The 71104-nt window shown below is 34.7% G+C and overlaps 5 protein-coding genes and 3 long non-coding RNA genes across 15 annotated transcripts; 3 read left to right on the forward strand and 5 right to left on the reverse strand.

The window, feature by feature from the left end:
* Positions 1–2652: 2652 nt before the first annotated feature.
* On the reverse strand, positions 2653–6233 carry LOC106427569. Of its 2 annotated transcripts, none has more exons than XM_048738552.1 (2): positions 5085–5371; positions 2653–5013 (listed from the first exon to the last, which is right to left on the reverse strand). In XM_048738552.1, exons 1-2 carry the CDS (start codon positions 5323–5325, stop codon positions 2795–2797), a joined length of 2460 nt encoding a protein of 819 aa, XP_048594509.1. In that variant the 5' UTR covers positions 5326–5371; the 3' UTR covers positions 2653–2794. The 2 variants fall into 2 exon arrangements, with proteins under 2 accessions (XP_048594509.1, XP_013723747.2); XM_013868293.3 differs by having other exon boundaries at positions 3230–3714; positions 3815–6233.
* A 235-nt stretch (positions 6234–6468) lies between these two features.
* On the reverse strand, positions 6469–10051 carry LOC111214368. 2 transcript variants are annotated; one of them, XM_048738550.1, is made up of 2 exons: positions 8901–9187; positions 6469–8829 (listed from the first exon to the last, which is right to left on the reverse strand). In XM_048738550.1, exons 1-2 carry the CDS (start codon positions 9139–9141, stop codon positions 6611–6613), a joined length of 2460 nt encoding a protein of 819 aa, XP_048594507.1. In that variant the 5' UTR covers positions 9142–9187; the 3' UTR covers positions 6469–6610. The 2 variants fall into 2 exon arrangements, with proteins under 2 accessions (XP_048594507.1, XP_048594508.1); XM_048738551.1 differs by having other exon boundaries at positions 7046–7530; positions 7631–10051.
* An 11336-nt stretch (positions 10052–21387) lies between these two features.
* Positions 21388–25510, forward strand: LOC125577272 (protein RGF1 INDUCIBLE TRANSCRIPTION FACTOR 1-like). Of its 3 annotated transcripts, none has more exons than XM_048738554.1 (4): positions 21388–21533; positions 21825–22016; positions 22138–22353; positions 24971–25510. In XM_048738554.1, exons 1-4 carry the CDS (start codon positions 21531–21533, stop codon positions 25217–25219), a joined length of 660 nt encoding a protein of 219 aa, XP_048594511.1. In that variant the 5' UTR covers positions 21388–21530; the 3' UTR covers positions 25220–25510. The 3 variants fall into 3 exon arrangements, with proteins under 3 accessions (XP_048594511.1, XP_048594512.1, XP_048594510.1); XM_048738555.1 differs by having other exon boundaries at positions 21453–21518; XM_048738553.1 differs by having other exon boundaries at positions 21519–21703.
* Positions 25511–34386: 8876 nt separating this feature from the next.
* LOC125577273 lies at positions 34387–35699 on the reverse strand. The gene is made up of 2 exons (XR_007315636.1): positions 35520–35699; positions 34387–34972 (listed from the first exon to the last, which is right to left on the reverse strand). It is a non-coding gene; the product is annotated as an uncharacterized LOC125577273 (long non-coding RNA).
* Positions 35700–44070: 8371 nt separating this feature from the next.
* On the forward strand, positions 44071–44812 carry LOC106418882 (putative cytochrome c oxidase subunit 6b-like). 2 transcript variants are annotated; one of them, XM_013859621.3, is made up of 3 exons: positions 44071–44371; positions 44451–44548; positions 44614–44675. In XM_013859621.3, exons 1-3 carry the CDS (start codon positions 44121–44123, stop codon positions 44673–44675), a joined length of 411 nt encoding a protein of 136 aa, XP_013715075.2. In that variant the 5' UTR covers positions 44071–44120. The 2 variants fall into 2 exon arrangements, with proteins under 2 accessions (XP_013715075.2, XP_013715074.2); XM_013859620.3 differs by having other exon boundaries at positions 44072–44371; positions 44451–44532; positions 44615–44812.
* A 2372-nt stretch (positions 44813–47184) lies between these two features.
* Positions 47185–47539, reverse strand: LOC111200047. Its single transcript, XR_002653774.2, has 2 exons — positions 47423–47539; positions 47185–47301 (listed from the first exon to the last, which is right to left on the reverse strand). It is a non-coding gene; the product is annotated as an uncharacterized LOC111200047 (long non-coding RNA).
* Positions 47540–55550: 8011 nt separating this feature from the next.
* LOC125577274 lies at positions 55551–57921 on the forward strand. The gene is made up of 6 exons (XR_007315637.1): positions 55551–55806; positions 56494–56685; positions 56783–56889; positions 56997–57131; positions 57219–57541; positions 57616–57921. It is a non-coding gene; the product is annotated as an uncharacterized LOC125577274 (long non-coding RNA).
* Positions 57922–60911: 2990 nt separating this feature from the next.
* LOC106418916 (transcription initiation factor TFIID subunit 1) lies at positions 60912–70105 on the reverse strand. Of its 3 annotated transcripts, XM_013859647.3 has the most exons (21): positions 69930–70105; positions 69348–69451; positions 69201–69263; positions 69050–69092; positions 68627–68884; positions 68459–68550; positions 68178–68352; positions 66809–67904; positions 66502–66707; positions 66155–66392; positions 65718–66054; positions 65171–65362; positions 64942–65034; positions 64588–64794; positions 64050–64256; positions 63443–63926; positions 63168–63367; positions 62988–63098; positions 62850–62906; positions 61643–62764; positions 60912–61558 (listed from the first exon to the last, which is right to left on the reverse strand). In XM_013859647.3, exons 1-21 carry the CDS (start codon positions 69967–69969, stop codon positions 61202–61204), a joined length of 5682 nt encoding a protein of 1893 aa, XP_013715101.2. In that variant the 5' UTR covers positions 69970–70105; the 3' UTR covers positions 60912–61201. The 3 variants fall into 3 exon arrangements, with proteins under 3 accessions (XP_013715101.2, XP_048594513.1, XP_022545579.2); XM_048738556.1 differs by lacking the exons at positions 69050–69092; positions 69930–70105; XM_022689858.2 differs by lacking the exons at positions 69050–69092; positions 69930–70105 and having other exon boundaries at positions 68178–68373.
* Between the last annotated feature and the right edge of the window lie 999 nt (positions 70106–71104).

Genomic DNA, 71104 nt, shown 5'->3' on the forward strand with positions numbered 1-71104 from the left:
ATTTTTTCTTCATAATTTTATCTTATTTTGCAGATAATCTCTTCCTTCATTTTCATCTCCTCCATCCAAAATTGTACGTTTTACGTCTACAGATTTTAAATGCATATTTTGTACTTACATTCAAATAAAGTTATAGATTAAATTCTATGTGTTTACTTTGCTGCTATTGTATCTTAAGAAATTTATTTTTTGAATTTTTTTTTAGATTTATATTCTGTTTTCACGTTTTCTATATATACAGATTTGAATATTTGAATATTATTTGATACAGTACACTTAATATCTATATAAAAGTTAAGGCTAATGACATTCAAATGAAATATACTTTTTTTTTTGACAACATCATTCAAAACTATCTAGAAGATCCAGTCGGTCTAGCAAGCCAAACCGGTGGAGTTGAACCGACATAAAGCAAATCTGAAGGAGAATTCTTCGCACCGCGTGCAAGCATGTCCGCCAAGGTATTTTGTGCTCTAAGAATATGTCTGATCCGGAAGTGGGGCAAGAAAACCTTACTGCGGTTGAATTCTTCCATGTGTGTAGAGAAAGCAGGCCATTCTTCAGGTGTCGACACCATCTTCACCAGTTGAGAACAATCCGTCGCAAAAACTACATAAGAATATTGGAGGGTCTTCATGCATTCCATCGCCCAGATTAGTGCTTCACATTCGGCATGCAGAGGTGACAAACTTCTGCGGATATTCATCGCCCCCATCATGACCTCAGTCGATCCCCTCTTTCGACAAAACCACCCTTGTCCTGTTCAAATGAAATATACTAAACCATAAATTTTAATTTTTATTAGTTTTCAAATTTATCACAATAAACTGTAATCTACCAAAACAATTGAATCCAACATTATTATAATACATAAATTTATCAAACTTACTCATAAGCAAAAACTAATAATTAATACACAAGTCTCAACTGTATACTCCAAACAAAATCACACAAAGAGTCGTTCACCACTCATTCTCCATATAAAACAGTTAACTGAACCATTCCTGCAAAAGAAAATATCATAAATAAATTAATAAACAAATATTTCATATTTAATAAAAGTAGAGAAATCAGAGTTCTAATAAAATCTACACTTATTAGTTAACAACCAAATCAAAAAAGAATTTTGATAGTTTCATAATTATAATACATTAATTTTTTTAATTCATTCGATACCATTAGGATTCATTAACACACACTGTAAAACAATTATATCGTGAAAATATGATAATAATATACAAATGCACTATTAATACAACTTTTTACTTAGACTTCAAGTGGAGTTTACTCCATATGCACAAAGTACACTTAATTGCAGTCTACATTTGTAGATTTTAGTGAAGTTTATTATTTAGGTTATTTTTTGCAATTACATAATTTGTAAGTTATTTTTTGTATTTGAAAAAAGGTTATGATTTTACACTAGCAGACTTTGAGAGAAGTCTGCATAAAATTTAGTTTTGTAGTTTTCCAGATATCACACAGTATTTGATTTCCCAAAACAAACTCCATCTGCAGTTTACACTTTTAAATGTTTTAAAAGAGGTCAGTTTTGTAATTGACCAAGTTTGACATTACACGAGTGGATTTCATTAAAAGTCTACAATTGTATAGACTTCATCTGAAGTCTACTTTCAAACCCAATAAATTAGTTTTGTGTTTAACCAAAATATCAATTAATTAAATAGTATACTTTGTTTGAAGTCTACATTTCTTAAGATTAGCATACATCATATGAAGTCTACTCTTAATTCAATTTTTGGTCATACTTTTAATAGTTAGTCAAATACAAAATAACATATCTTTGTATAGTATATACTTCATGCGATGTGTACTAGAAAAATAAAAAATTTGGTCAAATGCAAAACTAACCGTCTATACATAGACTAATCGTAAGTCAACCAGTTTTTTTTTTCAAAGGTAAAGGCGAAGACTTCACTAGAAGTCTAAGGTGCAGAAATAATTTTGTTTAATTGTAAAACTAATATATGCGTTGACAAACAGACTCCAGAGTAAATCTACGGATAAGCGTAAACATACAAAAAACCCTCTGTATATTTAAAAATTGTGTAAATATAGATTGTTAAACGAGAACGAAGATGCGTTTTTTTGCTTGTTGAGCACTCTCTCCCCTTTTTGTCCCAACCTCTCTCTAACAAAACCAGTTCTAAAAGTTGATGGTGGTCGACTCTGGTGGCTCTCATAGCACCAGAGTTGAGTGTATCTACTTGTTCTCTTATCTATTTTTGTTTCTGTTGTTGGTTTTAGAAGGTGTGTTCAGGATCCAGTATGTTTGATGGATTTGAATCGTCCGACATAGAGGTGTGTGACGACGCATGGAGATCGTTCATGGCATCCGTTGGTTAAGGGTTGGCATGCTCTAGATAATGAAGATGATACAAGCCTAAGCTAACAAAGGCTAGATCACAAGGCAACAAGAGTTGTCAAGCTTGAATGGATCGATTGTCGCCACAAAGGGTTGCGGAAGTATCCCTTTGATAAGACCAGAAGCCTGCGCCAATGTGAATCCACACAAAGACAGAGACCTACACTTGTATCCTAGAATGAATCCACAAACTAAGGAGACAAGCAAACGAACAAGAAATCTAAAGGAATCCACCTAAAGACTAATTGAACAAAACAAAGACAAACTTTGTAAACTGAATAATACTTTATTAATTTCGTGCAAGGGTGATTTACAAATGAGACTTAGCTCTGTTTAAATAGAAAAGAACACAAATGCCTAAAAGAATAACTTGGAAAGAAATAATAAGTGAAAAACTAGCCGTTGGACTTAGTTGGTGCAGAATCTGTCCATGTATGGAAGTTGTATTCTCTCCTTGTATCTTGTGAGTTTGGGCAGAAATAAATGCATCCGTGGGATCTCCTTTGATGTCTGGATAGTCTCTAAGTCGTGCCTGAACAGAAGGGGAAAGAGCCGTTGGTCTTCAATAACTCCAAGTGTGAATGCATCCATGTAAGGTAAGTTGACAAATAAGGGATTCATCTTGATCATGTGGCTGCTGGTGCATGGTAGAAACTCTCCCACTGCTCTTAGATGTAATGAATAATCTCCTGGTTTCCACACGTGAGTTTGAGTTGCACACTCCTTAAGCAAAGAATTACTTTCCTTAATTAGAACCAATTCGGATGTAGTGTAGATAGTCTGACTTGTAACTGGCATATCTCCTAAACCATTACTCTTTTTGGTATGAAACCAATTCGCTGCGTGCTCTGGTTGAGTTGAGAATCTATAGAAACTGGTTTCACGGTTAAATTCCTTATGGTTGCAAAGATATCCTTCTTTGAGTGCACCTATGTCGCTGCTGGCTCCAATGTAGCTTGTATGGTTGATCTCATGAGTTGGTGGTCTAGCTACTGACTTTAGGTCCTCATCATTCCCTCCCTCTTCAAAAGGTTTTGTCCTCAAAACCAATTTACCTGCACCAAGATAGAGCAAGTTAGGTTTCATTCTAATTTGGGAGGCTAGGGTCTTACCTTGGTATATGCACGGTTTTGTGATGCATTGTCCAACTGGTGGTTCTTCTTTGATCAGTAGGGAAGCTATGCCCCCTTTCCATGGTCGGTCTATGATTTCCCTTGGAAGGATCGTGGTCTCCTTTTCGAAATCTCCTATTTCACAATTGGTTTCTCCATTGACCACTGCTTGGGTGTAAGGTTGTGAGTTTGGTTCTGGATGCTTCTCCATTGTACCTATATCTGAATCATCACTTATGGGCAAGAGCAAGTGTTTCATACTTGAAGTGGACGATTCAAAAAAATAATATTGAGTAAGATTTAGAGCTTCACTTACCTGGTTATCTTGCATTGATTCAGCTTTGGTATTTACTACCTCTAAAGCATGATCAGCTGGTGTAGAGGTCTCTAGGGTAGATTGCTCATTATTCTGTTGTTGTTTAGCTTCTGTACGTGTCTCCTCATTACCTAGACCTTTATCAACATTCTTATCAAGTGTTGGACTTGATTGCGCAGCAGGGTTGGGTTCTTGTTCCTTGATTTCTATGTTAGTACCTGAAATACTTTCAACCTTTTGGGCGCTAGACAAGTGTGTTAAGACAGTCATGGAATTACTAGAAACAGAATTAGATCCAGCTTTAATCAAGTTGATAAGATCATCAAACTTTTTATCTATTCTAGTAAAGGAATCACTTACCTCCAAGTTGGTTTCTCTTGCTTCACGTAGTGCCATCTTCACTGCTCGTTTTGTGGTGCAATCTTTTGCAAGATGACCTTGGCCTTGACACCTATAACAAATAACCTCAGGTGGTTTTAAAGATTTAGAGTACTCACCTTGGTTGTGCTTTACATGAGGTGTATGCACTGGTTTTGAGCTTTGCCTCTGGTTTGCCGGCTGCAAGACTTGGGGTTGTACTACTCTCTTTGTAGACACCTTCTGAGCGTGTTGTGTAGGGATGTAAGGTGCAAATCTATCCCTCATGATCCCTTTGAATTGCTCCCAAGTGCGTATAGGAGGCTCTTGAAATTGTTCCCTATACTTCTCTTCTCTTTTCCAATACCGTTGAGCCTTTTCAGTGAGCTGTCCTAGACCATAGGACAAGTATTCTCCTTTTGGAATGGAGTTGCACTTGAAGTACCTTTCCATGTCCTCTTCCCACTGAAGATAGTTTCTAGGGTCTTCACCTTTTCCTGAAAACTTATACAAACGAAACTGATCATATGAATTATAGTGAGAAGTTAAAGTTACCTCACGCTCATGTAGTTGTCTCGGTTTCAGTTTAACAAAACGTTTAGGACAGGTTCTAGGGGGTAATCTCCTCATCTCGAAATGTTCATACATCAGCTCTTTGACATATTCCCAGTGTGGGGTTGGTTCCTTGAAGTAGATGCGACATTCTTCCTCTTGAAGCCACCATTGGTAAGCTTCTCCTACAAGGGTGTCTAAGGCTATGGACAGCTTCTTATGTTCAGGAACTTTGTACTCCCAAAAATAATTTTCCATGTCTTCCTCCCATCTGGAGTAGTTCTCTTTTCCTGAAAAAGACACAAGTGTTTTGGTGAAAACTGTTGGACTATAGTCATAAAATTTATCAGTAAATTTTAACCAAGGTTTAGAATAGCTCTTGTTGATGGTATGGTTCTTGTAGTGGTCTTGTGGCTTGGAATCAAGCTCCCCACGACATGGTCCTTCCTCATATCCATCTTCAGCCCTTGACTCTCTACACTGGTCGTCTTCTTCAGAGCCATCTCCATAGTTTTGATCTTCCCATGAGTATCCCGGTTCTTCACCCAAATCAACTTCAGAAATATTGTACTCATCAGCTTCTTCTTCAGAGCCATCTCCATAGTTTTGATCTTCCCATGAGTGTCCCGGTTCTTCACCCCAATCAACTTCATTAATATTGTACTCATCAGCTTCTTCTTCAGTCGCCATGTCTACCAAGTTAAGGATTAAATATCTCAAGAAGAAGATGAAAGTATTCTGAATCAAGTGATTAAACAAGAAAACGTGACTAGCAAAGTTAAAGGAAAGAAGAAGAAACTAAACACTAAACAAAATGGGCAATTTCTGATTTCCTCTTTTTTTTTTTTTTTAATAAAGTTTGCAAGTAAACAAAAATCTTTTGGAAAGGAATAAGTTTCGGTTGACCAGAAGAAGGAAAACTTTCAAAAACTCCACCAAAATTTGGAAACTCGGATATTAACTTAATTCTAACAGCTTTTATGTTTTTTTTTTTTTTTTTTTTTTTTAATAAAGTTTGCAAGTAAACAAAAATCTTTTGGAAAGGAATAAGTTTCGGTTGACCAGAAGAAGGAAAACTTTCAAAAACTCCACCAAAATTTGGAAACTCGGATATTAACTTAATTCTAACAGCTTTTATGTTTTTTTTTTTTTTTTTTTTTTAAGATATGGATCTAAGAAACAATTAAATCGACAGGATGAAGAACAAATGAAGAACACAACTTTTTATGGGTTTTAATATTTTTGACAGAACTAAAGAACTAAATGCAACAAATGCAACAAATGACAAACAATTTTATTTTTATGATTTTATGAAATAGAAACAAGATAAACAAGATGCAACAGAAACAAATGTGACTTTTTATAGGTTTTATATGATTATGCAAAACAAAACTAAATGAAAAACAAAATGCAAAACAAAATTAAAAGAGATAAGGGTTGGATGAACACAACCTGGGGATAGGAGCTTTAAGCTCTGATACCAAAAATGATACAAGCCTAAGCTAACAAAGGCTAGATCACAAGGCAACAAGAGTTGTCAAGCTTGAATGGATCGATTGTCGCCACAAAGGGTTGCGGAAGTATCCCTTTGATAAGACCAGAAGCCTGCGCCAATGTGAATCCACACAAAGACAGAGACCTACACTTGTATCCTAGAATGAATCCACAAACTAAGGAGACAAGCAAACGAACAAGAAATCTAAAGGAATCCACCTAAAGACTAATTGAACAAAACAAAGACAAACTTTGTAAACTGAATAATACTTTATTAATTTCGTGCAAGGGTGATTTACAAATGAGACTTAGCTCTGTTTAAATAGAAAAGAACACAAATGCCTAAAAGAATAACTTGGAAAGAAATAATAAGTGAAAAACTAGCCGTTGGACTTAGTTGGTGCAGAATCTGTCCATGTATGGAAGTTGTATTCTCTCCTTGTATCTTGTGAGTTTGGGCAGAAATAAATGCATCCGTGGGATCTCCTTTGATGTCTGGATAGTCTCTAAGTCGTGCCTGAACAGAAGGGGAAAGAGCCGTTGGTCTTCAATAACTCCAAGTGTGAATGCATCCATGTAAGGTAAGTTGACAAATAAGGGATTCATCTTGATCATGTGGCTGCTGGTGCATGGTAGAAACTCTCCCACTGCTCTTAGATGTAATGAATAATCTCCTGGTTTCCACACGTGAGTTTGAGTTGCACACTCCTTAAGCAAAGAATTACTTTCCTTAATTAGAACCAATTCGGATGTAGTGTAGATAGTCTGACTTGTAACTGGCATATCTCCTAAACCATTACTCTTTTTGGTATGAAACCAATTCGCTGCGTGCTCTGGTTGAGTTGAGAATCTATAGAAACTGGTTTCACGGTTAAATTCCTTATGGTTGCAAAGATATCCTTCTTTGAGTGCACCTATGTCGCTGCTGGCTCCAATGTAGCTTGTATGGTTGATCTCATGAGTTGGTGGTCTAGCTACTGACTTTAGGTCCTCATCATTCCCTCCCTCTTCAAAAGGTTTTGTCCTCAAAACCAATTTACCTGCACCAAGATAGAGCAAGTTAGGTTTCATTCTAATTTGGGAGGCTAGGGTCTTACCTTGGTATATGCACGGTTTTGTGATGCATTGTCCAACTGGTGGTTCTTCTTTGATCAGTAGGGAAGCTATGCCCCCTTTCCATGGTCGGTCTATGATTTCCCTTGGAAGGATCGTGGTCTCCTTTTCGAAATCTCCTATTTCACAATTGGTTTCTCCATTGACCACTGCTTGGGTGTAAGGTTGTGAGTTTGGTTCTGGATGCTTCTCCATTGTACCTATATCTGAATCATCACTTATGGGCAAGAGCAAGTGTTTCATACTTGAAGTGGACGATTCAAAAAAATAATATTGAGTAAGATTTAGAGCTTCACTTACCTGGTTATCTTGCATTGATTCAGCTTTGGTATTTACTACCTCTAAAGCATGATCAGCTGGTGTAGAGGTCTCTAGGGTAGATTGCTCATTATTCTGTTGTTGTTTAGCTTCTGTACGTGTCTCCTCATTACCTAGACCTTTATCAACATTCTTATCAAGTGTTGGACTTGATTGCGCAGCAGGGTTGGGTTCTTGTTCCTTGATTTCTATGTTAGTACCTGAAATACTTTCAACCTTTTGGGCGCTAGACAAGTGTGTTAAGACAGTCATGGAATTACTAGAAACAGAATTAGATCCAGCTTTAATCAAGTTGATAAGATCATCAAACTTTTTATCTATTCTAGTAAAGGAATCACTTACCTCCAAGTTGGTTTCTCTTGCTTCACGTAGTGCCATCTTCACTGCTCGTTTTGTGGGGCAATCTTTTGCAAGATGACCTTGGCCTTGACACCTATAACAAATAACCTCAGGTGGTTTTAAAGATTTAGAGTACTCACCTTGGTTGTGCTTTACATGAGGTGTATGCACTGGTTTTGAGCTTTGCCTCTGGTTTGCCGGCTGCAAGACTTGGGGTTGTACTACTCTCTTTGTAGACACCTTCTGAGCGTGTTGTGTAGGGATGTAAGGTGCAAATCTATCCCTCATGATCCCTTTGAATTGCTCCCAAGTGCGTATAGGAGGCTCTTGAAATTGTTCCCTATACTTCTCTTCTCTTTTCCAATACCGTTGAGCCTTTTCAGTGAGCTGTCCTAGACCATAGGACAAGTATTCTCCTTTTGGAATGGAGTTGCACTTGAAGTACCTTTCCATGTCCTCTTCCCACTGAAGATAGTTTCTAGGGTCTTCACCTTTTCCTGAAAACTTATACAAACGAAACTGATCATATGAATTATAGTGAGAAGTTAAAGTTACCTCACGCTCATGTAGTTGTCTCGGTTTCAGTTTAACAAAACGTTTAGGACAGGTTCTAGGGGGTAATCTCCTCATCTCGAAATGTTCATACATCAGCTCTTTGACATATTCCCAGTGTGGGGTTGGTTCCTTGAAGTAGATGCGACATTCTTCCTCTTGAAGCCACCATTGGTAAGCTTCTCCTACAAGGGTGTCTAAGGCTATGGACAGCTTCTTATGTTCAGGAACTTTGTACTCCCAAAAATAATTTTCCATGTCTTCCTCCCATCTGGAGTAGTTCTCTTTTCCTGAAAAAGACACAAGTGTTTTGGTGAAAACTGTTGGACTATAGTCATAAAATTTATCAGTAAATTTTAACCAAGGTTTAGAATAGCTCTTGTTGATGGTATGGTTCTTGTAGTGGTCTTGTGGCTTGGAATCAAGCTCCCCACGACATGGTCCTTCCTCATATCCATCTTCAGCCCTTGACTCTCTACACTGGTCGTCTTCTTCAGAGCCATCTCCATAGTTTTGATCTTCCCATGAGTATCCCGGTTCTTCACCCAAATCAACTTCAGAAATATTGTACTCATCAGCTTCTTCTTCAGAGCCATCTCCATAGTTTTGATCTTCCCATGAGTGTCCCGGTTCTTCACCCCAATCAACTTCATTAATATTGTACTCATCAGCTTCTTCTTCAGTCGCCATGTCTACCAAGTTAAGGATTAAATATCTCAAGAAGAAGATGAAAGTATTCTGAATCAAGTGATTAAACAAGAAAACGTGACTAGCAAAGTTAAAGGAAAGAAGAAGAAACTAAACACTAAACAAAATGGGCAATTTCTGATTTCCTCTTTTTTTTTTTTTTTTAATAAAGTTTGCAAGTAAACAAAAATCTTTTGGAAAGGAATAAGTTTCGGTTGACCAGAAGAAGGAAAACTTTCAAAAACTCCACCAAAATTTGGAAACTCGGATATTAACTTAATTCTAACAGCTTTTATGTTTTTTTTTTTTTTTTTTTTTTTTTTAATAAAGTTTGCAAGTAAACAAAAATCTTTTGGAAAGGAATAAGTTTCGGTTGACCAGAAGAAGGAAAACTTTCAAAAACTCCACCAAAATTTGGAAACTCGGATATTAACTTAATTCTAACAGCTTTTATGTTTTTTTTTTTTTTTTTTTTTAAGATATGGATCTAAGAAACAATTAAATCGACAGGATGAAGAACAAATGAAGAACACAACTTTTTATGGGTTTTAATATTTTTGACAGAACTAAAGAACTAAATGCAACAAATGCAACAAATGACAAACAATTTTATTTTTATGATTTTATGAAATAGAAACAAGATAAACAAGATGCAACAGAAACAAATGTGACTTTTTATAGGTTTTATATGATTATGCAAAACAAAACTAAATGAAAAACAAAATGCAAAACAAAATTAAAAGAGATAAGGGTTGGATGAACACAACCTGGGGATAGGAGCTTTAAGCTCTGATACCAAAAATGATACAAGCCTAAGCTAACAAAGGCTAGATCACAAGGCAACAAGAGTTGTCAAGCTTGAATGGATCGATTGTCGCCACAAAGGGTTGCGGAAGTATCCCTTTGATAAGACCAGAAGCCTGCGCCAATGTGAATCCACACAAAGACAGAGACCTACACTTGTATCCTAGAATGAATCCACAAACTAAGGAGACAAGCAAACGAACAAGAAATCTAAAGGAATCCACCTAAAGACTAATTGAACAAAACAAAGACAAACTTTGTAAACTGAATAATACTTTATTAATTTCGTGCAAGGGTGATTTACAAATGAGACTTAGCTCTGTTTAAATAGAAAAGAACACAAATGCCTAAAAGAATAACTTGGAAAGAAATAATAAGTGAAAAACTAGCCGTTGGACTTAGTTGGTGCAGAATCTGTCCATGTATGGAAGTTGTATTCTCTCCTTGTATCTTGTGAGTTTGGGCAGAAATAAATGCATCCGTGGGATCTCCTTTGATGTCTGGATAGTCTCTAAGTCGTGCCTGAACAGAAGGGGAAAGAGCCGTTGGTCTTCAATAACTCCAAGTGTGAATGCATCCATGTAAGGTAAGTTGACAAATAAGGGATTCATCTTGATCATGTGGCTGCTGGTGCATGGTAGAAACTCTCCCACTGCTCTTAGATGTAATGAATAATCTCCTGGTTTCCACACGTGAGTTTGAGTTGCACACTCCTTAAGCAAAGAATTACTTTCCTTAATTAGAACCAATTCGGATGTAGTGTAGATAGTCTGACTTGTAACTGGCATATCTCCTAAACCATTACTCTTTTTGGTATGAAACCAATTCGCTGCGTGCTCTGGTTGAGTTGAGAATCTATAGAAACTGGTTTCACGGTTAAATTCCTTATGGTTGCAAAGATATCCTTCTTTGAGTGCACCTATGTCGCTGCTGGCTCCAATGTAGCTTGTATGGTTGATCTCATGAGTTGGTGGTCTAGCTACTGACTTTAGGTCCTCATCAGAAGACGTATGCTTGGTGGTTATAGTCGGCATTAGAGTTTAGTTATCCTTTGAATCCCCATATCTACTCATCCTCCTATGGTCCTTTGAATCCCCATATCTACTCATCCTCCTATGGTTCCTCTTAGTTTGGGGTTGTTATCTAGTCTTTTTTGCTGTCTTTTTCCAATTTCTTCAGATGAGTGCTGGCTTTCCTAAGATTTTTGGCAGCTGTATGTATATGCTTATGGCAAATCCCCAGGCTATTGTTCTACTGTGCTCCCTTATTCTTATTATGCTCTCCTTTTTTGCTTAAGGTTTGCTACGTTTGCTTCATCATTTCTGGTGTATCAAGGTTGTGAGATGATGTTCTGGAGTTTTATCTACTGGATTATGGTTGTTACGAAAACATCTAATTTCTATTCTCTGAGGAGGTTGTTTATAAGTTGAGTTACAAGGCATCGTAGTGGTCTAGTCTCCCATTTTCTCTCTTGCGAGGAGGTGTCGAGTCTTTGTCTGTAGATGGATGATATACCATGATTTTTACCTTTTATACCATGGTATACATCCTATATCGAGTCTTTATTTTGCATTGCAAGTCTCTTTTAAGGTCTTTTTCAGATGTAGGTACGCTTTGGAGCATTATCGATACTATGGAGCCATTTGGAGCTTAAAGTGAGGAAACCATATAGATGTGCAGAAGTTGGAAGTCGAGATCTGAAGAGGGCGTCGATTGACGCTTTCCTGGCATCGGTCGACAGTATTCCCGACTTAACTTTCAAGAATTTCGCATTGGCCCTGAATTCTCTATTTGCAAAGAGACCCTTGGATGTTTTTAACTTATATTTATATATTTTCCAGTCACTGTTTAAGCTACGCATACTTTTTAGAAAGTTTTTGGAGATAAGATCATAGACTACTTCAGAGATAGATTGGAACTCCAGTACTTCTTACACTTATATTTTTATGCAATTCATCCAGACTTTTCCTATGTTTTGTATGATCATGTTTGAGTAGTTTACTTGTTATATTTAGGGATTTTTTAGATGAACTTATAATTTATAGAACTGTTAGGGTAATCATATTGCATCCTTCAACAAGATTAATTTTATTTCTTATTTCTTGAGTAATTAACAAGAGACTTGATCTTAGGATAATTTTGAGACACTAGTGTGAATCAATACATGAACTGAATCCTATTGAGCTAAGTTGTTAGTCACAACGAGAGTTAGTCTAGGACTTAATGAACATATCGAATTGGTATTTAGTGGTTGTCTAGAGTATTTGGAATCGCAATGAGAGTTGGACAGCATTGATCTAGGCATCTGATAGTAATCGCAGCGAGAGTTGGATGGCTTACTTATGAATCCGAGTTCTAGGACTGACCTTAATAATTCCTTAGGAACTATTTATCTGAGTTATGTACCTGTTTTATATTCATGGATCTAGTGTTTTTCTTATCTATTTACAAACAGATTTATTGTCTTGCTTGATTTACAATATCATTGATGTAGCTTTACCTGTAACTAATATTTTGTCTTGTGATCAATGCTCTTTGTGGATTTGATCGCAAAGTACTAGATCAATCTCTTATTTAAGAGAGTTGCTCTTGGGGTAATTTGAGCATATCGATGAAGTAGACAAGATCATTTTGTGTATGCGTGCAAGATTGAGGGTCCTCTTTGACGTCCTTCCCACTCAGCTGTCAAGGTTTCCTTGCTCCCTTGCTGTCTTGATTTTATCAGGTTGTTATTTTGATCTTTGTGGTGTGGTTTGAAGTCCTTGTTCTCTTTGGCTTCCATGTTTGTTCAAGTCGATATGATACTTGGTGGGGATAATGTTAGAGCTCTCTTTGGTTGGTGCCTTATCCTACCTCCTGGTTTCCAAGACGTTCTTTGACATCTTACGGTTCTTAGGTTGGTGTTGGAAGCGCTTGAGCTCTTTGACTTTGGTATATGATTTTATTGTTTTAAAAGGATCTTTTGGTACTTCCTGTAATCTTTTTTTTTTATTTACGAGGGCTCTGTGATATCACTCAAATTACATTAAGGAATGACTTTACTCTTTGAAATAAAAAGTTCAGTTGTAGTATTTAGGGATCAAATCCACAGGGAGCGTGGGCACACAAAAGACTCAAGTAAATCGCGATTCAGCTAAGGTAACAGATTACAAAGTAGTAAATATAGTAAAGCAAGGTGAACAAGGTAGTTTTTCAGTTGATTGATGAGTTCTTTGATAAAAGGAGGATGCTAGACTTAGGGTTTTATTCAGATTATCAGAACTCAATGTACAGATGCTAAGGGTTGATCCTATAACTCGATATCTAATGTACAAGATGACCGGCTCTCACCGAGAGTCTAATCTATTGACTAAGTCTAGTGTCGCACATGTCGCTTGTTGACACGGATCGACCATCGATCGATGCTATTGAGTTAGGGTTGATCGATGCTTCCTTAGGAAAGTGTTATCGAACTGATCGATTGGTTCATTAGTTTCATACCAGATCAGTTGTCGCTTGTTTCTAGCAATCCTGGCTCAGCATAATTCAGGTAGTAATTCATATTCTCGCGTGCGCCTAACTATCCTATGATCATGGTTCTAGTTAGCTATTGTATAACACAAGTGGTAAGAACAATTCAGTGAAAGATTCAATTATCACCCTATAAATTTTATATCTTAGATGAACATCAAAACTCTAGAAAACCTAGAATTAGCGGGTGGATCTATTCAAACATGAAGTTTTTCACATAAATCATAGATATATAATAGAACTCAAAATAAAACCAAAGTCAAAACCAAAGAAGTTCCATAAAGACTCTGAAGGAGTTCCTCCCTACTTTCCTAACATAAGACTATGAATAAAATAAAGCGTAGCCGTCAACAATGGCTTAGAAAACACATAAATAAGGTTTTGAGTCGTCCATGGGCATTCTGGTAATATTTGGTGACTTTTGGGCTTAAGTCGGTCATGAAATAGGCTCGGACCGTCTTCTGGGATCACCATCGATCAACACCAAGGATCTATCGTCAATCGATTTCTTCATCTCTTCGACAGCTTCCTCTCGCAAGGCAGACATACCAATCTTTAGTAAATCGGGTGTAACTTCTGATATAGGATGCTGATTGACCTTAAACCGGCGGAATTAGAAAGCTAACTCAAATCTCTATCTTATGTCAAAAGATGGGCTCAATCGAATTGCGGTAATGTCTCTATCCATAGCTAAACATCTGATGCGTTTGTGCAGTTCTGCACCTCAAAAAGCTCCATAACCACCAAAGTTCTCCAAAACGTACATGAACCTGAAAAGAGTCTATAACATACTACAAACACTTATAATAGTCTCTAAAAAGTACATATATCATGGTCTAAAAGTGTTAAAATCCATGGTATATCAACTCTCCGACACTTACCATTTTGTTTGTCTTCAAGCAAAACATAGAGTAATCATGTGAAAGATGTTTGAAAACAGCAGGGACTCACAAAATTTTAAAATTACTACCTTCACCTCTGCAATGTCGCACGCCATATCAGATCAATGCCAACTTTAGAGGAACTTCATGTACTAGACCTTAGCTTAGCAACCAAATCATCCAGCCCCATACTCCGCTGATTCCGCCTGACATACCCCTCTATTGACCTCATTTATGCATATAAATATGTAGGCTAAATCTTGGGAGTAATGATCAAAGGCATTTGGACTCTTACACCACCAAGTATCTGAACACACAGGTAGTCTTCCCTGATTTTGTTCCCTCTCTCTTCTCTCTTCTCTAAATCTTTTTATCTCAATTTCAATGAATAGTAACGTTGATGTAGTCCGTCTTATTCTTCTTTTCGATACTATTTTTTTCTTCTGGAAATGTGTAGGCGAATAGTGGGGTCATCAGTAATATACCTACCTCTCACTTTCCAACAATGTGTGATCATTCTATTATAGTAGAATAATGGGGCAGCAGGAGACATTACTACCCCCTAAACCGCAAGAAATCAATTTCAATATTTTATAGTATGTTGATGCGGAAGAGATGTGAGAGGGGAACCAGAAACACACAGACTTTTACCTTCTTACCTTCTAGACTTGCTGGAGTAATACAATCCAGTGTATACCAAGCCCCAAAACAAGGACATTAAGTTGATTAAGGTTGGAGGTCTTCTTTGGTTCCTTCAGACTTTCTCAGCTAGCATGGATGTTATTGGCAGGTGATCCACTTTGGTGTTTCTATTCAGTACACCTTGCAGTCAATAACCTCAAAGAATGGTGCTAGAGAGTGGTTATATAGTAAGTAAAATTGAAAAAGTTCATCATTCCTTTCTTGACTCAATAAAACTAAATAAATACTCATAAAACTAAAGCTCAAAACAAAACCCAATAACAGTATAACCTCCCGGGACTTAAAAAACATTTTCCCTAGTGTTATGCAATCTAATATTGGTAGGAAATTAAATCATAAAGACAATATTAACTAGGAAAGACAGTATACATGATTTTGATGTGAGTGTTGATCAACACAACTAAGTGGCGGTCGATACTACTGATGCTTTGTCGATCGATGCTAGCTAGGCATCGTCGTTTCTTGTGGAAACTCGTCTTCCTTGGATCTTTTTTATGCCGATGAACAGTATCTCTGCTAAAGTGTCGATCGATGGTGCAGTGTTGCTTCTATAGTGCCTTTGCTACAGTGTCTTCACTGTTCATCATCTTTTTCCTGAAATAAATAAAAGCAAAAATCAGTATAAAAATATATAATTAAAACTTATCTAACAGTGGATTGCCTCCTATTCAACACTTATTTTTAGTCTTTAGCTAACCTTTTGGAGATCTGATTTAGTCCGGATGAGAATGTGAACTTAATCCAAAACAAATATCAGTGTCTATTTTCTTCAGATTCATCACTCTTCTGTTGTGAGCCTCCATTGACTCTTCTCCTTTGTCTATCATTTCAGCCATAAGGAGTGCTCGAAGCTTTGCGAATGGCTGTGAGAAGAACCTGTTGTGCACTCTAAATTTCCTGACACCATATGAGAAGTGAGAAATCAATGATAACTAAGGACCTCCCTTGGTCCTTTTCCTCTTCTCTCCCCCAAACTTGTCTGGCTGCGTGGTGGTGCCTCCATAAAAACTATTTCGTCACATTTTAAACTCCTTCTGCTCTGATACGCGTCCGCTGTAGATCGACAATGAAGTGGAAGTGTTGATCGATGCTGCTTCTATTGGGCCTTTGTCGATTTCACCTCCAAATCTCAACCCTCTCTGAGAAGCTAATGCATACATATGATCATAACATACCCCATTGTAAGAACCCAAATGCACACTTCTATCTGGTGGGATAGGAAATTCAACTTCAAATACAGTGCATGGGACCACAATCTTCACAAGGACATGAATTCTCTTCACTCTTTTGTGAAACCCAGCAGCTTCTTCGGCGCGGATAGATGGTCGCAGATGTTCGTGCAGAGCAGGGTGTGAGGCCTCAGAGTTGTGCATTATTTCCTCAATTGGTTCCAGCTCAACTGTGTATTTTGGCAGCTTGTACAACGATGGGTGTCGATCAATATCAGGTGGATGTGGTCGATCGATGCAATCAGATATTTGGTGTTGTTGGGTGGGTGGCGATCGATGTTACCTTTCAGTGAAGTCTCCAGTTCAATTCTGTAGTGTGGTGATTGATTGTCATCAAGCTTTATCTCCGAGTAAATCCATTCTTCCAGCTCCAAAAATTCTTCCACAGTGACTTCCCTATCAGTATCCAAATATTTAAGTTTTTCTCCATCCTCTAGTTCCAAGAATTCTTCTAGCTCCAAGAAATCTTCCATGGTGATCTATTTGTGTACATCTGAGGCAAGATAGCAACTTGATTCATCGGGGCTCTTTAATGTCGAGTCTGAAATGTCATGTGGACAACTTGAACTTTCAGAGATTTCAAGTGATGTCACAAGGAGTGTGTGTAAATCGATGCTAAGGTCGTAGTGTTGATCGATGCTGAAGTTGTGGTGTTAATCGATGTTGAAGTGGTAGCCTCATCAAAATTACTCCCCTCCTTCAACTGGTCAAGGTGATCCTGCGCCAGACAAGAGATAACCCGAGAAGAATCACCATCTCCCAGTTAGCTTTGCCATCAACAGACTCAACCCTTACTCGGCAAACCCTAGCAGATCCTGGTGACTAACCAGCAAGTCTTGTCTTGGCTCCATCGTCCTCAAATAGAGCCCCAACCTATGACCCGACGAGGCACCAGAAACCGCCGAGCTCTCCTAGAGGTTCGCCGCTACATGGACCTAAAATCGAGGAGGAGATGGAAGGAAGCACCTCCAAACACCAAACGAAGGGAGATCCGTCGTTGAGCATGGAGATACGACTCTCTCCTCCACTATTTCACCGTTTCCTTGCCGCATCTTGAAAGAAGCTCAAGATCGAACCATTCGGCAAAGATCCCAGACGGTTCAGAACTGCACGTATGTCAGAGAGGGAAGAATACATGAGGGAAATGAGCAAAAGAAACATAAAAAGTGGAGGTTGACGGTGATGAAGAACAGCCACCGACCGCCATACACATCAAATTAGGATTTTCTTTTGTTGAGAGAGATGAGAGAGACGGGAAAGTAAGGGAAAGGTTCCCACCAATATGTAACTCAAACCAAGGCTCTATATCGGTTTATCCTGAATTTCTTTCACTAATGTTGTGTTTCAGTGTGAAAAAGAAAAAGATTATACTTTAATTTCGATAAGAAACTAGTGAACATCTTTTTAGTGGAAATGTAACAATAATAAACTAGATTTTTCATCCGCACATCCGTGCGGGTAGATTTTCATTCTATAAATATATAACAGATACCATCGCAAAACTTTCAAAGATAATTTACATTTTAGTGTTATATATTGTGTAAATCTATAATGTTATTGGTTATGTTTCTTATTCAATATTATTAATATATAATGATTTGTTTTATACATTTTACTTTATTATTAATTGTTATTATATATTAATATATTTTTGAGTTTGGTAAAATAAATTCATAGTATGAAATAAACAAATTGAGAATCTCATTAATGTTTTTCTAATTTTTACAGACTAAATACAATACATTTTAAAATTTTATATAGTTATACTATAGAACTGATATTTTCTTAGCATAATTTATATTTCTATGTTATTTATTTTAGTATATTGTGAGATTTTATAAGTAAATAGATTATAATAATACTATATTATTAATTATGAAATCAATCGTTGCATTAATTTAAAAATATTTTAAAATTTTATTAAAATTTTGTTAGATTTTTGGGAAAATTTGGATAAATGCACTTCAATAAGAATATAATTTGAAAAATACACTTTTGTTTAAGGTTTTTGAAAAATACACTTATCTATATATAAATTTACCAAATTGCCCAATCTTAATATTTATCAATTTCTAATAAACAATTTTTTAAAAAATTATTTTAAAAGAAAATCGTTAGAGAATAGGGAATATCTTTTTAATATACTTTTTAATAGGGAATATCTTTTCAAGACGAGTCTCGTCTTCTTCTCGTATCCATTCAATTTCTGAATTTTTTTTCCTTTCTCTCTAGTTTTACAGATTCTTCCTCTCAGCTCAAGAGGTTTGTTGATTCATCAATCAGATTTCAATTTCTAATTCTTCTTACACGGGGGTTTTTCAACCGTCGAAAAAGTGCTGCGATGCTCAAATCTTCTCTCACGCCTAAAGTTGAAAAGAAGCTCAATAGAAGGTGTGATTTGGCGTCTACTTTTGATGTTCAGTCTATAAATCAACATGAGTTTCAGGTTACTGATGGGTCAAGAAATTACTTGGTTGATCTTCAACAAATGACTTGCACATGTAATGTGTTTAATGTTGACAAGATCCCTTGTAAGCATGCTGCTAAGGCTGCAACAAGTTGAGGCGTTAACCCTGGGTTATTTATGCATCAATACTACTCAAAGGCAAACATGTGTGCTGCATATTCAGAGAGTATAAGACCCATAGATGAGTTGCTGGAAGCAAGCGAAATACCTCCACAGGTTGTGGCTTATAAATGGTTTCCTCCAGATGTTAAAAGAGGTGCTGGAAGACCTGTGAAAAGAAGATATGAATGCTTTAGAGAACAAGTAACAGCTCAAAAAAAAAGCACGAAAACAAGTTTGCTCAAGATGTCATCGTTCAAGAATCGTGTCAGTTGCGACTTTGGAATTTGAAGTTTGTTCTGTTCTAGACGTTTGTTCTAGACATTTTTTCTGTAATGTTTGGTTTTGGTTACTCTAGGTTTTGGTAATTGTTTTAGTTTTTATTTTGTAATAAGGTTGGTTATTTTCACAACATTTGTTATGTTTTCCATTTGTTCTACACTTTTTGAAGAACTCTGCTTCTGTTCAAGTTCGACGCAAGTGTCGTTTATGCGGTAGATGGACTCTGAAATTTGCACGTTCTAGTTCCATACTCTTATCTGATTGATCCCATGAGAGAACTCTTTAGCTTCTACTTTTTGTTTTGTATTTCTTTAGCTCCTACTTTGTCCAAGACCGTTTGTCTCTGCTACACTTGTTACCCTTTAAAGAAGTTAAAAACAAAGATTTGGTAGAAACTAGACAGTAGTAGTCATAAAGACAGCACGGTGGTGTAGTTAAACTATAACCTAAGAGATTGTTACACTTATAACTGAAACTCCCCGCCATAGAGAAGATAAACGCATAACCCCTGGCTCATTAACGAGAGTGGTGTGGAGTCTTTTGTTAAAGACGACTATACGGGAGAGGCCGCATGTTGGAAGAAACAGAGCAAGGCTACTTGGCACAAGAAGCAGATGCTTACCTATGAGTGAAAGGAGGCATTATCCGGTTGTAGAGACAACCGAAGAAGACGTGGAGAAGATTCACGCACAAAAACACAAGACTTCAAGGAGGTGTGAAAACAATCATGTGAATATTGGAGTTTATAAATGTTGTAACAATCAGGGACTATAATTTCATGTTGACACATGATAAGTCCTGCAATATTTAGTATTGTTACTATTGTGACTAGTACTAGTCTCTCAACTGCAAGAACCTCATAAACGTGGAACTTGTGTGTTAAGTGACTAGGAAGTAACTGAGGAGCAACGGCAGAATGATAAGATAGAACTTGAATTTTGAATGATGAGACTGTTCATTTGCTAATGTATTTTTCCTACTTAACCTGTTCCATCAGAAGATATCATCAATTGCTACTTTCGACAAAGGCAGCTCGTCCTCCTTTTCCATCTCCACTCCCGGTTCAAACTCTGTCAATTTAACATCCGCAAGTTTCATCCTCCCATCATGATGCCATGTCAAACCAACTAACACCAAATTTCAATATAACTAAATAAAAGATAGTAGGAGACAAACGTGATTTGCTTTTTCTTTTAACAACGTGACTTGTTTATATAAGTTGAAGAAAATAAAATAAAAGGAAATCTGTATAAACTTCATGACAAAGTCAAAACAAATTATAATTCACATATTTATCTTTGTTATTATAAATGATAAAATAATGTTTATCCTAAGCAAAATAATTTTGATACTATTTTATTAATTTCGAATTTATATATTAATTTCGAATTAATATATTAATTATTAAAATATCTTGGGTAAAAAAGTCAATTCATAATTAAAGAAGTGTATTTTTCAAAAAGTAAAATAGAAAATGCAATTTTCAAATTTCAAATCCTAAATAGGGTATTTTGCAAATTATCCCTAGATTTTTTCCAACATATTTTGTTATAAGTAAAAATAAAATTTAAATTTACAGTTAAAATTTATTTATTAATATCTATATAATTTATAAGATTTTTAGAAATGTTATGTATTAAATATATTAACTTAAATAATCAAATAGATGTAATTGATGAAATAGACCTAGTATGAATTTGTATGGTATTTCTTTTAATAAAGAAGATATATAATATAATTATAAAATCTGAAAAATAGCATACACTTTTATTTTATTTTGTTTTATAATAAAATCTTATTTAAATTAATGTATAATAGTATATATTATTAATTACAAAATTAATCAATGGTATTAATTTAAATAAAAATATTTTAAATTTATAGAAAGATTTTGTCAGATTTTTTCTGAATATTTTGTTATAAGTAAAAATAAAATTTAAATTTATATTTAAAATTGATTTTTATTAATATCTTTATATATTTAATAGATTAATGCAAATAATTAAATAAGTGTAATTAATGAAATGAACCTAATAAGGCTAGTATGACTTTTTTATAGTAGATAAAAATGATACTTATTTTTTAATAGAGAAGATATAAAAAGAAAAAGAAAGTAGGAAAGTGGGAGGCTGGGTTCGGTTCATTGAACACTCCTTACCATAAGCAATATCTCAGCTTCGGGTTTAGGTTCGGTAGTAGTCGACTTTTGTGCGGATAAGAACGCCTCTTCGTTCTTGTTTCTACACGCGCATGTCTCTCTCTCTCTCTCTCTCTCTCTCTCACTAAAACTGGCGATCGAAGAGAATCAACAAGCTAGTGTAAGAGAAATCATGGTAATAATAATAGTAGTCCATAAATAGAAAGGTTTCAGTTTATTTCCTCAAATGGGCTCTCTTCAATTTGGGTATAAATGCCCTGTTTCATCTTTACTTTAGAGATCGTTTCAAATTCCATCAAGTGCTCTCATTTTATCAGCTCTGATAATCTTATTTTCCCCAAATTGGTTCTTTCTCATAACTTCGAATCTTTTCACCCAAATTGATTATGTATTTGTACTCTCTTCCAATAAGAATATTTTCTGGTGTATTTGATTCTGATCCTCGTGAGATTATTTTTGATAACAGGGAGCTGAGGAAGAAAACAGCAAGAGTTGGCCTCCATGGCTTAAACCTCTGCTTCAAGAAAAGTTCTTTGTACAATGCAAATTACACGCAGATTCACACAAGAGTGAGTGTAATATGTACTGTTTAGATTGTACCAATGGTCCTCTCTGTTCTTTCTGCCTCTCTTTCCACAAGGATCATCACGCCATTCAGGTTCCTATTTTTGTACTTTCTTTGAAACAATAAAGTTTATATGGTTTTTTTACTGAGAGAGAAAGAGAAAAACAGATCATCGTTGGTGATTCTGACCTTTGTATGTTGATTAAACTTACAGATAAGGAGATCATCATATCACGATGTGATAAGAGTATCGGAGATTCAGAAATTTCTGGACATAACAGGAGTTCAGACATATGTGATTAACAGTGCTAAGGTTGTCTTCTTGAACGAGAGACCCCAGCCTCGACCAGGCAAAGGTGTTGTCAACACCTGCCAAGTCTGTTACCGCAGCCTCGTCGATTCCTTCAGATTCTGCTCTCTTGGTTGCAAGGTATAACGGAAAAAAAATAAATTTATGTTTATTTTCTCGAGAAAGTGAACAAAATACAGAGAAAATGGGTGGAAACACACAGTCAAAAGAGATAAAAATTGTATTCTAACTGAAATTTGAAATAATTTGTATTTATAATTCAAAAATGACTTAAAAATAATGTTAATTATATATAATTTAAAAATTAATACGATTGAAAGAAAAAATTATTTAGTGATTTAAAATATACTAGATCGGGCGGGTATTTATTTTATGTTTTTAGTTTTTTTTTGTTTATATTAAATGATGCATTTGTAATATTGAAAAATAAATTTATATTGAAAATTAATCTTTGCAGTTATAATAAAAATTAAAATTAAAATTTTAATAAAATATTTTGATATAAATTTTAAATTTCCTAATTAAAATAATATAGAGGTGGTCATAATTTTTTCCAATTTCAAAATCTAAGTTTCCTTAAAGACAAAGAAAATAAATTTATAAGTACATAAAATATATAAACATATTTGGAACTATAATTTCTATTAAAATAAATTTGATAAAGAAAAATAATCTTGCTGTTGTTATTTATTTCTAGAGCTTGACCCGTGACCATATGAATATTTACTACACATTTGTTAATATAACATTTTTAAACATAACAATTTCATTTATTACTTTGAATAATTATATTTTGTGATTTTAATCATCTATTATATCACAATGTATAATATAAACAAATCCAATATTTATAACTAATTGGACTTATATTGTGAAAGCATTATACTAATATATGAATAAACTATGGGATTTTATATTTTATTTATATGTTATATAAATTGATTATGATGTGTGATTTTTTTATTTTTTTATTTATTACTTATAAATATTAAAAATATTGAATATGTTAATACGAAATACATTAGAAAATTTATTTTGGTTATGATTTGATAAAAGAAATCTGTTATTTAAATTTTGGAAAGACATTAAATGTTTAAATCTATTATTTAAATTAAAAAAAGACAAGCATGCTTAAATATAGTTTCAATAAATATTTCAATGGCATTTTAATGTAAATAAGTGGTAAAACTAAGATGTATTTCTATTTTGTACTTCTATTTTAATAATATAAGATATTATTATTTTCTCATGAAAAATGGGGGAAACAAAAGAGTTGACTACTTTGAGCTTAAAAAGTATAAACTCAAACATCGACTATTCACCAAATAGGTAATCTAACTTCTTTTTTTTAAGATCAAGCTAACTACTATTTATAATTGATAAAAAATAGCCGGGAAGGTCTTAGTCTAGTGGCTAGGAGAGTGTCTTGAGCACCTTGGCATTAGGAGACTATCGGGCCACACAAAAAAAATTGATAAAAAATAAAGGGTTTATTTACTGAATAACCAGAAAAAAAGATAAATTAGAATTTTAGGGAGAAAGAAGAAAGATACGAAGAGAAAAGAGAAGAGAACGTGGGATTTTAGTTAGATAGTGAATTTAGGTTTTTTTTAGTTATTGGGTGTAATTTCTTAAAGATAAACGTCTTTTATTCTTCTTTTTTTTTGAGCAACTCAAAAACGTCTTTTATTCTTTAATCAATAACTAGATCTTGATCCACGCAACCACGCGGATGTTTGATTTTAATTTTTTTTATTAACATTGAAATATTGTTTTATAAGAAGTTATGTATTTATAAAAATTAACTATAACTATATCTAGTTTTAAAATAATCAAATAATTTAAAATTAATAATTACAAACCAAAGTACCTTAAAAACAAATTACCAGAACTCTTTTTTTTCTGGAAATTTAAAAATTGTCTGAAGTATTCAATTTTTTTTCATAAACTCGAAATGTTCTAAGATTTTATTTGAAAATGTAATTTCTGACTTTTAACCCGAATTAACCAAAGAAACATAATCGAACTGTAAATAACGAGATCCAAAATTATCTTACAGATTAGCCGGTTCCTAACTTTGTTACCCAAACCAAACCAAAAATAGAAAAAAATCAAATTTTTTCAATAACGCTTATGTGTCTTTCTGATAAATGATCATAAATCTTTGTAACTAAAGAACCGAAGAACAAAAGAATAGAAATAAAACCGGAACTGAAGGGTGGTAAATCGTTTCCACTATTAAAGGGAACAGATTTGGTTGGTTTTAACTAATGGTTAGTGATTTTCTTAAATACAGTTCGGTTGTTAATGGAAAAGAATATTTTACGGTTAATGCTATGTTTTAAATGATATGTTTTAATTTAATGATTTTTTTATGAAAGTTTATTTTAAAATATTACACATGAAAAAAGTCATGACTTCTTTTTTCTAATATAGTAGATTGGTGGGAATTGAGAAAAGGGATTTTCGTGTTGGGTGGGCGAGAAAATGTGGGGGCAATCATAGCAACTCCAAGAAATTGTGAAGTTTGAAAAAATTAGATAAAAGCACTTGGGTTGAATATTCCAAGTCAATTAAAAGCTTCGACCTTAAGCAATCTCTCAATTGAAAGGTCTTTTCATTTGCATACGTTTTTCATGGCTTTCAACATCTTTACAACTTGTTTATAGAAGATATTTTATAAGATAACTCTAATTTTTACATTCCCGATAAATTTATTTTATCTTTTTTTTACTAGATCTCTGGAACTTCGAAGAATTTCGACAAAAAAAGAAAGGATTGGACAAACAATCTTTCAGATTCTGATGATTCGTATAGCAGTACTACCACCAGTAACGGGAGGCTCAAGAAGAATAGTGACATGATTAATAACAATAGTTTCACGCCATCAACACCGCCTCTATCGGCTGTAAATGGCCGAATTGTAAAACGAAGGAAGGGAATTCCGCATCGTGCTCCTTTTGGAGGACTAATCACAGAATACTAATAAGATGGTAATGTATAGTCTTAAATGCTAATAACAATCACCAGTAGTTTGTGGGGTATGTGTGTGTGTATATATACGTATAGTGGTGTAGAGGAATGTATAAAGTAAAGCTTAACATGATAGTGTGAAATAGTAGATATGAAAGTGTAAAAAAGTGGGAAAGATAACAGAATGAAGCATGAGTGTTAGGAAATACATTCGCCTGTACATTTTGGGTTGAAAGGGTAATATGTAAATAATACTGTTTGTGGATCAAAATAATAGTAATAAAAGTATGTGATACAATGCAAATGTGAATGAAATAAAGGCATTTTTAACATTCAATGTACTTGTTTCTTGTATTTTTGTTCATAGTATCTCATTTATTTGTTTCTAAAATTATGATATCAATTTGTATCTTTTTTTTTTTTTTTTTGTGAAACTCAATTTGTATCTTCTTAAAAGACAAAGTGTATGCATAGCTGAATTTCATCGAAGAGACCCAAGAATGAAAAGAGAGTAACTTCACTTGATCCTCTTTGTTTTTTTTTTCCACCATGGAATCGTCCTCCTAGTTTTAAAAGTTGCCATTATTAAAAATATCTGATTTTTAGTAATATAATATCTGATTTTTTTACATTTTGAAGAAAAGAAATACAGTATAACAGTTCAATAAATTCAGTTAATACTTTTGAAGTTTATAATTTCTTATTGTTAGGCAATGCTCATTCCGTTTTATATTAAGTGTAATAAGAAAATTTTGTTATAAGATTTCAATTCAATTTTTGTCACTAATTTATCTCTTTAATTTTAAATGAGTTAGAAAAAAAAAATTAATAATTAAATAAAAGAAATACTAACATTTAACTATTTTTATAATTCATGTGCAAGTCACCTAGAACAACGTCTAATTTAAACACACAGAGAATACCTTTGTAAATAAATTTTTTATAGAACATATATTTTAATAAAACGGAAAGTTGTCCTAGATTTTGAAACTTGAGTGTTAATCTTTCTTTGTTGAAGTTTTACCCCTTTTTTTTTTGCTACACATTTTTTTAAGCTTGAGTGATGATCTCTAAGAACTTTTATATTTTGAAATTACAATCGGGCTTACAGTACCAGAAACCATTCAACAACAACAACAAAAATAAATAAACTATGGAATATCTTCTTATCCGAATCCTACACCACAAACTCAAGAAATCAAAATGAAATCAATACTTGATCAAGTTCTTGAGGGACAACTGAAATTGGTTGTAAAATTCAATGGGAAGATAGATAATGTATACACCAATCTGAATGATAAGTTTGAAGTCCTCAACACCTATGGAAAAAAAGTTGGAAAACCCAGATGGTTCAAACTAGTGAAATTGTGAGGAGACATGAAGTGACAATTAAAAAAAAAGGTAAGTCTGGACAGAAGCACCACGTGAGTGTCATCATAGATGATGAATTATGGCGAGTAGTAAAACACGGGAAGCTCCAATAAGGGGAACACCAAGTCGAAAGTTTCATTTCGTTTGGCAGCACGCACTGGTCTCGTTTGACACCATTAGAGGAGCACCGATTGACACCCTTGAAGAATATGTGGTTCTTGTGAGATGGCAAGCATCGATCGACACTACGCAGACATCGATCGACATGCCTTACCGTATACAATTGTCAAGCATTGATCGACACCGACTTTATGTTGATCGACACCCATCTTAGACAGAAGCAAGACCAACAGTTGACATCAATCAACAACCAAATTTTGATTAACGTTTTCCACAGTATGATGCACCAGAGCCTATTATCATTCAGGAGGCTACTAGGGACAGATTTCTATTGGGAAAAGAAAAAAAAGATCAAAGTTCCTAAACATCTAAAGAGGCAGACAACATATAAAAAGATAGATAATTCTACCAAAAGGGTACTAAGGATACCGGAAGATGAACCATTCTATGAGGTTTACTACACCTATAGGCTCTTGATGCTTTTCATAGAAAGGAGAGAGAAAAAAGAGGACATCAAGGGTATGTTCCATCAGTTTAGAGACAAGATGATGCAAAGGATTACACTGACGAAGCAAAGTGACACTGGAAAGTTCATAGTTCTATGCATGGTTGAAGGTCACAGCTATCTGAAATGCACTATGCAATACATGTTCTTCAGTAAGCATTACGCCTATGATGATGGCTAATCAGCTAAGTTTTAAGATATAACCTTTTGGTGATTCATTCACTTTTGTGGATTAAGGTGGATTCATGAGGAATTATCAGAAATTTTCAAATGAAAATCGGCAATGCCTTAGTTCCGGTGAATTTTCATGTTATGGATATCATCAGATGGACTTGAATTCTTCCTTACTGCTTGGGTGAGCCTTTATGGCTAATGTAGAAGCTGTTTGTGAAATGCAGACGAATAAGTTGTGTCTGACACTCATAGATAAAAATGAATTCTATGACCATGTTCGAGTGATAAAAGGGCACATATCCTACATTGAGTTGGGTGATGATCCATGATTTCTGGCAACATTTTATTCTGATTATGGTCGTGAGAATGAAGATGACGATAAATTGGCGATCGACACTCAACTAGCATCGGTCGACACTCACGATTCCAGAATTTCAAGAACATTGCAGAGCTGACAAAGGAAATAAAAGATGGACACAAACAAACTGTTCATCAAGAATAAGAAAGAAGAATAGAAAAACATTCAGAGAAGAGAGAGGAAAGAGATCAGAGAAGACTGACTGTGTGTTCAAATACTTTCTTGAGTAAGAGTAAATGTGTTCAATGATAGATACTCCCAAAATGTAGCCTACACTTTTATTGCAGAAATGAGATCAGTAGAGAGGTATATCAGATGCTATTAGTTGAGTTATGGGCTGGATGGTATAGTTGCAAACCTAGAGATTAGTACAAGGAAGTGCCTCTTAAGCTGACATTGATTCGATGTGGCTTGCAACAGTGTAGAGGTGAAAGTAGTAGTTTTAAATATATGTGAATTGATGTGATTTTCAAACCTATTTCCCATGAATGTTCTATGTTTTGCTGAGGGCAAGCAAATGGTAAGTCTGGGGGAGTTGATATACTATAGATTTTACCAGTTTTTAGCCATTGTGTAAGTTCGTTTTAGAGTCTATTATATGTGTTTAAAGTCTATTTTAGAATCTATTATATGCTTTTGGAGTCTACTTTAGAGTATGTTCAGGTACATGTATGTTTGGAGCATTGTGGAGATTAAAAATGAAGAAACCCGTTGCTAATCAAAGAGGTCAGAATAGAGATATAGAAGGAGTGTCGATTGATACTATCCTTAGTGGTTAGACACCCACGCGAGATAGACAGACTTTATTTCCATAAATTGGGCTTGGTTCAAAAGTTTCCACAAATTACAAGATTATCCTTGCCCGATTTTATACCTAGTATTTATAGTTTTAAGCCATTGTTTAGGCTAAGATATTTTAGAAGACATGTTTATTTAGAATCTTTATAGTTTGGAGAGAAGATCAAGACTCTTTCGGAGCTTTGCATTTAAATTCCACTATCTTTTACTTTATATATTTATGCAGTTCTAGTTTATCTTTATGTCTTGCTTAATTATATCTGAGTAATTACTGTTGGACCCAATTTTGGTCAATACCGAAATGGGCCATGATCAAAGGAATGGGGCGAGACAGGCCGAGGCCCACAACGAGAATCGAGCTCGAAGAAGGAGTCGCAGAGATCGCATAACAAGAAGCTGATATCACGGAGCTACCACGAGGATCTCGGAGTCGACTTACTATAAAGGAAGAAAAAGAAAAACGGAAGATGACAAGTTGAAAACCCTAGAGAGAGCTACACATTCACATCGATCTTGTTGTCTTCCTACTTTTAGATTCTTTCTTTATCAACCTCGTTTGTATCATTCGATCTAGTTCAATTCATTGTATTTGATCCCAGTTATCAATAAAGTCTATTTTCGCCTACCGGAAACTACTTAACATCGTTGTGTTCTAAAGATATTGTTGCCCACATCATTTGTCTTCCCTAGATCAACCCCGATCACTATCAAATACTTTGTGTAGATTTTAGGTTCTACATTTTGGCGCCGACTTTGGGGAAGATAAACAAAAAACGTCTTTGCTAAGAAACCGATCTAAGTTTCTTAAGCGCGACTATGGATCCCAACCAAACGTCAAGAACCACTCCTTTGGGAACATCCGACATCGATCTGCTCGGATCCAACTCGCCAGCCGGAGTAACCCCGGTTGGATTAACGGTAACCACTGATGTGACCAAAACAGCTCCGACGCAACGAATCCCTCCGATCGGGACTTCAAGTCAAGATCGATCTCCTCCGATCAACCAGATGACAATCCCGTAACAAACTGGAGCTCGAGTTTGAAACCGTCCAGGAAACAGACCACCCTCCGACGATCCAACTCGATCCCAATCCAGACCGATTTCGCCGACTCATCTAGCCCAAACCCGAGGAGAACTGACCGAACTCCGAGGAATGATGACAACTCTAATCGACGAGATTCGAAGTCAAAGGATCACCAATCAAGCCCTTGCTAACAGGCTGGATCAAGCCGAAAAGGAACTCGCAGAATATCAAGCTGCAAACGTTCGAGAAAGAAACTAAAGGCCCCTCAACCCGTTAAGGACGACGTCCAACATACAAAGTACGGGACTGTTCGGCACTCCAGAAATCTCAAGCGCCCGATCCGGACGATACACGGGAGAAAATTCGCAACGACCCCCACCGCAGGGCATCGCCCATCGAAGTTTAAGCTACAGTGGATTGGACGAAATCAAAACCGAACTCCAATGACCACGAAGCACCCCGGTCCAAATCCATAATCGATCAAAGGAGAGACAAGGAGAGGCAAGGACGCGAATCTCACCACCCAACCATTCCCTCCCCGAGAATCGAACTTCGTCCGCAACAAGGACCTTCCATCAGGAGGGCACGATAACCTAACAGAACAAGCTCGGGGATACAATATCCGCAGCTCCATTAATATCGACCCCCAAAGAGAAGATGTGCGAACCCCGAACGAAACCGGGGCCTTCAAGAATTATATTGAAAGGAACAACGCAGAGCTCAAAAGAATACACGCGATCGTGCACATGACAAAAAGCTATGCACCCGACATCAATATGGTCATCGAGGAAACAAGAAGGACCCCGTTTACAAACAGAATCGCCAGCGTAAGACGTGGGGAAACTAAAATTCCCCGAATACGCCGGAAGCACAAACCCAAAAGCCCACGTGCGAGCCTTCCGTCTAGCGATATCGAGGGCACACCTCACCGACGACGAAAAAGAAGCCGGGTACTGCCGTTTCTTCGCCGAAAATCTCACTGGAGCCGCACTAGAGTGGTTCGCTGGACTAGAAGAAAATTCTATCGACAACTTCACCCAGTTGGTGTCTACGTTTCTAAAACAATACTCAGTCTTCATAGAGACCAAAGTTACCAAAGCAGACCTTTGGAATCTCAAACAAGTACTTTCGAACCATTAAGAGCATACATAAACAAGTTCCAAGAGATCAAGGCCAAAATTTTGCATTCAAACGAGGTCGTCCCCCTAGCAGTACTGAAGAATGGCGTTTTGTTCTCATCCAAGTTTAGGGAAGAACTGGCGGTTCGAACACATGTGTCATTGGAAGACGCCCTATACCGAGCCTCGTACTTCGCCACCCACGAAGAGGAGGTCGCGGCATTAAAAGAACAATATAGCGCAGACAAGAATAATGCAATCAAAAAGCCGGCAACCCCTAAAGAACCAACCACCAAGGGACAACACTCTTACTCAATAAATAACTCGACGCAGAAACCGTCGACATACGACCTCAGCAAATACTGTGCCTTCCACGACCGCAAGGGCCACTCGACCGAGGAATGCCGAGCCGCACTTCGCAGTCAAAACAATAATAAGAAAACCAACGAAGAAGCAGAAGAAGAAGAGGAGCCAGTGACTCCGAAATCCAACTGAAAAGCCAAAGTCCCAACGAACAAAAGGGGTAGGAAGATCGAGCAGGAATCACCGAGCTCTCCACCTCCAGCTCTGAAGAAAAGAGTCGACATGATTTCATGGGGGCAGAACATCAAAACAACCGACGAAATGAAGAGCCAAACCCAGGTCGCAAAGTACAACCCAAACACAAAACCCCTGAGCGCGAAATTCCCCAACTTCAAGCGAAAGAATAAAATGGCTAAAATTCGCGAACTTCTGGAGAAACCGATCCAGGAAAAAGGCAGAGTGCAGACTTTCAATCGCAATCTGTCTGGAGGGCAGAGACATTACCGACCAGCACCGACTAAGAGGTGGAACTTCCCGACCCGCAATGAAGATAAAAAACAGATCGACTTCATTTACGGAGGTTCTAAGTTCTGCAACTCAGTCAACTCAATCAAAGCATACCAGCGGAGAGCAGAAAACAGTGTAGGAATCAAAGAAAATCTTGTTAATTGTGTTGCTCGACGCTCATTGCATAAAGAAGGTATACTCGCGAAACCTTGTTACATTCTTACAGTTTTCATTTATTTCCTTCGCCAATCTCAGACTATATAAAACTGGGAACAATAATGTTTAAGCCAGGGGGAGTAGTTACTGATATTATGTTTTATTTTGATTTTTAGTGTTAGTTTTACTGAGTATTATTGTGTTTTAGTGTTTTGTTGTGTTTTAGTTTTACTGAGTTTTATTATGTTTTATTTTGATACTATGTTTTATTTTGATTTTTAGTGTTAGTTTTACTGAGTTTTATTGTGTCAAAAAAAGGATGATAGAATTTTATCTTACTTATTATCTAACCACTCTCTAGCAAAATTCTTAAATTTATTGACTCCATGGTGTATTGACATCCACGCAAGCTGAAAATCTCTGATCGAACCAAAACTGACTTCCAACCTTAATCAGCAACAATTGCTTCTTTTGGGGATTCGTATACATTGGATCGGATTCCTTCTGTAAGTCTGGAAGGTAAAATTCTGGGTGTTTCTGGTTCTCCTCTCACCTCTCTTCGGCATCTAGAAAAGAAAAGATTGATATGATTTTCTGAGATGCTGAGGGGTAGGAAAATTTCTTATGACCCCACTATTATAATTCAAAAGGATGATCACACAAATATGGAAGCGAGGGTAGTAATTTTTTCTATGACTACACTATTCGCCTACACTTTGTAGAAAAAATTAAAAAAAGAGAGAGATAAACAGTTACTACATGTGTGTTCGGATACTTGCTTCTGTAAGAGTCAAAAAAATAAAATAACGAAAAAGATTCAGAGAAGAGAGTGGAAAGGGATAAAAAAAAGACTACATGTGTGTTCAGAAACTTTCTTGAGTAAGAGTCCATGTGTTCATTAATCGATACTACCAAGATTTATCCTACATTTTAATTTGCAGAAATGAGGTCAGTAGAGGGATATGTTAGGCGTTATCATTTAAGTTGTGTGCTGGATGGTATGGTTGCTAAGCTAGAGTTTAGTACATAGCCTCTGAGGCTGGAACTGATTTGATATGACTTTCAATATTGCAGAGGTTAAGGTAGTAGTAGATTAAAATATATGAGAGTCCTTGCATTTTCAAACCTGTTTCTAGGACTATTCAATGTTTTCCTTAAGGGCAAACAAAGGATTAGTCTGGGGGAGTTAATACAGTATAGTTGTTACCATTTTTTATACCATGATATAAGTCCTTTATGGAATCTATTATATGTGTTTTAGAGTTTTTTTAGAGTCTTTTCAGGTTTAGATACGTTTTTGGCTACTTTGGAGATTCTGAAGCTATTTGGGTTGCAGAGCTGTGCAGATGTGCCAGACGTTTAGTTATGGATGGAGGGTCTCCAATTGTGTGATGGAGATAATATTTTGACACAATATATAGCTTTACAATGCCACAAGTTTGAGGTCAATCATGATCCTAGATCAAAGATTATGCTCGTTTTACTAAAGAGTGGTTCGTCTGACTCACGAGAGGAGCTATCAAAGATGTTAACTAGTGTCAACCGACACCGCCTAGGGTGGCGATCAAAACTCCTCTAAATCAGCAAAACGACTTATTTTAATAAAGTTTCAAGAATAGAAAGAAGTTACCCAAATTCATAGAAGACCCATATCGACTTTTAGACCTATATACAGTCAAAACTCTATAAATTAATAATGTTGGACTATAGTATTTTATTAATTTATAGAGTTATTAATTTAAGAAAAAATGGTTTTTTTCTATTTTTGGATATTTCTATTTATAAATTAAGAAAATAGTTAATTTTACCGTATATACATTAATTAAAATTTAGAATTAGACTTTCATATTGTTTTATTATATTATTTGGTGTATATTTTCTTATGTTTCATACTATTCAATTGTGGTTTTATATATAATTTTACTAAATATTACTCCCTCCGTTTTTTAATATAAGTCATTTTAAAGCTATGCACATAGATTAAGAAAATCATTAATTTCTTATATTTTCGAAACAAAAACATCATTAATTATTTACTTAACCACAATTCAACCAATAGAAAAATAGAAGATATATAATCATTGGTCAGACAACATTAATTATTAATAAATGTTACATAGAAAACCGAAAACGACATATAATTTAGAACGAAAAAGTTTCTCTAAAACGACTTATATTGAAAAACGGAGGGAGTATCAAAATATATTGAAATTTTAAGAAAAATAAAGATAATTTCATTGTGAATATAAAACCAACAATATAATGTTTAGTTTTTATTAATATAAATATATATATATATATATATATATATTATTAATTTATAATTTATAATTTTAATTAGACCATATATTTATGTAGGAGTTTTGAACTGGCCGAACTCGAGACCGGAGAAATTTATTAATTTATAGTGTTTATTAATTTATCTAGTATGAATTTATAGATTTTCTACTGTATAAGTTTTCTAAAGCCATTGTTTAGACAAAGCTTTCTTTTATTTTTAGTTTTGGGTTTGGAGAGAAGCAAGGAACTTCTTCAGAGTCTTCTTGGAACTCCTTTGGTTTTCTATTGAAATATGTAGTATCTATTTTTCTATGATCATGTCTTCATCTATCATGTCTAAGTATATCCCTTGTTAGATTTAGGCTTTCTATGGTTTTGATGAACTTCTAAAATAAAGAACTGTTATGTTAATTTATTGGATCCTTCACATAATTGATCTAACTGCTTGTGCTTGTGTTCTAGAGTAGCTAACTACAGACTATATTATTGATAACCTTAATGAAACCGTTAGTGTAGCACCCTTCTTACATCGTTTACAAGTCACATTTACTTTCTTGTTATTTACTGGTTTATATGATTTACTGTCTAGCTTAATCTGATAGCCATATGTGCACAAAAAAAAAGCCATATGTGTATTGTGTGAAACATAGAGTCTTTGTAGATTTGATCCTTAAGTACTGCAATCGATCTCTTACTTGATAAAGTTTCTCTAAGGGTAATAGCATATCATAAGTCATACGAGTGAAGACCCCAATTCAACTTCCGAACCCTATCAAGATCCATCGCCAACTTGATGTACATATGAGGGACGTTCACCTTCTCATCTCTCTCCATGATGACACCCATTATCACGCACAAATATATCAACCTCAACCTATCAGGGGCGAGTCCAGTTGTGAAAATATTGTAGATGCTCATTCTTCATACACTTCAAGGTGATATTCCCACCTCTCTTTGATAGCTTACTCTAAAACCACCATCATATTTCCACTTAACTACCTCCCTGCTACTTTTCTGCGAAATCTTGAGGCCAATTACAATATGGTACTCCTGCAAAGAAAAGCGTAGAGGCTCCTTTGCAAAGACAAACCTCAAACACAATTTCAAATAAATCGACATATAATTGACAAATTTCCTAAAAAAAATTAATTAAGATAAGTCAAAATTCAAACTAATCCATATGTCAAAAACACGAACACTTTCATTATGTTCATAAAATGAATAACCCAAACTAAAACTAGCCAAAAAAAAGATTCCTTCATTCTGTAAGAAGTCACAAACACAAACTCAAATTGAATGAAATCAAACTAAAATATTGAAAAACTTGGTTCTTTCATTCTGCTAACAAAATCAGTTAACATATAGAACAACATAACTATTAATCCTAAGAAAGGAACATACCAAGAGTAACTCGAATGAATAACACAAAAATAGACACATTCAAAAACGAACCGGAATGATGAACATGCAAAGAAGAAAGAGTCTTGTTTCGACATAATACCTAATCATCTAAGAGCTAAACAAATCAACCGGAAGAAATATTAAGAGCAAAAATGAACTCAAAAGAGAAATTAGAGGGAGAAAGATTTGACTTTACCTTTTGGGCTAGCTATGTAAGAGAAAGAGAGAGGCGAAGAGAAAAAGACGAAGGGATTCCGCGAAAGAGAGACTCGAAATCACCGGTCACTGGTCTCGCCGTTAATTTCCTCGAGAGTATCTTTGAAATCGCCTTTGGTGTCACGTCCAGAGAGAGAGAAGAGTTGGAAAGCCGATTTAGGGTTTGGGGGGGGGGGGGGGGGTTTGTTTTTATTGTTCTTTATTTTTTGTCGCTTTTACTTATTTATAATTAAGTTTAATATGTAAAAGTAGTAATTATATTTTATTTGATTAAGGGTGATTAATCAAAGGCTAATTTTGACTTTTACACATATATTATAGAGAATTTATCTAAAAATGAACAAAAACATTACATGTTGTCGCCTTAGAATCATTTTTGGGATTACTCTCCACTTAAAATAAATATTAACGTGTTTGACAAAAAAAAAAGAATAAATATTAACGTTAACCTCATTTTAACCCTCTAATTATTTATTTTTTTAACTCTTGAGAGGATTTTACTATGAGATCAAACCACCGCTGTCTTACATCGAAATAGAAACATAACCCCAGAAAACAGAGACAAAAATAGAGCACGAAACTCTATTGAAAGAAGACCTTCCTTGCCTCACACGCACCCAACTAGCTAGACCTTCAAAAACTCACATCCCGACTTTATCAGCTTCAAATATTTCCCCCAGCCAGCGAGGATTTCCTTTAGCCACATAGGACTGCAACCACCTCTCTCTCGTCGCACTTGTTGCAATAGCTTGTGCACACTTATTTGCATGTGATGGAACAACCCGAAAGTTCCAAACCTGAAAAACACTCACTGCCTTCCTCAGCTCTGAACTCTGGTATCTGAGAGCTGGCCAATTGATGCAGATAAGATATTTAGAGTTTTATTTATAATTTATTTATTATTAAAATAATTATCTCTAATGTTTTAGGGTTTTATTATATATAGTCTTTGAGGCTATGGTTTTATGTAGTTTTATGATTTGATTAATAAAAAGTTAAGAGATTTCTCTTTATTCCTTGTTTTCGGCTAGATCATAGGTGATCTCAACGAATTTAAGAAGATATTGATCTTAGGCATTCTTAGACTAAATAAAATCTTTGTGATTATTCTAGTTTTCCGGGTATTCTCAGAATCAACGGATCTCTAGTCCTATCCCTAGAAGCTTCCGCTACATCAGGTGGTATCAGAGCTGGTGTTTTGGTTTCTTAATCAAAACTAGATTCTAGAATCATGGAGAGTTTGTTCGTCGAAAGTGAACAAATTGTTTTCAGAGAAATTCATGGTGATCCAATATTTGATGTTTATGATGACGAATGTTGGATTCAAGTTAAAGACAAAGATTTGGATGACCAAGAGCTAAACAATCTTTACAATGAAGTTCTTCTCCAAAAGATTGGGTTTCTTCTCATGGACGGCAGCCGCTTAGGGTTACGCAATTCAATTTGTGAAGATTATTGTGCTAATTGGGCTTTTGGAAATAATAGCCCGATTTTAACATGTCGGTGCAATAAGGAGCACAAAGATTTTAAATCATTCAATCTCATAAAACACGGCATGTTTTTGAGAAGTGTGGGAATTCACGAGAACAAATGGATAGTGGAGATTTGGTCTTATTATTTGAAAGATCGCATGAAGATAAAATTCCAGTTCCTTGTGAGATGCTATGCTGAGGTTGTTGATTTGAAGATTAAGGTGATGGTGCGAATGAATCATGTTCTTTTATTTGGAAAATATTATCAATGGAAAAAGAAAAGAAAAAAAAGATGAATGCCAACAACCGTAACGATTCGAGGACGAATCTTTCCAATCCGGAGAGAATGATGCAGATAAGATATTTAGAGTTTTATTTATAGTTTATTTATAATTTATTTATTATTAAAATAATTATCTCTAATGTTTTAAGGTTTTATTATATATAGTCTTTGAGGCTATGGTTTTTTGTAGTTTTATGATTTGATTAATAAAAAGTTAAGAGATTTCTCTTTATTCCTTGTTTTCGGCTAGATCATAGGTGATCTCAACGAATTTAAGAAGACATTGATCTTAGGCATTCTTAGACTAAATAAGATCTTTGTGATTATTCTAATTTTCCGGGTATTCTCAGAATCAACGGATCTCTAGTCATATCCCTAGAAGCTTCCGCTACATCAGGAATGAGGAGCACATGAGTTTACAATCTTTCACTCTCATGTTGGTTACGTGGTTTAAGGGAGGACAAACTTATATTTTCTTATTTGGAAAATATTATCAATGGAAAAAGAAGAAAAAGAGGGAGTTAAAAGACAACGGCTAAGATTCGAGGACGAATCTCTCCAACCCGGAGAGAATGATGTAGAGAGAATATTTGGATATATTCCAAATATTACGTTTATTTACTTTATTATTTATTTGGATGTTTATCTTAATTAGTGGTATTATCTTAATGATTTTTAATAGTTTATAGGTTATTTGATTTTCATATAAATAGGTTCTTATGCCTGGAATTGTATTGAGATTATTGATATTGATATTTTATAAAAGAGAGGTTTGAAACCCTTTATTTCCTTGTTACGGCTAGAACTCGAGAGTTCTCAACGAATCAAGAAGACTTTGATCCTAGGTATTCTCAGACTAAATAGGATTTATTGTGTTATCGTAGCTTCCGCTACATCACCAATCCTTCTGGCGCAAGAACGCTCCAACCAAATCAGCAAAATCTGTTTCAAAGATGACTCTCTCCACATGACGACTCCGCATTGATTCTATGGCCCACATCAAAGACAAAATTTTTGCATCCAGATAAGAATCTACTTTGACAAAAGCCCTTCTACTATGGAGTAATGTCTCTCCCCTGCAGTTCCTTAGGACCCAAGACGCTCCAAGAAGCTTCTTCTGTTTTGACCATTTCACTCCGACATTACATTTCATGTTGCCAGTGGTTGGGGCCTCCCACTTACTTCTAGACAGTTCCTCAATATTACCGGACTCTACTTCTTCCTCCTCCATGGCTTTCTGGGCCTCGAACCAATGGTTAGTATCCTCCCAAACCTTCGCTACTGTGTCTGCTACCGGGAACTCCTTACCCTCAAGCAAAAACAAATTTTTGTTTTTCCAGAGAATCCAAAGTATCCACGGGAACAGACAGATGATTTCTTCAGGGGTTTTAGATCCTCTTTGAGGGAACATGAGGTAATTGAAATTTTCAAACAGAGACATGTTTTCAAAACCACGACGAGAGAATGGGAAGTTTGCGCCCACACACGCCGAGCCGCTGGACAGGAGAAAAGAACATGATTAATAGATTCACCTTCCATCCCACACCTTTGACACCGCAGGTCTATCTTCAAACCTCTTGGTAACAGTCCATCATTCACAGAGAGTGCGTTTGATAATGCTTTCCACATGAATATCTTGATCTTTGGGGCAGTACCTTCCACATTTTTTGAATCAGTCCGTGAAGGGACGGTTGCGCTAGGCATTCCTTACGCACGTCTGAGCATTCTAGCTGACATGCTAACCAATAACCTGATTTTACCGTTTAGCCTCCCCAGCGAGTGTGAACCCACTCGTTGACATCCTTTTCATCAACCACCGGTTTTTGTTTCAGAATGAGTTCAATATCAGGTGGGAAAAAAATTTCCTCCAGCTTTCCCCTATCCCAAGTCTTCGTTTGAGGGTTAATAAGGTCAGCAACCTTTAACCCTCTAATTATATATTATTTTTTTCTCTAAAAACCAAACTAATTTTAAAAAAAATTTGAATCTTATTTTAATATTTTTCATTTGTTTAAAGTAAAGGAGGCAAAAATCTCAAAACACTTAAAATGCTCTGGAGCAATGGTGAAGACGAAGACGATCTCACTGAGGGCCAAGGATTGTTAGATGGATATCGATTTTTTCATGGTCTCGGATTATCAGTTTTCTCAATGATTGGAACGTCATTGCTACCAGGATTATGGTCGAAGTTTTCTTCTTTTTTTGGTTTTCTCATTGGGTGGGCAGAACGGATGATCTGTGATAGGATCTATGGTGCTCTATCAAGTATAGGGTTGCGGTTGAAACTTTATATGTGGAGTAGAACTGGAGTAGTTGCGACTCAGATCGACAATTATTTGTTTGATCTCTTTGTTTCAGATCCGAGTTGCGAGGTTCAGAAAGTGGATGTGCTTTGCGTGTTGGTTCGGTGAATGAGGAAATGTATCGGTCTCGAAGATGAAGGCGATGGCGACTGTGACGGCTTATGGTGGATGCCTTCACTATAGTGATTGTGCCCTTAAGGTAGTAAGGCTTGAAAGATGATGTTTTGGAATTGAAAAATGGTTCTCTGATTGAGGTCAGGATGGGATTGGATTATGAGTTGGCAGTTTCAGTGTTCAGATTAGGTATGCTAGTGGAACCCATGGGCAGAACAAAGGCATTCAGAAGTTTTGGCATGAACAAAACAAGAGATTGGTGCATCCAGACACAAGCAAGAGTAATAACAAGAGCACAACATGACATTTATTTGATTGTTTATATTTTCGTAAGGTTTATCTTTGGACAATTTATCAGTTCATATTTGAGTTAAGTTATATAAGAAGTGATCTCAAATATTGGTTTTATGATACTCTTTGGTATCATTTTGGTTTGTCTGATCTTATGGGAAAAAAGTAGACGTATTTGGATTATATATTGTTATGGGATAGTAATCTCCATGTTCAAAGCAACTGGTCGTATCAGTATATAGAACCAGTTACGTTGCTTTGAAAGTGTAAAGAAGTCAAAACATTTAGCTTTTCAATGCAAGAATGTATCATCTCCAGATCTTTTAGGTCATTGTTAGAGTGAATATCAATCAATTGTAGTCCATGATCCATTGGTCTATGCAGATCCTAATATCCCAAGATTATTGATGCAATATCGATGAGGTTTTATCTGTTGACATCACAGTAACATCAAAAGCTCGTAGAATTTAGTCTCATGTCCACTTTAGAAACTTTACAAGCAAAAGATTCTCAAATTGTTCTTGGTGTTATACTCTGTTAAAAACCATGAATAATTATGCTTAAAGGCTAATGCGCGATTTAACAATTGGAGTAGCTAAAAAATAAATAAAAAGACTACATGTGTGTGATTTAACAATAGGAGTAGCTAAAAATGAAAAGACTACATGTTCATTCTCAACTTCTCTTTCTGATGATTAATAATACCACATAAGATGATACATTTTCAACTTCTTGTTATTCTGAGATTGACAGAAATGAAGAGCTAAGGAAAAAGAAATTTTTACATTCTAAGACACATTATGTCTTTCAATTTACCTCCACGTCTCTTTGCAACAGACAGATTCCCGACAAAGCGTCTCAACATTTACTCCTCACCGGATCTTCTCATGTTCATTCGAAACGTCCTACGTGGCACTCGTGAGTTTGAAACCATCCGTCGGTCGTGTTTCGGAAAGCTCTTCGACCTCCCTGCACGCCAATGCCATGTGTCGTGTAAGCTGATTTACTCGTTCCTCACTCGTCAGTTGGTATGTCGCCCCAAAAATACCCTCTGGCCTGTTCCTCACTGATTTCTCTTTCACCTCTAGTTTCATTTGATTTCAAAACCAACCATGATGCCTCACCAGATGATGTATGCGCCTCCTTACTCTCCTTATCAACACTATAATTCTTTGTATCATCATCACCAATCTCGTGGTGGCAAACATAAAAAGGCTGAGAACGTTGAGAACTGGATCGATTATTTTGCTTAAGTGGATGGATGATAGTTACCTTAATTGTTTATTTTCTTTCGTTGGAGAAGTAAGTATGTGCTTCACTCTTATTTTTCCTCTTTTCAAAAAAAAAATTGTGTGTTTCCTTGTTTATGTACAAAGTCTTCTTATTTTGTGGATTAGATTTATTTTGTTCCTTGATAGTTTTGTTCATTGTTTGGCTGCTGTAATCATTTTTGAGTTTTGAAACAAAGTGTGTAAAATAACTTAATTTATTGAGAAAATAATTTGAATGTTATATGGACAAAAAATCAAAATGGAATATCACAAAAAACGCATTCAAGTTGTTCGACGAAATGCTCTATAAAAATATGCATGTCCATAAAACGGTGTCCACACAATCCTATATGATATATAGAAATATGTATATCCACAAAATAGTGTCCACAAAAACTCGTTCACATGGACATCAAAATTATTATAATTTTACAAAAAATATATACATTATGGATATCAAAATGTAGAAGAGAAAAAGTTATAACTTATTTTATACATTAATATAGATTTTATACATTATAATTTGTAATAATGACCAAAAAAATATGTTGGGAATGTACATAAACACTACACGGTATGCATAAAGCACTTGTCCACAGATACTAAAAAATTATGTAAGATGATTAGGAATATAAGAACTTGTCCAAGAAAACACATCCATGAAACTTAGTTCATGAAACCTCATCCACGAAAATTTTAAAGAGATTTTCTACATTTTTTATCCATCCATGTCCACATCTTTTTATGTTCACATATTTTTCTTATATGTTCACAATTTTGCATCCACACTTCTTATGTCCATACATTTTTTATATAATTGTTGAAATATATAAAATATATATATGAAAATGGATGTTAAAATATAGAGAAAAACAATTACAATTTATTGTAATAATTATACTTTCTTCAAATGTCTTAAATTCTGAGAAAAAACAAATAAAAACATAAAAACTTTGCAAAAAAACAAAGAAAAAGTTGAGAAGAAAGTATTCCCAAGAAACCAAACTTAATAACGAAACGCAGGGTTGTACGGTCGATTTCCAGTTGGCGAGAAATAATAAAAAAACATTGACTCAACCTTGGTCTCAGTTAAGAAAGCGAGGGGCACAATGGTCCGAAACCAGCTCAGAATCAAGATAAAGTGTCCCTCTAGCAAGTTGTGTCTGAGTGTGTCAAAAAAGATAAAAAAGTGTCCCAAACCGTTATCGACTCAAGGAAAAAAAAAAAAGGAAAACATCTAGAAAGAAGAAAGAGATTGTCTATTTTTTTGCAAAATACTTTAAAAGGAAATAAAGAGATTTAAAAGATTTACAAAATATTTTTAAACCGTTTTCAGCTATATTTTCGGATATTAATTGCAAATTATATTAGAAATCATATTCTACCTGACTTAGATAATATATGAAAGCGTAGAAATCATATATAGCAAGAAGTAGATGAAAGTTTCTATGAAAGAATATAATTTCTGAAAATGTAGATAGATGTTTAATGTTTAGGCGTTCTCATCTGCTATATTTGAGAATATATAAGTAATGGAGGATTCAGTATTCTACATTAGTAGATGAATATATGGTATTCTAAGTCTTGTAGATTATTGTATTTTCGGTGGATTCTCAATTCTAATTCGTTGTAGATGGTAGAAAAGGTATACTAACACTTTTTGACCAATTTCAAAATTGTTTTTTCTAAAATAGTTTCATCAGAAACATATTTTTCCTAAATTCACATACATCTTTTTTTTGTCAACAAAATGCACATACATCTTAATATTTTATATTTTTCCATATTTTTCTGTTTTCTCAATATATTGATATGAATTATTATATGAATGTAAAATGTCCAAAAATGGTAAAAATTGATTTTGTTCTAAAGAGATAATAGGTGAGTTTAGTTATCTCTTTTTACCAAAATTTCCATTATTATACTATAGGGACAAAGTAAGGTTGGTTTTGTATCAAGAGAACAAAAATATGACCAATTTCCCTAAAAAGAATTATAGTTTAAAAATAAATTTCTTAAGCATAAACATTAAAATATATACACTCCCCCAACCACTTCCAAGACCACCCATATCCTCAGAATAAAACGCCGCCAAGAACAAAGCTCAAGAATGGCACCCCTGTTTATCATTGTCCAAAACTTCCCGTAGCCAAAAAGGGCCTCCACTTGCCACATACGATTGGTATCTCATCTCAACAGTGTATTACGGCTATGTTTAGTATGTGTTTTTATGGAGTTTTTTTTGGTTTTGGTTTTGGTTTTATCTTGATTGTTTTGGTTGTTCACTTTTCGCTTTAAAGTAATGCAATTCTCAGAGTTAAAAAATAGAAAACTCTAAAATATATATCCCAAATTTCAAATCATAAGACAAATTCTGAACTTCAAAGAAATTTTGAATTAATATGTTAAAGTTTCATAAGTTATTAAATTAATATGTTACCCCCAAAAAGTTTTTGAAAGAAAGAAATTTGAGGTTGATTAGCGTAAAAGAGTATTTCTTTCTATGTTTTCACGGTTGAGAGACGGTTTAAAGTTTAAAAATTAAAAAATAAAGTTTAAAGTTTAATGTTTAAGGTTCATCTCGATTTAGAAAGTGTGTGCCATTCTACGTTGGGCCGAATGTTTACCCTAGTAACATGCTAAGACCCGTAGTATTACAACAAAGGTTACTTGGGCCAGCACATTTTTTTGACCAAACTGACCAAGAGAAAACACGTACAGGTCTGTTGATCACGCCACGTATACTCAACCGCTATGACGCAGCATCAAACCTCAGTATTAAAACTTTGATTTCACAGCCAAACAAAGTTGAACGCAAAACTCCCCAAAGAGGCAAGCTGATCAGAGATGTCGTCCGCGCAAATGGACCCACACGACAAAATGAGATCACGCGACCTAAGTAAAGTCGCAAGAGGCCAGCAGGCGCCGAGACCAACGCACGCTCCCGGCACGGTGTCGCCTCCACCCCAGAACGAGGCCACGTTTCAAGCTAAGAGAGGAGAAGATGGTGGAGAAGAGACTGATTCGGCGAGGGATGAACTGTTTCCGGTGACTAAAGAAACGCGACATTGCTTCAATCGGTATATGCAATACCATAGGTAAGTTTTAAAATTATCTATAACTAAATTAAATGACTAAGATTAATATGTTAAAAAATATTTACCTTTAAATACATAGGTGTCTTGAGGGTAAAGGAAGAGATGCGAATGATTGTAACAGTTTGAGAGATTACGTACGTACGATGTGCCCTGAAACACTGGTGAGCAATTATCTTTGATATAGTTTCTTAAATTATACTTTTGTTTTGTAATATATTTTTTTCTTTCTTCTTAAAACGTAAGGTTGAGAAATGGGAGGAACAGAGAAAGGCTGGGACACTGCCATCGTCAATTTGAAGATTAGGTTACAACATGTAAGAGTCTTTGTTATAACAAGAGATGTTTGGTTCGGTCGTTGTGTGGACCGTCGACAGTACTAATATTAAACCAATAATAAATCAGATTAATAATTAAATGAAATCATAATTATCTGTTGGATCATTTTTATATGGTAGTGTCAATCTAGATTCTGACAGATTCCCGGTGGCCCCATAGGCTTCTAGTCTATTATGATGTAAAAAAAAAAAAAAGATTCTGACAGATTCTTGTCATCGGTCCGTCCAAACCTAACTGACTAGACATTCAGCTTCAGCCAAGTTCCGGTGACTCCAAGGTTCTTGGAGTCCATCTCGTATCTGTTGCGTCCTCGAAATATATATTGGAGGTGCAAGTTCATGCAAAATTTCTTTAATTTAACAACAAATAAACTGAAAAGAAAATAATTATTGTATAAATAATCAAAAGGAGCAGATTTCGGACATGTATCTGCTTTTTGCTTTAGAGATCTCGATCACGAGAAACTCAAATTTTTCGTACAGACACTCCAACCTTTCCTTCTCCAGATCTAACCACGGATAAATACAATAAAGAACAATAAGCTTTAATATGATATTAATTGATCACCTACCATTAGACTACTAGCATGGTGGACTTGGACGTAGACTTGGACGAAAGAGAAATTGGAATCGGTTCCTTATTCATAACAAAGACCCTGATTCATTCTCTTTTGATCGTTGTCGATATGGGACAAAATTAAGAATTGACAAGATCTTGATCTGTTACCAGATCGTGTGTACAAGACGTTAAGATTTTTTATTTTATTTTTGAGGCATTCCAATTTATTATTTCGAAACAACTATACAAAGGTAAAATTATTGTAAATGAGTAAAGTATCAATATGGTTACTTATACAAATATTTTAAATTTATCTTCTTGTATATAGAAACAAGGTTTTCTTACTCGTCTTGACAATGATAAGAAAATGTTTGTCCTATTACTTAATTACCATATGGTTATTCATATACAAATACAACATATTGATAAATGCCATAAATCATACGAACTTGTATATCTAAATATTTAACTATGATCAATTTTATCAAAATCTTAATAAGATGAGTTTTCTTTGTATTAACGATTTGTGACAATATATAACCGATTAATATTTTTCAAATTTTTTATATGGAAGCAATTAACCAAAACGATGTCAAAAGTCATCTTGGTCTTGATCCAACATAATTTAATTGTTATGTTAATCACGGAATGGTTTACTCTATTCAGTTAGCTAAGACTATTTTTAATACATCTCTATTTTTCTATATAATATAAAAGCTCTAAAACAAAGAAGAGGTTTGTTTTAAAACCTAAAACCCCTATTTTTTCTTTCGAGTTCTCTTGCCTATTTCTAAAACATTGTATGCGAAAGAACCTAACAAAAACCTATTTTTTCTTTCGAACTCTTTTGTGGCCGCTTTTCATCGTCTTTGTGTTTCTCTCCTAGACAGGCGCGTGGTGGCTCTCTCAGCACCAGCGGCGGTCCAAATCTCCTCTTTTGTCTTGTTCTTCGTTCGTCTGTTGTCAGTGTGTAGCTTCTACTTCGTTTTGGGAGGAGATTCACTTGTTCCAAATCGCCTTGGGTCTCAGATTGGTGTGGGTGCTTAGACTAAAAGTTCAGGATCTATCGATTAACGATGTGTTTAGCTACAAAGCTTTTGAGTTCGTATCTCACTCCCGATATATTTTGTCTGGTTAATTTTGTGTCTCTCCTTCGCCTCTAGACTTGTCTTGTCGTTGAAGGCGATAGGTGATTATTGTATGTGTAGAGTTTGATGTGGCTTCTATCTAATCCATTCTTATGCCATTCATGACCAGCTCTCGTATTCCGGATTAGATATGTTTCGCCCCTAGTGGTTCTTTCAGATCTCGTGGAGATTTTGTTGTTGTATATGTGGTTTCATAACTAAGCTTTCAATAGTAGCTAGAGATCCAGATGTTTCCGGGAGTGCTTGACTGAATCCGAGATTGATTCTTACTTGCCGGTGTATGAATTTTTGGTCACGTGGTACTTGAAGTGTTTCCTCGTTGTTCTAGGAGGAGGTGGTTTAGCGGTGGTCTGGTGGTTTGGTCGAGGGTATTTCCGTTAAGCAGCAGTCATAGATTCTCTAAAAAGATTGTCATTCATGTAATTGTGAAACTTATTCTAGAGATTTGGAAGTTTAGTTATTTGTCTTAAGTTTTTTTTTTCTTTTTCTTTGTCAGCATTACTTGTCTTAAGTTAACAGTTTGTTTCAATGTTTGTATGATGCTCTGTAGTGGGTTCTAGTACCCGGAGATATACCTGTTTTCTGCTAGTTTAGGTAACCACGGAAAGTTATTTTATCTGTTGGTGTTGTATGATCAAACCTTGTTCTTAATAACATACATCTGTTGACCAAAAAAAAAAGAAATAGCTCTAACAAGACATCAATTGACAATAATTACTCGACTCCATATTTTTAAACCACTTCCTATTATCTCAATCTTTTTTTTTTTGGTAACACTATTATCTCAATCTCTTCTTAGAATCCACGTGGCCTGTCTCTACTGCATCGATCGTTGATACATTGAAAGCTGCAAGATTACTCAAAGGCGTCTTGTTTAACACCAAGAATCTGCAACATAACCCCCGACACTTGGTCCTTATATTTTTCTTAGTCAAAAAATAATAAGCTACAGCATGCAGAGAACATTATATTTTAATATAAAAATATAAAAATATAAAGAAATATGTACGTTTTGCTTAAGATTTTATTCACAGGAGACTCAGTTTACGTTCATGAATCATAACGCTCCAGCATTCACTGAATAAAAAAATCCATCTAAAGATACTATCAAAGAACAATAAGTTAAAAAAAAAAAAAAACAATAAGTTAAGGGCAATTGTCAATAATAGCACCTTTTGAAGTTTATGTCTCAAAAATAGCATTAGAAGGAGAAAGTCACAAAAATGACATTCATTAAAGGGTAAAATATCCCTAATACCCTTGGTTTAAAATTAAATAAACAAACAAAAATAAATAAAATAAAAATAAAAAAATGAAAAAAGAAATTTTTTTTATAGTTTCAGATTATATGTTTTCAGATTCGAAATTTTTATAATTTTTTTTGAATTTTTTTTTTTGAAATTTTTTTCTTTTTTTTTTTGAAATTTTCTTTTTATAATTTAAAAATACTTTTTGAAACTATTTTTAAAATTTTTATTTTTTATTTTAATATTTATTTTTTATAAAATTTTAAACCCTAATTCCAAAACCCTACCCCTTAACTCTAAACCCTAAGGTTTAGATTAATTAACCCAAAGGGTATAAGTGTATATTTACCTCTTTAATGAAACCTATTTTTGTGACTTTGAGCCTTAGTCTTTTTGGGAACAAAATCTTGGTTTGGTGCTATCTTAGTCTTTTTCTCATAAGTTAATGATAAACCTATAAAAGATTCCTATCAGAATGAAACCATCACGGAATATGAACCAAAATCCGGTAATAATCGGAAAATAAATCTAAATACATTTTTTTGTTTTTTGTCTTCAACGAATTTACTTCAACATTAAAACTTTTATCTAGTGCTAACTATTTGGTATCAGAACTTCATTTAATAGTGGAAGCTTTGGCACCAAATGTTATATCTAGATCAAAGTTTCAAAATAGACGTTAATTGACAGAAAGAGCTAATGTTTTTGTCTAACAATTTAAACATCTAATCCCCTATATATTAATTGAGGAACATTTGAAAAGATGTAACCTCAATTTTGTATTAATTAAAAGAGGCTCCAATGCATAGCTGGCATTCAATTAGGTAGTCAATTACATTCAATTGAAAAATAAGTAGGTCCACATTCGATTTTTATATGTTGTTAGATACATAAGTTGGTCAAACTATATGATATAATGATATGATATGATATTTTCTTTCTTTAAATAAAACCTACGGAATTACCATAAATGACTAATATATATATGACAATTAATGATTTAAATAATAAAGATTTGATAACAATTTATATCTCCTCCATCATTTTTTGTTTAATTTTATATTATTAAAATAAATTAAACAATCAAATTAGCTATAAAAATAAAATTTAGAATTTTTTTTCGTATATGTTATATTTTGAATTTTTAAAAACGACAATAAATGACTAAAACTATTAAAATTATTATGTTAAAAATTAATGATTAATGGTTTAACATTTTTATTATAAGAAGATACACATGATTTTAAAACCATATGAGTAAAAAATATCATTTAATAATAAAATAAATATACATATATAGATTAAACACTATATACCATAAGATTACATAAATATTTTAATATTAAAACTTTCAATGAATTTTCAAGAACATTTATAAATTATAAACTTATTAAAGATTTCAGATTGAAAATTTTGTTATCGATGATTTAAATATTTTGTTATAAAACGATATGAATGATCATAGAACCGTATGATTATAAATTCTTATTTAATAAATAACTATACAAAATATACTATTCCTAGAAAAATAGGTTGGTCCATCTTAACTTATATTACACTTTTTATTAAACTAACTATCGAATTGATAAATAACGTACCAAAAAATGTTTTGCACTTTCCTTAAATAAAAGCTACGAAATTACCTAATATGATTAACGTATATGTGAAAATTAATTATAATGAATAATAAATATTTGATAACAATTTTTGTATCTTAGTTCTTTTTTAATTTTATATTATTAAAAGATATTTAAAAATCACATTAAATATATAATAAAAACATTTATAATTTTTCTTATATGTTATATTTTGAATTTTTCAAAACGTATATAAATTATTAGAAATTTGAAGATCACCACTCTGAAAGTTTTGTGATCAATAGATTATTTGTTTTGTCATAATAAGTTACAAATGATCATAAAATTGTATTAATATGAACTTTTATTTAATATTATAAGAAGATACACATGATTTTAAAACCATATGTGTAAAAAATATCATTTAATAATAAAACATATATATATATATATAGATTATACTATATACCATAAGATTACATAAATATTTTAATATTAAAACTTTCAATGAATTTTCAAAAACATTTATAAATTATAAACTTTTTAAAGATTTCATATTGAAAATTTTGTTATCGATGATTTAAATATTCAGTTATAAAATGATATGAATGATCATAGAACTGTATGATTGTAAATTCTCATTTAATAAATGACTATATAAAATATACTATTCTTAGAAAAATAGTTTGGTCCATCTTGACTTACATTATATTTTTTATTAAACTAACTGTCGAATTGATAAATAATCTACCAAATTTTTTTTTGCACTTTCCTTAATTAGAAGCTACGAAATTACCTAATATGATTAACGTATATATGAAAATTAATTATTATGAATAATAAATATTTGATAACAATTTTGGTATCTTAGTTCTTTTTTTTAATTTTATATTATTGAAAGATATTAAAAATCACATTAAATATATAATAAAAACATTTATATTTTTTCTTATATGTTATATTTTGAATTTTTCAAAACGTCTATATATTATTAGAAATTTGAATATTTTCACTCTGAAAATTTTGTGATCAATAGATTATTTTTTTGTTATAATAAGTTACAAGTGATCATAAAATATAACGCATATGAATTTTTATTTAATAAATATTCAAACTAAATAATATATATATATATATATATATATAAATACTAATGATTTAAGGTAACAAGATTGGCTGATCAATTTAGTTGTCCAGTTGAAATCTTTCAAAAGTATGTGAAAGACTAAAGTCAAAGTAAATATGGATTTAGAATAGTAGTTATATTTTACTAACCGAAATACCGAAAAAAAACCGAACCGAACCGAAACCAACCCGATATCCGGATTGAACACCCGTAATCCAAATGAAACCAAACTATTGTTTTATTCTCCAAAATATAATAAAAATAATAACTTAATCCCGCGCAAGGCGCGGGTCTTATCCTAGTGGCTAGTCTTTATATATATAAAAGGGTTTGAATCCCTCCTAGAGTGTCCACCTATGATTCCACCTCACTAATTCGTGCATTCTGGAGCTGCCATGTGTCCCTCTCCTAAATACGCTGCGTTTCATTAATTGTTGCATGATATGACTGGGCTTAATTTGGTTTGTGGGCTTCATTTGTTGCTTAATCAACTTAGCCGATCGCGAGAAACCTAAGCCTCTCAATCCGGGTCGCATCAAATTTTAGGGGTTCACTGTATTCTTTCTTCTTCGTTATCTAAACCGCCATTGGAGTACCCAGGAGATTTCTGCGAAATGAATCTTTATGTCGACTCTCTGGATCGAGCAGATTTTGTGACGTTTAGTATGAGTTTCTTCTTCTCTAACCCGTTACGAACTTCAAAAGGGTTAATGGTCCGTAATAAACATTGCTTCATTCGTTTATTTTGTTTGAGGTGGCCTCCTTCACTAACCATCAATCTATAGTTGTAAACCCTATCTTTTCGCCAACTACCTACGGCCTTCGTCTACCTCTAACTTCTCGGTGTTGCTACCGATTCCGATTCTCTTATGCGTCAACTACTTCCCACCTCTAAAGAGTCATAAAGTTTATCTATTTACTGCAACAATCCAACGACATGAATTTATTTCAATGACATCACCTCCACCCTATATATATCATTCATTGTTGCTTCTCACCTTACCGAATCACGCTAAGCAAATTATCAGAGGAAACGATGGAAACCAGATCGGCAAAATCTCCCGGAAATGTACTTAAACCTCTGTTCTTCAGTGATGTTATGCTGGTTTGGGACCGTCTGAGCTACGCTTTTGATTGAAATATGTTCTGGGAAGCAAGGAAAACAACAAAAGGTGGCTTCCTAATAGAACTGGATCTGCTTCTTATTGATGAACAAATATTCGATTTTCTCTGTAACGAGAATTGTGTTCGTTAATATTCAATTTCGCTTAAACTATTCTACTACAGGTTGTGTTGTCCAGCGTTTCATTTCTTCAAACCGTGTAGCCCGTTACGAAGATCACTTAAAGCGTGGAAATACCTACAGTCGTTGCTTCAGGGTGTATCAAGAAAGTTGTCTGGTGATATTTATATGATCGACGGTGAAGAGTTTTGGCTTGGATGATTTCTGCCCAGGTTTGACTCGGAACGAGTTTGATCTCTATATGAAGGAATAAGACAAATTTTATATCAATTTGAGTGGTGCTAATTATCTATAATATTAAAATATATTGGTGGGCTTGAATCAGCTGTTGAGATAACGCACTGAGACGAACTAGACACGAGGCTACGAAGGAGAAGGAGATGGCGGTTAAAAGGTGGGGTGGTGTGAGTTGTTCTACCGAGTCATGAGTCATCCCGATTGGAATTTGAGTTCAAGACTGTAATCTGTAAATGTAAATAAGGAGAAGAACATTTTGTCTGATGAAAAGAAAGATAATGTGAGCTGACTTTTTGACTCAAGAAAAAATGAAATTCATGGAATAATATAACTCATAATATATATATATATATATTTTTTTTCTATAAATAGTTAAAAAATAATAAGCAGAAAAATAGTGATATCTGCTTATGATTTTTTAACGTATAACAAAGTCAACGAAAAAAACAAGGTCAATGAAAACTATGATACCCTTTGTTACATATATAATTAATTAATCAAATCTAAGAAAACTAATGTTAAATATATATATTAACAAGAGCAATTGCATTCTATATACACCAAATAAAGATTAATTAGCTATGTGGTATGTGTACTGTTTCACTTTCGAATATACCTATCATACCCCTGTGTCTATACATGCAGTCTACTCTATATGACATAAATAATAATTTATTTTCTTAAACATCAGGATATGTATTCAATCATCACTTGTCCATGTAAAAATTGTTTCCAGGATAGGATTTTTTTCTTTTGCGATCATTATTTTTTTCATTTCCTTTGATTTTTCCAGAGAATCATCTCTCATGCTTTTTTTTTTCAGATTTATCTCTTTTGCATTTTTGAAGTGCTTCTTCATCAATTCTGAGCAGAGTCTCAAGTTTATCTCTTTCTCTCAGTTTGATTGAAGATAATAAGTCATGGTCTTGATACCGGGTGCGAGTTTTAGTTGTATTTCATCACCAGCCTTTCACAGCTTTGCTCTGTCTCAACCCCATTTGATTATTGACCGGAAACTTATTTCACCATAAATTCAATCTTAACTTCTTTTTATGAGCCGCTATCATGGTGTATTGGGTAAAGTATCTCTGATAAAAGATGGTAAGGTTTGATGGATTTCTGGAGTTATCCTTGAAGATGATCCGGCAGAGTTGGCAATTTATGAAAATCGGCCTGATAAAGAGTCGTTCTTCAACTTGACTCAACTTCTTTAGGTTGTAGTTTATGATGAAATATAGATGTTCCGTTCAAGAAGTCTGATAGTGAAATACATCCCGATACAGCAAGTACAAAATCAAATTAAAGAAGCTTCACTGTGGTTTCAAAAGCTTTACCGGCGGTGGTGAAGATGAGATGATGACCTCCTGCAACCACCACTAATTCAAGAAGTTTCATGAATGACCAACACGTGTTTTGTCTGATTTGTTTTAATTTTGTTTAGATTGTAACATGTGTATGGTTTGAGCTTAATGTACTTATGTTTCTTAGCCAAAAAGGTTTGGAAAAACTAAAATCAAGCGTATTTGATTTTCATTAGACAATAATTATTTTAATGTTACAAAACTAAATATAAAAAACGCTCTGGCGTTTTTCATCGCCGTCTTCATCCCCACCCTATTATAATCTATATTCAATTTTGCAGAGCTAAACACAGCTATAAGGATAAAATGGTAAGTTCTCATTTCCGCATATATCCGCGTGCTTAATTAAAAAGTTGTATGGATGGTTACCTAAATATCTTTTCTTTCTTGTATTTCCAACCAAATAGCTCTATTAACAATCCCTACTATTTAAAATCTTTAATGGGTTATTCGGATAACATGATTATTTAGTATTAAATGTTATAACATATAAAATATTTAGTGGTGTACGTTTTAAATGATAACAGCAAAAGAAAAGTACCACTCAATATTAGGTTTTTGTGGTGTTTACTTAATTTAGATATTTTTCTATTTCACAAAAACGAATAATAGTACTTTTAGTTTTAAAATAAATTCATTTACACAGTATCTAAACTACTATTTTCGGAAAAATAAACTAGGGCTGTTATATATGGTAAAACCGAACCGTACCGAACTGAACCGAAATAGATAATATGGTTTGGTTTTGGTATATACCATATAAACCAAATGGATATAATTTTATAAAAACCATAGGATTTGGATATGGTTTGGTATATAACCGATTAAACCGAATAAACCGAACTAAACCGATTAAAAGTAGAAACATGTAAATATGTATCTATTTTATAACAATACATGAAAATCTATTTGTTACATAAGTTAAATTTTTTTTTTGGTCTACTACATAAGTTAAATTTGTGTTAATAACTATTACCATAATTTTATAGTAATAAAGAACCTTAATTTGTAAAACACTTGAACTATAATTAAATAACAATACATTGCAATTTAGACATCTTATTTTCGAAGTCTTTTTTGATCTTTTTGCTTTATTTTAGTCTTCACTAAATTAATATGATGATTATAAATTTGATGGACAATAAATAATGGAAAATTTTCACAATTTTTTTCTTAGCTGTAAACAAACAGATTTTCGTGTTCAATTGAAAAAGCATAACTTTAATGAACACTAAATATGGAAGAGTAGAAAAACTTTTCTTTGATGTTTCTGTTTTGTTTCATATTTTTATTTTCAAATTTTCAAGTATTCATTTTAGTTATAGATTTGATTATTTTATTTGATGGTAGAAGCATTTTTACTTTTTTGTTCATTTATTTGAACATGTAATATTTTTTTAATAAATGAATGTGTTGACAATATGACTCTAAAATTCATAATATGATCTCAAACTAAATAATTATGTTTTTTGGTATAAAACTGAATAAACCAAAAACCTGAATAAACCAAAAAACGACAGTATATAAACCGAACCGAACCGAAGTAAATATAGATTTAAAATGGTAGTTATATTTTACTAACCGAAATATCGAAAACCGAAAAAACCGAACCGATATCCGGATTGAACACCCCTAAAATAAACAACATAAAAATAAAAGTACTACGAATCTTGAAAACATTCAAGAAATAATATACATGTTTTGCAACTCAATCAACAATAATACATGGTTTGTGTGCTACACCCAATCACCATCAGTCTACCTAATATCATAATCAATATAAAACAAATTTTGAATACATGTAAAACAATTAAACAACTAAATTCACTTGAACAAGATAACTAATTAACTATGAAAGATCTACAAAAATATTTTTTAGAAGAAAAAAACACAAACCAATCCTTCAAGGCCAAAATCATATAAACAACAAGTAATTCCTCCAATTATGAGTAAAAAATAACTTTTTTTTAAAACGAACATTATAGTATAGATACAACCACCATGAATAAAGTTAATAAGTCATCCTACATACAATCCATCTTCCAATCAAACCATCGATCTCTAGCATACTTCAAAATATAAATCGTTTTCGTAGAGATACCCCCTCCTACTCACCATCTTCACACACGCACAACAACAAGATCAAATAACAATTATACAAACCAAAATAACAAAAAAACAAAGAAAAAAAATCTCGCCCGTATGGCGGGCCAGCCCTAGTAGTAACATAAAGAAGAGCGTGATTCTCTTCTCAGCAGAACACGTCAGAAAATAGGAGTACCAGGGATCGATACGTGTCTAAACACAAAGCCATGTTGCGTTTCATTTAAATCTGGTTTCGTGGGTTTTAATTTGTTATGGGCTTCATATTTGTTAAATTTGGCGATTCCATCAGTTTAGGTTTCTTCTCCGACAATCGATGTCGACACAGAACCAGCGTTTCCCTTCTGGGGCAGCCGATCTTTCACCTTCTTCCTGTCTGTTGCGAGATGAAACCAGAAAACGAATTCTGACATAAAGCCCTCCATCAATCGAGCATCCATGATCTATATTCAATGCGTCTCGTGGGACTGCAAGTCGGTGAACGTTCTACTATAAAAGGGTATGATTTCCTGCTTTTAGAATCATCCTCTCCTTCGTTTTAATCTAAACAGTATAACAGTGTGAGTTATGGTTAAAGCTTTCGTCTTCCTTTCTGATTTCTAGAACGGCCGCTCTTCCTCCACCGTTTAATAAGCCTGCTCCGTTTCCATTTAACTCCAATTTTAGTTCATAGGTTGAGTAATATCGCCGGTTAATTCTACACACGTCTCCGTCTCTTTGATTCCAGATTATAATTTTTCATGGTGTTTTGGAGTTCCTGTTGTAGATTTTTAGTATATGATTTGATTAGTATCTCCGTCTAAAATCTATACACATCTCCGCCTTCTTGATTCCAGAGTTTTATTTCTCATTGTGTTTTGGAGTTTCTGTTGTAGATTTGTTTTGAGTTTCTGTCGTCCATTTTTTAGTTCATAGTTTGAATAATATCTCCGGTTAAAAACTATGCACATCTCCACCTTCTTGATTCCATATTGTAATTTTCCATTGTGTTAGTTTCTATGAATGTTATTTTTTTAAAAAATTGATTGTGTTAGTTTTTATGATTGCTATTTAAAAAAAACAATTGATGTTCATAGTTCGATCTTTTTTGATGTTCATAGTTCGATGTTTTTAAAAAGATGTTCCTATTTTATAAATGTCCATGATTTAGCTAAGAAACTCTCAAATTTGTTGTTTATGGTTTCAGGCGACCATGATGCCGGCAACCCGAAGATGGTAGGAGGTAATCAACCCATTAAGACTTACAAGATCTGTGGTATAATGGATTACATTACATAAACTCTTTTCTTCATGCATGTCGCCTATTTTTGAATGCCACTTCCGGCACACATGTTTACTTCGGCAAAGAGACATCAGCAGGAGAGAGTTTCTTCAACAGGTACCATATTGACGATGATTGGCGTTAAACAGTCACGGATACTGATGGATTCAAAATGTATACAATAAGTTTAACAATGTTGCATTCTAAAATGAAGGCTGGTTGAAGAAGACACTGGAGTTACGCCAGCTACTCCATTGCTAAGGGGCTATGCAAAGGTGGAAGCACTGAGCATAGCTGAGCTTTGTCACCACTCCCTCTCAGGTATGCAGCCAGAGTTATATTGTTATATTTTTCACAGCTAGATGTGTTAGTTTACTTGAGCAATCTGATTTCCAACCCATGTAGGACATTGATTTTATCTGTAACAGGAGAGTGACTGAAATCAAGATAGATAAGTGGTGGTGCTACGTTTCTTGCTCAAATTGTGGTAAGAAACTCCAACACACTGCGTCATCTTTCACATGTGTGCCTTGCAATAATACTAGCGTAGTTGGTGTGCTCCGGTATGTTCTACCTCTCAGCAGCATATTCACTTCAATTACCACGCAGTGACCTTTGAGCTTTGATACATCTTCCCTGTTTGCCTGCAGACGAAACTGGTGAAGGGTTGTTTGTTTGCTTCGATGGGTCATGACGAAGCTCCATAACATGAGGGCCTATGAGGCTGGCCATATTCTGTCCATTCTCTGTGTTGACTACTTATTCATTCAGTCACATTCATCCAATTTAGCGCAGGCTGGTGATGGTGTCAACCCCGAGGAAACTGAGGCCCCTCCTTTTGTTAAAGACATGGAGGGAAAGACATACAAGTTACAGGTGAGAGTGAGTTCATACAATTTCACAGCGAATCATCAGACCTTCACCATCTCCCACATACTCAGCGAGGGTGCCACCTCCTGAATTCGTTGACAACGTAAGCCTTATATAGTTTCCAGTAACGTATCTGCTTTGTATTCATATGTATATGATTTTCTTTGATTTGATTAGGGGGGTGACAGTGGAGATAACAACCACGGTGGCAACTCAGTGCCTGTTAAGGTGGAAGCTGCTGGTAGTACCAATGTTGATGGAGCTGCTGGGAAGGTGAAGAAGGCACGCAAGGCCTAGATGAAGCCGGTTGATGTTGAGGATGCTGTTTTCCAGCTTTTAAAATGAATAAGCTGTTTTGTTTGGTTGTCTTTTTTTTCTGTTTTTTTTTTGTCTTCATAAACAATTTTGCGTGTTTTGATTTTTGCTTTTCCAAACTTCTAATTTGAGTTATTGCTTATCAGTTATAAAATCTATTCCATCTCAGAAACTTTTCGCATTAAGTTATATACTTTCAAAATTAGCAACAATATATATTTAAAATCTATGCAGAGAATCTGCATGCTAAAAAGAATTGAAGGTGCAGACGTTCTTGGAAATGATAATCTGATCATAGCAATCATCAACCCAGCCCGAAGATCCGTTAGCTCGCACGTCTTTGTTTCTGCTTTTATTTTACAGTTTCTGCTTTTGTTGAACTATGATTGTTCCCAATTCCTTTAATTAACTATGAACTGATTTTGAATTGAATGTCTAGAAAAAAAACTAAGTTCATACACAGTCAGCATTGGTTATACTGTCATTTCTTGCAAAGCAAGTTAAAATCATAACGTGGAATACCGCAACACACGTCCTCACCGAACAGCATGAGCCCATGCATCACTGTCATAATATATAAACATCAAGTTCCACAAACCAGACATCTAATCTCTGACCATACTATACAAGTTACTCCTAAGTCTCGAGACAAGCATCAAATACACAAATAATAAGAACACTTAAACACACGAACAACAAAACAAAACAAAAATATAAAATATAACAAAAATATAACAACACAACTCAACCAATACTCAAATTATTAAAAAGTTAACATTTTTCTCATGTTAATACTTCGGCATCTCAAGATTCTAAGAAAAAAAAAGTAACTCTAAAGCAGTTTCTAATAATGCAAACACAAGGCTACGAGTAGTTAAATTTTGTTCAATGTGTGGAATATTAAACTAAATCATGTTCATTGTTCATACCAAATCAAATAAGTAGTCAAATGACAGCTGAAACATTTAAGAAACTATTAAAAAAGTTATGAAAATAAATAAGTTTAATGGAAACACTACTTAATGAAAGTTGATGTTAATTCAATTTAGACAAAAAAAAATAAAACGAAAAACTATTTTCATTAATAAAAACTATAATAAAAAGAGTAAATAATATTTAAAATAATAAAATGTTACAAATATATTTAATAATAAATAAAATAAATTATATGTCAGAAATATAAATATATATCAAATTAAACTAAATAATATAATATCCCGCGAAAGAAATCTGAGCTGAGTTTATACTATAGGCACAAGAACTTTGGGAAGCAAAAACACGAGAGCTCAAAATAAACCTATATTTAAATTTCTTAATATGTTTTAATCAGTCATAATTAAACTACAACCAATATTTTTGAAAAATATATAAAATATATAAATAAACCTTTAAATCTATGTAGTAAAGTGTATGTTAGAATATCTTATAAAAATTTTAGGCCTTCATCACCATTAGCAACTATATATAGAAAAACAACACCAAACTTAATACATTTTGTTATGTATAAACTGCGTAAAAATGTAAAAGAAATTATATAGAAAATGATTTTGAAACAATCAAAATAATTAATAATTTAGAACGGTTTTGGTTTGTACTGAGTCTTTTTTCTGTAAAAAATAATATAGATTGCTTTCGTGTGCTATAGCCTATAGGGTTAAGTGGATTTTGGTTTGGACTACAGTCAAAGAGAAACCAAAAATATATTCAAAAACAAAAGTATAAAAGTGAGAAATATATAACCAAATATAACCAAAAAAATATCACACAAAAGAAACAAAGAAAGGCAAAAAAAACAACAACAGTTAATAATATCAGTTACTAACATTCTCCAAAAAACTATAATAACTTTGACACAGAATTTCTCTAAATAAAAACTCCATTCTCCGCTATTTTATAAACCCTCACAAAAGTGGTATTAGAAAACTCGATTTTATTCTCTTTTGATCGAATCCAATTGAATTTTGTATTTTATAGTTATATAAAATTTAAAACACAATAAAAGTTTCAATTCGGGATTAACACAACAATAATACTAAGAAACTGATCATTTTTAATTATATAATTAAAATTTGGTGTAGGCAACATAATCGTACTCACATCCAACTTAACATAAAATAAATTTACACAAAATTATATTTTTTTATAAAAACCAATCCATCAAAAAATAAAAATAAAGAATTTTAGTTAGACATATGCGAAAAATGACATAAAATGTGTTCTCATTATAAAAAAACATAACAAGAAAGAAAAATAATAATTAAAATAGTATAATGTCATAAAATATATTTGACAACAAATAAAAACAAAAATAAGCTAGAAAAATAAACGAACATCAAACGTTAAGTAAAATGAATGTAATTTCCCTTCTCATTGGAAATTTTCTAAAAGACAATATATATCTTTTGCAAATGCAAGCCTAAAATACAAACCACAAAATCATACAAAAATAAAAATCTAGATCACAAATAAAGTATATTAGGGCGGGCCTACTCTAGTTTTTATATACAAAATAAAGATTCAACTGTATGGCAAAAGATCCTATAAAAAAATAATTCAAAGATATTTTCAAATAAATCTAGTACTACTAGAAAAGGACCGATTCTTACTCGTTAAACAATGAAACAAATAAATGGGAATTCAACTAATTCTTAGAAAATACTCTAAACGTAAACACGAATTATCCATTTATGTTTAGCAGATCTTTTCCTAATAAATGAAATCTTAAGGAAAAGATAAACGAACGTAAACGCAAACAAACAATCAAGACCATGTAAAAGATAATCTTCTGTTTATAGATTACATGACCATTAAAATTTAAAATAGAAATATGAATGAATATGAAAAAAAAAAGAATGAGAACAAAAAAAAGAAATAGAAATAAATATTTATTACTTTTGTTGCATGTCAATTTTTAGTCAATTTTGATAAAAAAATATTTTGTTCTATAGTTCCTTGAAATATAAAGACAAGGAATCATACACAGCAAATGTCGAAGAAGAGATAATAGAGACGACGCGAAGGTATTAGAAGCGCCATGAAGGATACTCCCGACCAAAAAAAAGATAGATTGGCAAATTTATGTCTCAATTAACTCCAAATTTACTAAATACTAGGTAGGGGATAAGAAATTAATAATTAACAAAAGGCCTATTCTCAAATTCTCAATGAAAACAAAGTTTTATACACGACATTAACACATCATCTTTCAAAGTTCTATTTAATACCACAATCATCACTTTAGTGAAAACCTCAAAATTTTACAAACAACAATAGAAAAAAGAAAACAATTTTCTTTTTACTTACTTGACCTTTACACAGACAGCACATGACAATGTTTCTTTTTTTTCCATACAAATCACTAGCTAAAGCTAGAATCCCACTTCTTTTTTTTTTTATGGCATAAAAGAGGAATGACTATCTTAAAACACACTCTCTCAGTCAGTGGGATCTATCTATCAATACCTTTCTCTGCTTCTGCTAACTGATCTCCATAATCTTCTAACAAGTAATCACAAATCTCCAGCAACTGATCTGCCAAAGGCGGTATCCCTGGGTTACGCCCATTGTTGTTATAAAGATGAGCATTGAGCTGGATCTGCCACACATCGTGTCTAAACTGCTCGCGGTTTCTGTACTCTATCTTCCGTACCTTATCCCTGATTGTCGACAGATCCATCGGGCGTTTCACTATATCAAAATAGTCTGGAGCATCCTTCTTCGAAACCGGTTTCAAGAAGAGCCCTGACACTTCTTCTTTGAGTCTTAGTGTGTCCACAATGGTTTCCAAGATGTTTGCTAGCCCAACCTGTTTGTATAGACGAGAGAGAACACACAGAGATAAGTTGAAGCTTAATACGTAACGCACATGAATTGCAAAGAGAAGTTTTACCTCTCCTTTTTTGCGTCTTTTAGGTTGAGGTGCATAATCCGCACCATTCATTTCAAAGTCGGACACATACCGGCTTCTAACATTCCGGCCTCTTCTATCGTTGTTGTTTCTTCGAGGAGGATAATCTTCTAGATACCCTTCTACTAGTTCGGGTTGCATCTTCTTTTTCTTCTTTTTATTCTTCGCTTTTTGTCGTTCCTCTTCCTCCCTCTCACTCCGTAGTACCTCTTCGTATCTCCTGATCTCAGCTATCTCGTTGGGTTCTTCTGTTACATTCATATCATCATAATCTCTTCTCCTGCTTATCTCCTCTTCATCCCACCACACTCTGTCTTCTTTTGGTCTCCGCTCTAGAGAGTTCTCTGCTACTCTGAAGCTCTGCTGTCTCTGAAAACCCGTTAGTTCTGCCATTCTTTTTGTTTTCCGGGACTCGAACCGTGGACTCTCTTCAAGACTACTCATGTCATGATCAGTTATCTCTTTCGAACGTTTTATTACAAGTTTCTTCTGAGGCTGTTCTCTTTCTGTAGGCGGTCGTATCACCAGGTGAGGCCTACGAGATTCAGCTTGATCTCTATCCATGCTTAACGATGGTTGCAGAATAGATATAGTGTGCCTGCTTGAGGCAGCTTGATTTCCAGAGACACAAGGCTTGTGAGATTCGCTCTCCCCTCTCTCTCTGCTATATGTAGGCAAAGGTCTGTCAGATTCAACCTTCGATTCTTTAGGTTTTGCCTTGCTTGAAATCTTGAGTTTGCTGATCTTAGATGTGGTCTTGGTCCCAGTGTCTATGTCCGACACTGCTGCTTGCTCAGAACTTCCTGGAGCTTCTGAACCAGGTGTATCTGACATCGCTCCAGCAGGGATACCATATCTAAACTTCAGAGGGAGACCCCCAGTTTTGGAAGTGGAACTATCTCCCTTGGGAGTTGCATCTACGGTGACTTTTATTGCACTTTTCGGCGCAGCCTTGCTGCTCTTGATAGGTTTAATCTTGGCCTGACCTGATAGTTCTGAAGTACTTGGTTTTCCCACGGACTTCTCCATATCTACACCTTCGGGTTGTGGATCTGTATTTTCTCTGTATCTTGGGCAGTGTTTATTGGTTCTCATGTGCCCATACTGTCCATGAAAATAAATAATCACACACTCCTTTCAAACAAGCAAAGTTTAGATTCATAATCTAGTCACAAATAAACCGATATACCTGACCACAGGCTCCACAAACAAAATTCTCTCTGGCCGATTTCTTTTCCTTGAATACCTAGTTTAGACCAAGAGAACAGGCAAAGCTTCAGAATTGACCATAAAAACTATAGATTGTGTTATACTCATTTAATTGTACCTTTAGGTTTTCGTTAAGTATTTTGACTTTCTTAAGCGGGCCCAAAGAATTGCCATTGTCTTTAACCTGTTTACCTTTGGGGGTCTTAAGAATAGGGCTATCAACCTGCCACTGGAGGGGAAAATACAAGTTGTCAACACATGCAATCAGAAAAAGGCAAAGAGTCAAACTTGTACTGACATTTCTGGTGTCTTTGACGGTGCTCTCATTTACTAAGAAAGATGCATCAGGTTGGGTGGCGATAGGATTCTTGTCAATGAAAGTGGCCTTTCTTACAGGCTCCGCAATTTGAAAACCTATACTGGGACGTGGAGGAGGAAAGGACCCCATTCCTTCTCCCACAGCTTTGATCTTCTTCTTTTTCTTCTTCTGGTCCTCATCTAATTAAAGCATCAAAGTCAGTGATGCGCCGACAAAAAGTTCTTTAGCTAATAGCACAAATGCCACACATGTACCTTGCATCAGTAATCTGCATAACTCCGCATATTCAGTAGCTTCATCTTCAATTTCTTCGTCAGTCTCAACTTGAGATGGCCTTCGTCTCATCTTGAGACCCTTAACTCCGTCCAACTTGTCATTCTTAGATATGTTAGATTCTTCCCCCTCCCCACCTTCCTCAGCATCAAGCAGGTTTTCCAGATCTCCGGCAAAGGAGTCCAAATCACTGTTGGCCTCATTTTCACTTTCATTCTCATCACCATCATAAGCAGAAAGGGAAGAAAGTTGCCTATCCCAAATCTCCTGACACTTTTCCCGAGCCTGCTGTTGCATCTGCAGGAAAGACATTCTCTGCCCACGGGCATACTTGCCTATTGTTGTAGGGTCAACCTTAACACCAGATGCCGCCTGCTCACTTGATAGCTTCCGTATCATAGCTATACGGTGCCATCGAGTTTGCTTAGCAATTATCTCATCAGGAACATTGAATTTGATAAGAACCTATAAAGAGATCATCCAAACCATATCTTAATTAAGACTTTCACTGGATTTACTTTATAGAAGAAAAGGGAAGCTTGTAAGAACGATGTAAGGTTCCTAGACATCTGAAATAAAGAAGTATACCTCTCGAGCTGCTTCCATGCTTAATCTGCGAAGATCAGCATCTGTACCAGTGACAGTTGGGGCTCCACGACCAGCTGCTGCCTTTTTCTTCATATGCCCGGCCGCAGCTGGTGCTTTTGGTGCAGCTTTGACAAAGCTGAATCCTAGACCCCGTCCAGATGGATCGCCAACCCCAGTAATTTCCAGACGCTCTATATTTGCTCTATCCTACTCAAACCCACAAATGAAAACTAGATATGTGAGCATCGGAAAGCTAAAACTAAGGCATGAGCAAGGAGAGCAGAAGCATCAAATCCAATTCCACTGACAAGATTCGGAAACACTTTTCACAAAACTAGTGTACATGGAGCTGAAATAGATTCTAGTGTTGACATGAATGTACTAATAATGTCTCAGCCCTGGCATATATATAAAAACCACGCCTTTACGGATTATGGCCGACTCAACCGTAACTCCTAAGTTTCTAACATAATATATATATATATATATATAGAACTCACTGGCTATGTAAGCCTCAACATAGATAAGTGATGTTTACCTGATTTGTACAAGCAACAAAATTACTGCTCAGATTCCATGGCGTTATCTGCAACTCCCTCTCAATATGTGATGCAGCAGCGAGAGCAATAGCTTCGTCTGGGAGCTGAGTCAATGCAGCTGATATGCTGGCAGGTAATGTAAACCGGGTGATCCCTAAATGTTTGAGCCGGTACAGCCCAGCTAGCATACTCTCGTAGGAACACACCTAGGCCAACAAAATATAGAAAACCATGCATCTTAAAGAGTATATTTCTGGTAATATCAATCAAAAGCTTATTAACTGCAACTCTGAATAGTGGAAAGCAGACGGGGCATATTTCAACCATGAAAAGAACTCAAAGGGAAAACTAACATGCTCTGGTGCCACCAGCTTTTTAAGTTCATTCTCAGGTGGAACTTGAAAATCAGGTCTCTTGTACCAACAAGGCTGGCCATTTTTATCCCTCTGCATTTTGTACATTTATGTAAGGGGTAAGTATGATACTATGATACAAAGCATGATAAAGCAAAAATAAAAATAAAAATAAAAAGAGAGCAACTATAGATGCTACTTATGCCGAAGTGGGAATTTGATAATATACCTTCAAACCGGCACAAAGTTTCATGTTCCTTCTGACAACTGCATCTGTTAAGTTAGAAAATAAAAAGGACAGCTCATCTGCAGCAATTGAGTGGCTCTTCATAAACTCCCGGTACACATAAACCAACATCCTGTTCACCAAATACGTCTGTAGATTCTTTGATCCAGGAGACATTACTTCCATGCGAGGTTCCTGGGAAAAAAATAATCTGAGCATGCCGACTTTATGAAACCAAAAAAAAAATAAGCTGCAGAATGTCACAATTAATTATAATGCAGGTGGAACTCATAACCAGACTAAAATGAGCATCTCACATTTAAACACTAACGCCAAAGTACCAACGAAAGTAGCAAAGGTAAAAGCGGTAACGTAAATGATAATAGAATTTAATACACTCAGGCTACTAAGCTCCTCTATTGCGCTACTAAATCACAAGCATGAAACATACAAACTTATTTTTCTAATTGTCTATGTATATATATATAGACATGCACTGAGACCTTCCTTCGACAAAAAATCTAAGAGACAATTCTTGCGAAAGACAAACCTGTTGTCCGACAACAGCTATCTTGTCAATACGCCTTAGAGAGAGCTTCCCTTTGGGAGACCGGACCAGCAAATAATCTGTTGACTGCAATCTATGCGGAAAAACAGGTGCTTTATACATGTTTGTTTCAACAGATGACTGACAGCAACCAGGCTGTATCTCCCCAAGGAAAGGGGATTTGTCTCCAGGTTCCAGAATCATCACATTCCCTAAGGTGTCACTTTGATTGCGCAACAAGTTCCCACGTTGATCCTCTGAGGATGACTTCTGATAATATGTACACAAATTTGCACCCATTCCTGCATTGCTGAGCATCAACGGCCTCTCCTCGCAATACCTACACAGATCAATGAAAAGAAACGGTGACTTCCAATACGAGTCTTTTCCTGCTGACAGACAGGTGAAATTATCTACAAGAGCAAAAAAAACATTCTTACTCCAACAAAAAAACATGGCCATCTTTAGTAGATAAATCAGCCTTCCTCTTGAATGCCCCAGGAGGTCTCAAAGCTTTATTTTCGCCAGGCAGCTTTTGTGCCAATGGCCACAGATGTACTTTGGTACGCACAAGATGTACCAAAGAATTTGGTTGAACATTTTGTACAGCAAGAGAGTTTTCATCCTCAAGTTCCTTTCCCATATAAAACATTTTGACTGCTTCAGTTTCCTTAAAATCTGCAAAACAGTACAAATTGAGCACCAAGACTTGTCAGTGAAACCAATAGAATATTGTGTTCTTCAATTATAATTCACGCCATAATGCGGCAGACAAAAAAAAAACAACCTAGCTTTTTAGAAGCCTTCGCTTTTAACGAAGAGACAGATTCCTCTATTCCAACGTGTAGCTTGCTTCCTTTACCCCCCAGGCTCTTAATTACAATTTTCATGGATCCTCCTCGGGAGGGTAACTTTCCTTGCTGCTTGATGGCTAGCTCATTGTCATGTGGATACCACACAGCTTTGGGCCGGTGAAAATTTGCTATGTCTTTACTGTAGAGTTAACACAAAACAATTTAACAGACACTAAAAATAGATGTAAAAACATCCAATCTTCAAACTTTTAAGAATCCAAAATTAGAGTGACCACTTACTTGCTCAATCTGTTCTTCATTGTCTGCAATTTAATTGCTGGTGCTGAATGAAAAACTCTCAAACTATGAACACCGGATTTATTAGTGTTTGCTTGCAGCTGCTGGGAGCTTTTCCCGTTCATATAGAATTTGTCATTAGAAATATTAAATTGCCAGCCAGAGTTTGATTCACAGCCTTCCTGAAGGATTTCATCATTGGATTTTGAAGACCGGGATACAATCATAGCTCCAGCATGAAGTTGAAGATTTTTGGTTTCCTCGTTATCCAAAATTTCGAAGACCATTTGCTCATCTTGAAGATCAAAAATTAGTTGAGACCTGCTCAACTCTTTATCTGATTCCCATATTATACGATCTAACCATGCCTCATCCCCCATATCCCTCTTTTGCAAAGCAAGTTTGCTGAAGCGAGATTTGCTTTCAGGTCGCTTCATATTCTCCAATCCAGTAATGTCGTTTTCACTAAGATGATCCTCATCCGACTTGGATTCTAGCCTTAGCAGTTGTGGATGATGTCGACGATTGTTAGTGGACTCGCTTCCAGAATGGGAACCTCTTGAGCCAAAAGACTCCAATAGATTGGCAGAAAAAGACACAAGCATATTCTTTTCAGCTTGAGCTTGCTCTCTAGAGTTCATCACATTCAAGCTTTCTTGTTCTGTCTCTGAATTTGTTCCTTCAACCAGCATACCTAGTGACTCAAGTCTAGATTCGAAGCTATCCCCAGAACTATCACTAGTTTCAGGAGAATTTTCCCAAAGAATTTGATGTTCCCACTCATGCTGGTCGAGAGGAAAAACTTCCATTGATAACTGAGACTGGCACAGAGAGGAATCATCTTCTATTACGTCCTGCTTCAACAGTTCACCCATGATACATGAATCCCTTCCTAGCTTGGAAAATTCTCTTGATTCAGGTGTGATACCTCCAATTGTGCCAGATTTTACCAGCTGTAAGCCCTCGCTAATTGGAAAGGGAACATCTAGCTGAATCAAATCAGCTTGGTTTGCATCATCATCGATCCCACCATGGCTCTTCAGGAGTATCTCCTCATCATCTTCAACAAGCTCAGAGATATCCATTGATTTGTATTTATCTGTACGGAAGAAGGCTATGATGCAACAGTTCCACTTTCACATGAAGTTGCTTAGAAAAAAAAAAGAGAAACAGATGTAGAACATATTTTCAATGGCACCAACTACACAGATCTAGTACATGATCGGCAAGAAGAGACTGAGACACATGAGAGTAACAGTGATTGAGAGGTAAATACTATTAACATCTGGGGAATTTTATTTGGTGTTGCAAATTTAAAACTTAGTAGGGTTTGAGAAGATATTAAATACGAAGAACATTTCAGATCGCATACCTCTATTATACGAGGCATATCTATTTTCTCTCTTGTCCCGTTTCTGTGGTGGCTCATTGATAGCAAATATCTCGGAGAATTGTAATATGACCATACCATCTTCCACATATAAAGTAGGCAATGGGGTGGCGCCTTTCTCATCCAATGCACCTTCCAGTAACTCATCAACCTCCTCCTGAATGTTTTGATGAGATCACTAACAGAACAAAATCATCCCACAGCAGAAAATAGATACGTTGTTTCAGAAACAATTTCCCTTTTGGGGATGTGGGGGGACTGACCTCCTGGGCACCGTTTGTGTCCATATGATCCTCGCTTTCCAAGATTCTAGCCTCCTTTTCATACTCCAAGGTCTTGTCTTCCTTGGCGACAACTGCAAAGCAATATTTTTTCTGTCTCATAACCAGTAGCTCAAGAGGGATCTTAACAGAAGATTTCTAATTGCAAACCTGGTTCGCTCTCTTCAGTCTCAAGAGCTTTTTCAACTGGGGCATGCTCCTCCTCTTGTTCTTCTTCTTCCTCATCATAATCATCATCATCAAATACAGATGCTCTAGAACTTAGACTACCCAAAGCAACTGGAGTGGAAAAATATTCCTTTTTGGGAAGCAGATGATCTTCCTCACTAACTACTTGAACTTCGGGCCCATCATACTGTTCATCAATATCCTCATAATCAACAGCATCCTCAGCTTTTCTATCATAATCTACACAGCATATCATCACAGTCAGTGAAAGCTGATGACCAGGACTTGGTAGTAGATAGTATCAGTATGTAACTGCTATGCGCAGGGCTCGTTGCATATTTAGAAGATCTCAAACATAGGCCGTAAAATAACTATATATGATTTACGCAGATTAATATGCACCACCTTGCTCAGCTGGATCACTTGTACGATCAGATTTTGCCAATAACTGTTGAGTTTAGAATCCCCAATTTTTGGCATCCCAGTACAGCAAAAAAAATGATTAAAAACACTGAGTTTAAAGAAACAAAATATTAGAGAGTGCGTAGAATGTTACATTAATATCTGGTAGAGATGAACCCAGCTTATCAGCCAATGCAGAAAGATGTTCTTTGGCGTCCTGTAAAAAGTTGAAACGTTTTATCATTGGCACCAGCCAGCTAATAAAGTAGGCATCTTAAAATCAAGAAAGCAGAGAGATAACCTCATCAAGGTAATCAGCATCCAAGTCGCCAGAGTTATCAACATTTCCAAAGATAAAGCCCAGGTTAAAACCCCTGTTGCTGTCCTCATATTCCTCCTCGTCATCTGCAAAGGACAACATATAGATGAACCCAGCTGAGCTGCCAAGGTATCATTATGACCCGCTTCTTCTCTCTATCATCTAGTAAGGCCGCAGTCTCCCTAGCCTCTCTCTCTCTCTCTCTAATAAAACTATCATTTCCCATCTATTCATCAATTACAATCCCACAAACCCTCTTCCAATTTATAAAGAATCCTAAATATATGTCCAAGGATCACAAAAGGGCTACTCATTTCCACTTGAAGAAGCTAAACCCAAAATTAAAAAAACCGAACTTGCATGTTCCAAAAGCTAGAGAAAGGACATGTCTAGTTAGTTTGAGATATTGTACTAATCCAAAGTAAGCAACAAACTTCGGTAAATAAGAAAAAAAGGCTACTCCTTTGCAGTTGAAGAAGCTAAGATTGAAAACCCTAAGAGTCATGAGGCGATTTAAAAGGTCTCCGCGTAGATAATTGAGAAAGCAAAAGCTTAGAGGATTACCTGAGGAAGTCTCGTTATGGGACCCGTTGGATTCAGCCATGTCAAAGCTTCAATTTTGCAATGGTAGAGAAATCGGGGGGGGGAGAGAGACGGCAAGGCAACGAGCTTCTTCCTTCCCAGATCCGTCCGTAACCATTTATAAAAAGAAAATGCTGAAATATCCTCCTCTTATAAATCTTTTTTTTTTCTTCTATTTTTCTTGTTTTTAACTAAAACACCTGAAAATTACAATCTTACCCTTCATAAAACTTAATATTTGTTTAGTTACCCATCCACCCAATCAAAATCTGGATTCACCTGATTTTTAACCTAAAGAAAATAATCTCATTTGCCCAAAAAAAAGAAAATAATCTCCATTCCATTATAACTATTAGTTGATAATGTGATATATAATCAACACCGCTAGGTAGATACAATACCAAGAATCATTGCGACTCCAACACCGATACCATGATTACTGGAGCTGCACCAATGGACGGAGTTCTTTCGTATGAGTTTAACGGTAATAATATTCATATTATCACAAGTTCAATTTGGTAAAACCCAACTAACTAAAACTAAATAGAAATTAGATTTGGTAAAACTATGTGCAAACCAAATCCCATATATATATTAATTGAGAATGTAATTCTCATTAGAGGTAAACACATTACAATATATAGATAGCGTAGGATGCTAATCTAGGTTAATGTTATTTACATCAGAGTCTTTTCCATATCTACATCTATGTTCTTAATATGCCCCTCAAGATGGAGGTACTCTTGTGACTCCAATCTTGGATGTTGCTTGAATGAACTGTTGACGACACAATGGTTTGGTAAGAGCATCAGCTAACTGATCTTTAGTAGAAATGTGAGAGACCCTGATCATGCCTAGCTGTATCATATTTCTGATGAAGTGATAGTCTAAGGTAATAGGTTTCATCCTGGAGTGGAAGACTGAGTTTGCATACAAGTAAGTGGCTCCGATGTTGTCGCAATATATCATTGGGGCTGCAGGAACCTTGATCCCGAGCTCCTGAAGAAGCGAGCAGATCCACCGAACCTCCGATGATGTATTGGCTACAGCTCTATACTCTGCCTCCGTTGATGATCTTGCTACTCTTTTCTGTTTCTTAGAAGACCATGAGACTGGTGTGGAGCCGAGATAGATAATGTAGGCATTCGTAGACACAT

This window comes from Brassica napus, chromosome A8 (assembly GCF_020379485.1).
Source record: "Brassica napus cultivar Da-Ae chromosome A8, Da-Ae, whole genome shotgun sequence".
Taxonomy (NCBI): Eukaryota; Viridiplantae; Streptophyta; class Magnoliopsida; order Brassicales; family Brassicaceae; genus Brassica; species Brassica napus.

Bases quoted from the DNA above. Each gene is read 5' to 3' on its own strand.
- LOC106418882 (XM_013859621.3), top strand. From the start codon at position 44,121: ATGTCGTCCGCGCAAATGGACCCACACGACAAAATGAGATCACGCGAC. The intron at 44,372-44,450 runs GTAAGTTTTAAA...TTAAATACATAG, and splicing joins CGGTATATGCAATACCATAG to GTGTCTTGAGGGTAAAGGAA. The intron at 44,549-44,613 runs GATATAGTTTCT...CTTAAAACGTAA, and splicing joins ACTGGTGAGCAATTATCTTT to GGTTGAGAAATGGGAGGAAC.
- LOC125577272 (XM_048738553.1), top strand. From the start codon at position 21,611: ATGCCCTGTTTCATCTTTACTTTAGAGATCGTTTCAAATTCCATCAAG. The intron at 22,017-22,137 runs GTTCCTATTTTT...TTAAACTTACAG, and splicing joins AGGATCATCACGCCATTCAG to ATAAGGAGATCATCATATCA. The intron at 22,354-24,970 runs GTATAACGGAAA...TTTTTTTACTAG, and splicing joins TCTGCTCTCTTGGTTGCAAG to ATCTCTGGAACTTCGAAGAA.
- LOC106418916 (XM_013859647.3), bottom strand. From the start codon at position 69,969: ATGGCTGAATCCAACGGGTCCCATAACGAGACTTCCTCAG. The intron at 66,708-66,808 runs GTAAGTGGTCAC...TTAACTCTACAG, and splicing joins ATGAAGAACAGATTGAGCAA to TAAAGACATAGCAAATTTTC. The intron at 63,368-63,442 runs GTACATGTGTGG...TGCTTTAATTAG, and splicing joins ATGCAGATTACTGATGCAAG to ATGAGGACCAGAAGAAGAAA.
- LOC111214368 (XM_048738550.1), bottom strand. From the start codon at position 9,141: ATGGAGATGGCTCTGAAGAAGAAGCTGATGAGTACAATATTTCTGAAG. The intron at 8,830-8,900 runs GTTAAAATTTAC...TGTCTTTTTCAG, and splicing joins AAGAGCTATTCTAAACCTTG to GAAAAGAGAACTACTCCAGA.
- LOC106427569 (XM_048738552.1), bottom strand. From the start codon at position 5,325: ATGGAGATGGCTCTGAAGAAGAAGCTGATGAGTACAATATTTCTGAAG. The intron at 5,014-5,084 runs GTTAAAATTTAC...TGTCTTTTTCAG, and splicing joins AAGAGCTATTCTAAACCTTG to GAAAAGAGAACTACTCCAGA.